At 29.5% G+C, this 72,089-nt stretch overlaps 3 protein-coding genes across 5 annotated transcripts in view; 2 read left to right on the top strand and 1 right to left on the bottom strand.

The window, feature by feature from the left end:
- The window catches only part of LOC123293293 (facilitated trehalose transporter Tret1-like), a 14,715-nt gene extending 464 nt beyond the window's left edge, over nucleotides 1-14,251 (top strand). The window contains exons 1-11 of one of the 3 annotated variants that reach the window (XM_044874065.1): nucleotides 1,263-1,457; nucleotides 6,262-6,397; nucleotides 6,903-7,035; nucleotides 7,267-7,452; nucleotides 8,084-8,203; nucleotides 10,022-10,188; nucleotides 10,252-10,429; nucleotides 11,171-11,279; nucleotides 13,089-13,321; nucleotides 13,931-14,052; nucleotides 14,126-14,251. In XM_044874065.1, the coding sequence (XP_044730000.1) occupies nucleotides 6,269-6,397; nucleotides 6,903-7,035; nucleotides 7,267-7,452; nucleotides 8,084-8,203; nucleotides 10,022-10,188; nucleotides 10,252-10,429; nucleotides 11,171-11,279; nucleotides 13,089-13,321; nucleotides 13,931-14,052; nucleotides 14,126-14,239 (1,491 nt within the window). In that variant the 5' untranslated portion in view covers nucleotides 1,263-1,457; nucleotides 6,262-6,268 and the 3' untranslated portion in view covers nucleotides 14,240-14,251. Of the gene's footprint in view, nucleotides 1-1,262; nucleotides 1,458-6,261; nucleotides 6,398-6,902; nucleotides 7,036-7,266; nucleotides 7,453-8,083; nucleotides 8,204-10,021; nucleotides 10,189-10,251; nucleotides 10,430-11,170; nucleotides 11,280-13,088; nucleotides 13,322-13,930; nucleotides 14,053-14,125 lie in introns of those variants that run through there. The other 2 variants (XM_044874064.1, XM_044874066.1) reach the window with 2 other exon arrangements.
- Nucleotides 14,252-16,638: 2,387 nt separating this feature from the next.
- Nucleotides 16,639-25,232, bottom strand: LOC123293360 (putative ATP-dependent RNA helicase DHX57). The gene is made up of 13 exons (XM_044874151.1): nucleotides 25,015-25,232; nucleotides 24,852-24,932; nucleotides 24,659-24,776; nucleotides 24,414-24,589; nucleotides 22,620-23,335; nucleotides 21,270-21,855; nucleotides 20,784-21,136; nucleotides 20,447-20,720; nucleotides 20,002-20,363; nucleotides 19,434-19,756; nucleotides 19,165-19,371; nucleotides 17,704-18,114; nucleotides 16,639-17,039 (listed from the first exon to the last, which is right to left on the bottom strand). The coding sequence occupies exons 2-13, from the start codon at nucleotides 24,917-24,919 to the stop codon at nucleotides 16,893-16,895; spliced, it is 3,741 nt and encodes a 1,246-aa protein (XP_044730086.1). The 5' UTR covers nucleotides 24,920-24,932; nucleotides 25,015-25,232; the 3' UTR covers nucleotides 16,639-16,892.
- A 16,453-nt stretch (nucleotides 25,233-41,685) lies between these two features.
- LOC123294294 (open rectifier potassium channel protein 1) lies at nucleotides 41,686-71,358 on the top strand. Its single transcript, XM_044875426.1, has 6 exons — nucleotides 41,686-41,859; nucleotides 64,582-64,752; nucleotides 66,504-66,625; nucleotides 68,327-68,549; nucleotides 69,041-69,306; nucleotides 69,933-71,358. The coding sequence occupies exons 1-6, from the start codon at nucleotides 41,715-41,717 to the stop codon at nucleotides 71,268-71,270; spliced, it is 2,265 nt and encodes a 754-aa protein (XP_044731361.1). The 5' UTR covers nucleotides 41,686-41,714; the 3' UTR covers nucleotides 71,271-71,358.
- The last annotated feature ends 731 nt before the right edge of the window (nucleotides 71,359-72,089 follow it).

Below are 72,089 nucleotides of genomic sequence, written 5' to 3'. Positions count from 1 at the left end.
TTTTATATTTGGAATTATTATTTCGTTTGCATCCTTAGTAAACACGCTCCGCGCATGAATTTTATTTCCAAAAATGACCAAAAGGTCGGAATTTAATAATTCAATTTCAATTTTTTTTTTTTTACGGAACTGAGCGCAAACTGTATGTATGAGGGTGTAGAAATAGTAAAATTGGTCAGTAAGTTGGTTGGCGTGATATTGAGTTATTAGTCCATTTCTCGCGCACATACTCAATGCAAATTTTAGGCTTGTATTTCAAATTAAAAAGAATAATCAAAATCGGTTCACCCAGTCGAAAGTTCTAAGGTAACAAAACAAAAATTCGAATTGAAAATCTCCTCCTTTTTTGAAGTCGGTTAAACAGGACGGAATATGCGAAAGGAAAGACAGCCACTTCTACGTCATTAAAAGAAAACTGAATTAATTACATACAATATAAATATAAGATATTTACAATTTGATAAAAAGTATAATTTATTTATAACTTTTTTACTGTGTTCACTTAGAGAGTCATCCCCAAGCTCTCCAAAATAACAAAAAAAAAAAGCACCACAGAAACAATTTTTTTAAACTAGGGCATTGGATTATTAGCAAGTGCTCGCCAATAAAAAAATTTTATCTATATAATCGGACGCCGTGTCTGCTTAAGTTGGTTCCATATAGAAAATCATAGCGCTTTTGGTAATTTTAAAAGTTGTATATATATCAAAATTTCAAACTCATTTGTAATTGATTGTATTTATGCTATTTTTTATTCGCCGTAAGTTTTTGTTATCGACCATGAAATTTAATTTAGTTGATTTAGAACGCTATTGAGTGTTCGAGGCCAATAAAAACATTAAAAATTCGGATATAGGTACTACCTTTTTGGAATTACAGTGACGATAGTAAAAACAAATGAAGAATCGAACATTCTCATTTAAAAGAATAACTGACAAAGTGGTCTCCAAAGCATTGTGTTTTTTGTGTGTCGTCAAACTGTCGAAACCTCCAACTTGTCTCTAGAGTTTGCGCAAAGGGCACTTTTGAATATTGAAAATGGCCGTTGGATAAATTTGTGACAGTTTGACACCACACAAAAGAACACAACTTAAGTGAACACAGTACACTTATTTTCTTTTATAAGTTTAATAAGTAGATAAAGATATTGAATTATAAATGCTAATACCTTTTTCAAATAACTTTTTTTAGTAAACACTAAATTCATTTCAAGATATATTATTATTGTTTAGTCTTATACACAATCACAACGCTCTTGTGTTAGTAACATGCAACTTCAAGCTTACAACAATATTTCTTTGTTGAAAATTTAACATTTTTTTGTTGTTCAATATTATTTGTGTTTGATTTTTTATTATTGCATTTATTTAAATAAATAAACAACAGTGATTGTGTGTTTTTATAAATTACATCATTTTAGTCACATTCAAGTTTATAATAGAGGTATTTCAATTTAAGTATGAATATTTTTTTCTTTTTTTTTGCAATAAATTTTTAATAAAAAGTTGTATATGTTATTAAAAAATTCCCCTTTACTACTGAATATTTAGATAGTGGTAGTCTGTATATATGCTCAAATAACATGGTACAGAATAGGCAGGGGTGGCCTTAGCCATTTAGGCGCCCTACATTTAACACACTTTTAGATTTACTAATTTGATTATATTTTAAAAAATTCTTTCGCATTTTTACCATATTTGGTAGAAAACTACAAACATGTATTTATTATCATTGTTTGAGATATTGTAAACTGCAAGTACGTTTTTATCAATTTTAGTTTAGAAAAACTGCTCTCGTCGCTTGCAAAAGTTACTGGTATTGTCAATTGAATACGCAGTGGTATCCAAATATTGAGATACAACTCTTGAAGATTGTGCTTTTTGATAAAGTTTAATGTTTCGATAGGTGTTGCTTGACTCTCCAAGAGAGTGTTTTACCTTGTTTTGATTGTTTTTAATCTAAAATAGCCATACACTTAATCTCACACCCCTAACCCCTATAGTAAGGGAATAATAGAGGTAACAACCCTGAACGTAAAAAATTGTACAATCGAAACTGTACAAGACTATCGACCAACTAAGTTTTTTCACCAACCTTCAAATTAAGTGACATCTAATAAAAAAATATATCTTATTTGTTAATTAGTTAGCTAAAAAGATCAAATTGGTGGAACATAGCTTAAGACGGTTCTTCACTCATTTTTCAAGGGCGTGAAATCATTATTTGATTGGCGTGAAACTTTATAATTTTTTAAGACTCCTCTTAAATTTTCATTGGTGGAAAAAAATATTTATAAAGAAAAGAGATTTTCCAGAAAATAATGGTTAAAGTTGCATTTGAATTTCAAGCACTACGATTATAATCTTTACCCTATCCATTTGAAATTTGGATATGTTATAGGTAATCATATTCTATCTACCCTGGTTACTTTTATTTTTCAAAAATTCTGTTAATTTTCACAATTCGATGATTATTAAGATATACTACACAGAAAATGGAAAGTATGATTTCCATCTTCTTCTTAAAAAAAAATCAACATATAGAAAACAAAATAAAAACTTAAAATTTTCGATTAACTTCGAATGTCACATCTTCTTAGATTCCCCTTCGCCCTTGTAATTTCGACCCAAAAAGTGCAAAATTCGGATTCTTTTGACAATTGGATTCATAATTTCTGAGATATACTCAAAATTCCACACAAACGCTGATTTCTCAGAGCAATTCTAAGCCATTTCGTAGAAACTATTTGTCTCATGGTCTAATACATAAACTAAATCTTCGTTACTAATAATGTTGCCGCATAAAGAAGGTTTGAAACAAATGTTAGCCGCGCTAAAATTGTTTTGACATCGACCGAAATTTTGAATAACAATAACTCAAACAGTGGGCTAAAATTGAAAATGTTTTCTAGTGGCCTGATAACACGTTCATGGATATTCATTCAATGCCATCCAGTAAGGGTTGAATTTGCAGTTTAACCCTTTCTAACAATCCTTGCCCCTACATGTCAGTATGAAGGTCTCCTTGATTTTTATTAAATAGAAAATAGAGATAAATATTTAGTAAAATTATTCTCAAGAATAATTTTATTAAATTAACTTAAATGTGTGTACAATCTTTAAATAAGCTAAACATACATTTTATAATATTATTTACCTCAAATCTGTAGGGTCTTTTGTAAATTCCCTGCAATTTTTTTATATTTTTTTTTAAATTAAAGAATGCTTTTCATAAAAGACTCAAGTAAATCATTTAAAAAGCATTACCTTGTATTTAAAAAAGTGTTTATTTAATCGCGTGATATATACTAGATAAATAATCAACATACACCGTTTATTATTCTTTAATGATAAGAATAATATAATTTGGTTGAAAACAGACTGCACATTTTTCTCAGGAATAGACTAAAAGATTGTAACGAGAAAAAAAGAAAATGAATTGTATTTAATAATAATGTCTGCGTGGAATATTTGCTGGAAAAAAACACATAGCCAATATATAACACTAAATTCCATTCGAGAATGGAAAACTAAGAGCACTTACGTCCTTCAATACGAGCTATTATAAATTAACTCTTGAACGCTCTTTTCCGCTGAACTTAATTAATTTAACATGCTCAAAAATGTTCGGTTTCTCTTCCGTGCCCGGCTGTACGTATTTATTGTATGAAATTTTATAACATCTTTATTAACTATATAGTTTTTATTTTATCAAAAAATCTAAAAATATTTTGTGTTAATTTTATATCTTTGTTTATAATATGTCATCGAATTTATCACTCACATTGATAAGAATTCTATAATACAAGTCAAAAAATCTCTAATCTCTACAAAGTCTCTTTTATCTGAAATTTTTGAAGTAAGACCCTAGAAATATAAACATTGAGAAAAAAAGAATATAGATCTAAACGTTAGACATTTTCCTCCAAAATTACCTTCCCTTAGAATCTTCTTATATATTGAATACTCATTTTAAGTATACCTAGAACTTATTAAAGTCATTTATAAACAGACAAAATTGTTAAAAACCTAACGGTATTGTAGATTTGAATTGCTAAAGTTTGTATTGTTAACACACAAATTCTGACCTGTTTTAAAAACGGAATTTTTTATTAGGAACAAAGGTTTGTTTTTCGATAAAATATGTTTAAAGTGATCTTTTTAAACTTTGCTGTTTACCATTTTTTATCAAAATGATCAACAAGGTCGAATCTTTTGAGCTTTCGTAGGTTTTGTTACTTTTTATTTGAGAAAGAATTTTTTGTTTTGTAACTCGTTCAATTTCAATTAATTTATTTAATATTTATTAATCGTAACTTTAAATTTAATTGCTGTTTTAATTGGTACATTTATAATACTGTCTTTAATTAAGTCCATTATTTATTATGATAACATGACAATTAATAACTTTAATAAAAAAAAAAACTATAAATAAATATTTTTAACTTACTCAAAATTCTGGCCTTATCCTCACCTCGCGCATTGTGAATATATAGGTTGTATTATTCTGATCACTACGCTAACCACCAGCATTACAGAAATGGCGCACAAAATTCATCTTTAGCAAGAAATTGTGAACTCTTTTTTATATTTGAAGTATCTAGGATAATATTGTCAATAAATACAACTTAAAATGGACATTGAACCATTTTAGAAAAAGTCTTGTTAGGCATGAATAAGCGGCCTTGGTGGAAAAAATATTTGAAGAATATAAATCTTAATAAGTCTTAAAAACTCTGAAAAAGTCTTAGAAACTCTGAAAAGTTTTAGGAAATCTGAATAACTTTGAATTTCTCAACGTTTTTGGACTGTCTAATTTGGACTTAATTGGTCTGAATAACTCTGAATTAGACAGTCCAAAAACGTATAGAAACTCTGTTTTTAGAAAGTCTTAGAAACTCTGTTTTTAAGGCTTATTAAGTCTTATTCTTTCTTTAAATATTTTTATTTTTTACACTGCAGAAGTAACGAACTGAATGGATGTATACATATTCCCTGCCCTAATTAGTAAACAAAATTTCGTTTTTTAATGAATTACACTAAATTAAAATGAATGCTTTTTTATTTTAAATGCAAAATAAAAATAAATTTCAAGATTCATTGAGACAGTCTCTAAGACGATTTTATTTATTTATAAACATTAAATAAGTATCCATAAAATTCACAAAAAATTTTTTGCCAAGAGATAAAATAAAATACAATTAATATAATTGATAACACCAAGTCCAAATATTAATTTATTTCATAAAATTTCAAAAGGTCACTTTACATTAAGTATTCTTTGTCTTTTGTTAATTTTTATTTATTTTTGATGCATTTATTTTGTGGTCAATGAAATTGCAACACAATCGATTATATCAGATATATTTAGTGATTGAAAAATACACATTATTTAAATATGTGTTTTAATGCCAACAAATAGATCTGATATACTGCAGTTTTGTTGTAATTTAAAGATACAATTTTAATTTGTAGGTATACCATGTATATGAAATATATCAAGGTATACTAAGTTTAGTCCCAAGTTTGTAACGCTTAAAAATATTGATGCTACAAACAAAATTTTGGTATAGGTGTTCATAAAATCACCTAATTAATCCCTTTTCGGTTTTCTGTCTGTCTGTTAACACGATAGCTTAAAAACGAAAAAAGATATCAAGCTGATAGCCACACAAGTCAATTGGGTCTTGGGTCCATAATATCCATATTGTAAACCGTTTGAGATAGAACAGAAATTTAAATATAAAAGATGTTTCTTATAAAAAAATAAACAACTTTTGTTTGAAACATTTTTTCGTAAACATCACTGTTTACCCATGAGAGCGCAAATTATTTACCTTTGATAGATGTTTCAAAGGTGTGTTTATGACAATACCTAGTGTAAAGAAGGATTTTTTATTTCGGGAAAAAATTATGAGACAGTATAGCTATAATAAATTTATTATTATTATTAATTATTTATTCGTGCGGGTTAAGTATACTCTCATTCTGCTCTGTTTTACGTACTACAAGTTGCTAATTGCAAAAAAAAAATCATGCTGAAAAGAAATTTCAATTCCCGCTTTCGTAAAAAAGAAACAGTGAATGAAACTTGTACAGATTGTTTCTTACACACTATATAGCTTTAAAAGCACTCACTTTATACTTGCTTCTTAAAAAAATGTAGTAGTACTTGTTGAAACTGACAAGTAACTTCTAATTTTAATATATATTTTCGTAAATCGTTTTGAAAGTATCTAAAATTATATTATTTTTGTTTAAGGTTTAATATGAATGAAAAAGATAATGAAGCAAATTCAGTGCTTGTATCATCAACGGAAGAAAAACCTTATAATAGTACAACAGAACCTATTGAACGTCCATTATTACAAATTAACTGGAAACAAGCTTGGCCACAGGTAAAATTTCTTATTTATTTAAATTTCAATCCAACAATTATTAAGTCAATCCTAGCATCATCATTTTTCGAAATAATACCTCAAAAGTTATAGCTTTGCGCTCGGATTATTCATAAGAGAAGGTAGGCAAGTGCCTGCAGGCACTTGATTGCAAAAGGGCGGGAATGTTCGCTAATATTGAAACTTTCTACGGACGAAAAGTTGGAGTATTGTGATATTACCCACGCACATTGCACAGTTATCTGTTTCCAGTAAAAGTACCACAAACTTTGAGAAAAAATAATGATCAAAGATTACTTTACAATTTCTCTTTCTTTTTTATGTGTATTCAGAATTAAGTTAATGTTAAGAAAGTGCCTTTTCGAATTCAATACCCGAATAAGATGTGTGCCTTTGAAAGTAACATTTTTCGTTTGAAAGATTTTCTTCGATTAAACTTATTTTTCGAGTTTCACGTATATGTAAAATTAAAAAACAAACAGCCTGTATGTATTTTTTATTTCAGATTGCAGCTTCAAGTATAGCATTAAGCACTGTAATTCAATCGGGCGTACAAATGGCTTATAGCGCTATATTATTACCACAATTAAATGAAGATGATAATATTAAAATTGATATAAACGCGGCATCTTGGTTAGGTAGGACAATTTTGTTATGTTATCTGGTGAGGTCTTGATACTCAATACACGCAAGCAAAATTTATATACTTTTTAAAAGACACGCATAAAAAAATCAGTGGTCCAAAGAAAAATAGCAATGTATATAAAATAAAATTATGAGTTATAGAGACAATATAAGTTTAGAGACATGGGCAGACCCAGAATAGTTTATTTTAACTTTTATAAACTCAAAAAAATAATTTTTTTCAGCCAGTTGCTTATCACTAGCACTTCCTTTAGCATCTTTTGCAACAGGTCCGCTTGTAGATAAATTTGGTAGAAAAAATATTTGTATATTTTCCTGCATTCCATTTTTAATTAGTTATTTATCGTTTTATTATGCGCAATCATTACTGTTGATTTTTATTGGACGAATATTATCAGGATTTGCTGGAGGTACGTATATGTAGTATGTAAAAGTACTTTCTAATTGGATCCCACACAATCCTGGTAGAAAAAGCTTTTCGCTCATTTTATCACTCATTTGTAGAAAAAGCTTTTCGCTCAAACTATAGATTTTCCTAGTTTCTGGAAGTGCTGAATTTACGTCTAGGTCGGTGAAGTCGGGCTATGCCACACAAGCGAAATAATGCCATATTGATTTACAAAGCCAAAAAAAATGCGCCTTACCATCCCATTGACCCAGAGCGCCATCACCGGACCAAATCCGCCACTGATTTGGCAAATTTGAGTTTTTGAGATGTGTTTGTTGGAGGTCAAGGTTTAAAAACATAGACAATGAATCAGCCCTTCGGGAACGTGTAACTAACGTAATATTTGACAGAGAGAAAAATTAACTAAAAATCACCTCAATTTTAGGTATTGACAGAAAACTTTTCCTCAAGCGAGTCAAATACAATTAAATATAATTTAATGCTTGAACTTGGACTTCTCATATCTCAAAACATCTCTTCAAGAATAATTCAAATCCAGAAAGTATGATCGAAAATTTTTTCCATAAGGATTGTGGGGAACTTAATTTGATGCTATTACATAATTTTTACTCATTTACTAAATAAATTTGAAGGTTTCACGACTGCAGCATTGATATACGCAAGTGAAGTTAGCACTACTGAATTAAGACCAATCATTTTGTGCTTCAATAGTATAGCTGTTGCACTCGGAATATTGATCACTTGTGTTCTAAGTAAGTATAGAATCCTCGTTTTGGTTTAGGTTTCTAAAATTTTCTTTAACTCAAGTAAGTTTGCTCTTCATTGTATTTCTGGAAATTAGTAAGCTATTTCAGTCGAAAAATGTTAATTTTAGTTCATAATAATATAATATAAATTTTAAAATTCAATACAAAGTTTTCAGTTTTTTAATCTATTTTTAACACAATAAAATAGTAGCCGCCACGTTATTACGTCATAAGTCTATGTAAACTAAAAAGTATGGAATGTAGGGAAAAGGAACACAATCTCTATGTTAAAAAAGTGACCCTAAAATTACACTAAATTAAGATGGCATTGGTGTAGCTTAGCTACCATTCAATGCGTACCAATGAGTTGTATAATACTCTCTCTTTCTCTGGTAAAATTACAGCCCGTTCTTTCTTTTCCTTTGTCCTTGGTATACATATCCTTTGCTCCACTAGCGCCATTATAGCCCCTCTATTTAATGCCTTTTTGTGGACACTTTTTGATTCAAATAGTCATATAAGATTGTGTTCCTTATCTCTACATTTCACACTAAAAAGTTTAAATTATAAAACATTATCATACAAAGGGTGTGTTCCGTAATACTAACCAGTGCTCATGACGTCAGAAATCGACGCCATATTGTACTGGTAAACCGAGCATGACAGTGTACATGTGTTCAGTGTACAGTGTACAGTGTACGGGCATGACAGTGTAACGGGTGTTTGTGGATATTTCGGAACGATTCACCAGTATGGCGTCGGTTTAAGACGTCATAGGCACTGACCAATATACTGGTGAATATTACGGAACACGCCCAAAATATCAGCGCATTTGCTGACACAGTTAATTGACGTTATGACCACAGAGAAATATGGTGTCTACTCAGGCGCGGTTCTAGAATTTTTTTCCGGAGGGGGTCACAAGATAAAAAAATCAAAAATAATCAAATATTAATTTATTTTTTGAAATGCGGACTGTTTTGGGAGGAGGTCATGACCCCTGTGACCCCCCCCCTTGAATCCGCGGTAGCCGATTGCGGTATTTTCATAACTGCCCTGGTGGAAAAAATATTTGAAAAAAGAATAAGTCTTAATAAGTCTTAGGAAACTCTGAAAAAGTCTTAGAAACTTAAAAAAAGTATTAAGAACTCTGAATAACTCTGAATTAGACTAGTCCGAAAACGATGAGAAATTCAAAGTTCCTAGGACTTTTTCAGAATTTCTTATTCTTTCTTCAAATATTTTTTCCACCAGGGTGCAGTATTTTTATATATCCCACTTTTAGATTGTAGTACGCTACATGGAACCAGGTAATAATGAAAGTAGTGTGTTTCGAAAGTAGTTACCATATAACTCATCACTACGGTGGGGAACAATTTTGCTTCTAGCGATCAAACTTCTTCGCCAAAAAGTGGTAGAGTCCTGGTGGCAAAAATATTTGAAGAAAGAATAGGTACTTAGAAACTTTAAAAAAGTCTTAGGAACTCTGAATTTCTCAACGTTTTGGACTGTCTTGTTCAGACTTAATAAGTCTGGCTAACTCTGAATTAGACAGTCCAAAAACGTTGAAAAATTGCGAGTTCCTAAGACTTTTTACAGTTTTTAAGACTTATTCTTTATTCAAATATTTTTTCCACAATTTTTGCACTAAAAGTTGGAGAGGGTACAACTATTATTATTATTTTTATACCAATAATCCAATTTCGCAAATAACTTCCAGAGACTTGAAACTAAAAATACAATACAGAAGTCTTGCGATGACCTCGTTGATAAACGATTTTGACATAAAACTTTTTTCCATAAATAATATTGCTTTATATTTAGGTTTATGGTTTAATTGGCGAAGTATTGCAGCAATTTGTGGTATCATAACAATAATTACAATATTATTATTATTTATGATACCAGAATCACCCCAATGGTGTGCAGTATTCAAAAAAGATCAAAGAGCAATATTAAAAGTATCCGAATGGTTTTATCCCGATCCAATTGTGAGTATATGACATTTTTAATAATTTTGTAGCTAAATATTGCGTAACAATTGTTTAATCTAGTTGTATAATAGAGAAACAAAAGCTCTACTGCGCAAGTTAAACGATATACAAGAATCGTCTTCGCAAGCGATTAGTTTTCGAACAAAGTTTAAGAATTTAATTGAAGATTATAAGGATCCGATTGTGTACAAACCATTTATTATATTGGCTACAATTTTTTTGTTACAACAATTAACAGGTATGCAATTTTTTGTAAACTTAGTTTATAGATGATTCACCCAAAATTGCACTATTTTTTCTGGTGGCTTTGCCAGATGCTGGGTCTTTTATAAAACCTAATGCTCTCTTTTTATGAAACGGAATATGTCGAGATACAATCTTCCATCAAAAACATACTATCTGTTCCCTAAAGAAGCATCAAAGATTGATTATTTTCAATCATTCAATTCATTACGTTGATATCGTTGATTAAATTGGTGTACAAAGTTTTATATTTTTTGAAATTAAATTCAAAGTCATGAATAATAAAAAACATAAAAAAAATGTATTAAAAAATTTAAATGCTTTTAAACTACCTTTTAGGAGTCAAAATAAGATAGAATATTGTTTAAAATTGCGCAGGATCAAGATGCGTAAAAAGATTTATTGGAGAGTAAAATTTCCTGAAGTAAAAAAGGTTATAAGTTTTGAATAAATTGATTTAAAGAGCTAAAAGAAGAGCTTTCTGTTGATTTGTTATTTATCACTAAATATGAAAAATTACAAATTTTATGGTAATTTTGTGAGAATAACACAAAGGGGGCCCTAAGAAAATGCGAGTAGTGTTCAGGCCAGGCTTCCATTACACAACTCGTTGAATATAGCTCGTCGTGAAACAATTCTTAATTTTCTTCCCTCAATTTCCTTTCATATCATACTGATGAGCAATCATGAATACACCGTTAAATTCATCATAAGAATATACGAAATCTATTTTCAGGATGTTATGTAATTATCTTCTATGCTGTTGACATATTTAACTCTATTGGCGGTCATCTAGGAGTATATGCAGATGCCTATGTCAGTCTGGTATTACTTGGATCAATTAGGTAAGTCACATTTAGGAATACTTGAATACTGAATGGATTAGTACACCCTCTGGTTGAGATATCACGATCAAGAAAGCCCGTTGTCATGAACATGCCCAGCTTTTGCACAAGGTAGGGGGGGGGCGGTGTGGTTAAAAATTTTTGGTCTAGAGGCAGGCAAATCTGAAATTTTTGACCTAAAATATTTTAATTGTCATAAACATGTACTTAGCCAACTAAAACATGATAGGTAACGGTTTCAACTGGCCTGACCTGCCATCTCCTCGATATTTTAGTTTGGAATAGACTATGTATAAAACTTAATAAAATTTAAGGGATTTCCAAGGTCAATTAATCTAAATTTGAGATTTAAAAAATGTAAAAATCGATATGAAAGTCAGAAAATTTAGGTTTGTAAGCAAAAAATTTCGAATTTATTATTTTCTTTTGGATTCCGATTTTTTTCTATAAATTTCAGTAATACAAAGTATTTATACAATTAATCGCTTGGTCTGTAATTACATATATATTGTTGATATAAAATATTAAAACAATCTTACTCACAAAGCGCATTCATTATCATTGAACATAACAATTACATAAGGCAACTATTTCTGAAAACTGCACTGGGGGAATTGCAATTTTTGAAGGTTTTCATGTGCTTCATTTCTTTTTCCAATTTACGCTTATTGAACTCTTTAATGTCCGAGGTGGTGGGTTTAGTGGTGGTAGTGGGTTCAGCAGTGGTAATGGGTTTGGTGGTGGTAGTGGGTTTGGTGGTGGTAGTGGGTTCAGCGGAGGTAGAGGGTTTGGTGGTAGTAGTGGGTTCAGCGGTGGTAGTGGGTTTGGTGGTAGGGGTGGGATTGGTGTTAGTGCTTGAACTAGAAGTGCACCCATGGCCCAGTATACTGCAGAGTTTTGAAGAGAGCTGAATATTAATTAATAATCCTTTATTTTGTTCACTCTCTCTTGAAATTTCTAAGTCATCAGACAAACTACGTTTTTGACGTACACCATTTGCTAAATAATATGAAATTTGTTAGAAATATTCATAGTTGAGTAAATATGCATAGTTACCTCGTTTATTTTGTACAAGTGATTGTTTCACTTGTCCATGCTGTAGTCCTGCCAATATTTGCGTCGAAACACACAATAGAATTTCAATAACCATAAATTTCATTATGAATTACGCAATCAGTTTATGTTTTAAATTAAATGGAAATTTGCTAGTTCCTGTTTGATGTTGTGCCCTCAAACTTTTAAATGTTTATCTCCAAAAGTTGTCTACAATTTAATATATATTGGCACGATATCAAACTTTGAATGTTAAATTATTTAAATATTTTCATAATTAAAATTTGTTTCGTTATTTATGGTTTATTATGTTTAATGATACGGTATCACAATTTGAATATTAAATTATTTAAATATTTACTAATTAAAAAAAAAATCAATTAAAAAAAAAACAGGGGGCCCTAAGAAAATGTGAGTAGTACCCCATACCAGTTTTCCATTACACAAATGCGCTGAAAACGGGTGAGAAGAACTGAAACGAACGCAACAAATTTAAATTTTAAATTTTATGAGTATATTTGATAATATTTTTTATTGTTTCATATACAATTAAATAAAGCGCTGATCTGTCGCAACACTAAGACGCTAATAAGTTTAATTATGAATAAGGTATTGTATATTAGAGGGGCAGACCGCCACAATGAAATCTCGCAGAAGACTTAAAACTTGCTCCCTCGCAAATAGGAATAGATAGTTGCACACATCATATAAAATAATTGATATAAAACATTAATAGTGCCAAATTTTCTTTTCTAGATTTATAATAGCAGTAATAGTTGCTATAGTTTCAAAGCGTATTGGTCGACGCCAATTACTGATTGTATCAAGTACTGGAATGGGGCTAAGTACATTATGCATAGTTATATCAATGATACTACACCCCGATACACAAAAAGAACAAAATGGAAACCCATTTATATTAATTTGTGTCCTGGCGTATGTTAGTTTTAGTGCATTTGGCTTATTAGTCATCCCATGGAGTTTAATTGGTAAACAATTTTTAACTGTTTTTTTCTAAACCTTGTTTCGCGGAGGCGTTACTTAGCAAGCTACAAGTCATCCCGCCAATGTAGTCATCATGAAAATACATATTTTCAATATGAAACTAAATTTTTTATTTATTTCTAATTTTTTAATAGCTTTTGTAATCTTAACACATTGTACCATCTAACATATGAGGGTGAGACTGTACATTTCAATAGATAACGCATATTACGTATATTTATTTGAACAAATAGAAAGAAACGAAATAATTACGCAGAAGCCGGAACTCGAACCCAGGTACTTTAGATATCCGGTACACAAACATACAAATAGAATAAAGACAAGTTACGTACAATTTGTGTAACTCACATAGAACAGGAGATAGTTCGTCCTAGAACGGTTATCTAGAGTACCCTGATTCGAGCCCCTGCTTCTGTGTAATTTTTTCGTTTCCTTCCATTTGTTCAATTATGTTATATTATCTGATGACAAATTACAAATGCTAATACAATGTGAGATGATGTGGGCTTGATTTCCTCTCCGATAACACCTCTTACTAAGATTTTGCAAATTTTTTGAAGCATCTCTCAAAAATGAACTTTTAAATTTTTTAGGTGAATTATTACCTGTGAAAGTGCGAGGAAAATTGGGTGGATTAATGATTTCAATTGCTTATATATGTATGTTCATTGCATTAAAGCTATGGCCAATATATTTTGATCAATTTGGAGCATTGGTAAGAAAACAAATTTTTAATATATTTCTAATTTCGTTTTTGACTTGACCATTAATTATTTAATTTTTTATAGATAATGTTTACATTTTTAACGGTAATATGTTTTACAATGTCAACGTACGTCTACATAAAATTACCTGAAACATTAGGAAAAAGTTTCGAAGAAATTGAAGGTTGTTTTAAATAATTTTGAATGTAATCAGTGTAAGATAATTGTATTTTTAATATGTATATAAATATTCATTTGAAATGAATAGAAATATCTTCAGAATTTTTACTTTTTAACAGATTCCTTGGTGGTTAAGGGGAGTAAAACAAATAAAGTCAGTTCTCAAAATCATGAAATGAACCAACAAAATAAAATTTAAAAATCTTAAAAATGGTCTATTTATCGTGCTTTTAAATTAGATTTTGACACTTTCCTGTGATAATTAGTACCAACAACAATCTTGTGACACAGTACATCATTTTAAGGTAATATCCATGAACTTAACCATTGGGCGTAGTTACCGCAGTATCAGCCGTATCAATGATAGGCTAGGGGCTTCTGTAGCCCCCGAGCTACATAGGCCCCTTACATATGCAAGCAAAAATTAGTAAATGTTATCCACAATGTCACTTAAAAAGCCATTAATTAATTACGTAAGCATAGAAAAACTGAAATCGTCTTCAGCTATACATGTTTTAATAAATCAACTTACCGAAAAAAGGCAAGAAAAGTGTATATTTAATTTGAATTGTTTGGCTAGGTCAATTTCTAGGAGGAAGTGATAACTTATAATCAATCAATAAATATTTATTATAATTTAATGCAAGCAATTTTGTGTCTTTTGTGAGAAATCTTCACCCTTCATTTGGGCCCCCCAAATAATTTTGATACGGGGCCCCTTCAAGGCGAGCTACGCCACTGTTGGCAAGGTATACTAAGTTTAGGCCCAAGTTTGTAACGCTTAAAAATATTGATGCTACCAACAAAATTTTGGTATAGGTGTTCATAAAATCACCTAATTAGTCCATTTCCGGTTGTCCGTCCGTCCGTCTGTGGGCACGATAACTCAAAAACAAAAAAGATATGAAGCTGAAATTTACACGTACTTACACGTACACGTTTCTTACAGCGTACTCAGAACGTAAAAAGTGAGGTCGAGTTCGTAAATGAGCAACACAGGTCAATTGGGTCTTGACCTATGGGTCCGAAGGACCCATCTTGTAAACCGTTAGAGATAGAACAAAAGTTTAAATATAAAAAATGTTCCTTATCAAAAAATAAACAACTTTTGTTTGAAACATTTTATGCATGGAATTTGAACAATTAACTCAGTCAATTGTTTGTTTTCACTTGTTATAAATATAACGGTACTTTGATATGAATACATACTTACTGAACAAAATCTATCAAAAGTCCAATAGGCATGTTGCCATGTTGACTAAATCACTTCAGGTGACGAATTCTCACTGAACGGGCAGATAAGTGAAGTTGGTTTTTGAAAATCTTTACAAGTATGCAAACTATGAACGTTTAAAATTCCTAATTAAACCTTATTCCTAATTAGAAGCGATATATATTAGTGACGTCATTGTCCGATATCACCATAGAGATACATATAAAACTTTGTTTTGCTAAAAGGGGATAGGCAACAATCTTTGAATAACTTCTTCCTTCTTCGCTTAAGGCTTCTTCGTTTTTTAAACAATTTTAATTTCACTTTCAAATTTTGCCATGGTATCAAGTTTAGTTTTACATTTTGATGCGTAATATAGCAAATTTGACATCAAGCAACTACCGTATTGCTGAGGGGCTAACTTCCCTAACTTGTCCCTCTTGATACGTCCATGGTAATTCTTATAATACAAATACTACTATATATTTTTTTTAAACCATGAAATGTCAAAATTTTCTTTCCTGTATTTTAATCCACTGCTAGGCAATGGTTACTCTTTAGAGTAGGTCAGCTCTGCAGGTAAAAGCAGATACTCAAAAGTGATATCATCTATTCCAATTCATAACATACATACAGTACATCATCCATCCCACTTCGAGATATACCTCTTTTGCTAAAAGTCACTCAGAGCACAATCAAGTCAAAGTCTGCCCAGCAGTGTTTTAGTCCAAATATTCATTAAAATGTTGTAAAAATCATTTAAATGTAAGGTTATTTGTTATATTTTATCATTTATACTAATTTTGGGTCATTTTCTGTTTAATAATGCATTTTATCTAATAAAATCAACGGGCAATGTATGTAATATTAGCAACAAGTGTTTATACCGACGTTCATCACAAATTGTCCACCGAACAATATATGAAAGAAACTTGCGGTATGAATTATAAAACGTTAACAAGTGATTCAAGATAACGAACAAATTTTCATACTTTTTTTTTACTTTTTTTTTCCTATTTTATAAAAATTTAGACAAGTGGAAGCTTCTTAATTATTTAACGAAGCGGACAAATAACGGCTGGTTTTATATAAAAACATACAAATATCAGTAGTTTTAGTTTTCAATTTTTATTGAAATTCAATTATTTTTAAGAAAATATAATCTTTATACAACATTTCAACAATAAATTAAATTTAAGGCATATAAGGTTAGAATTTAATTCTGTAAAATCATATTTACAACAGCATTTGAAGAAGACTTTCATAGAAATATACCGATTTTTTTTATAATGTACATTTTTTTTGGATAATATACTACACAATAAATAACCAAATAATTACAGAGGAACTGATAATCGTATATATATAAATCGGGATGAATTTCATAAAAGTCGAACCTCCTTCACTGAACCACTTTTTCTATATCAATCAGAACATTTTTGTTAAATAAGATTATATTCAACTATTCACAGAAATGATATTGATAATCGTGGAAATAATCCTTTTCCCTTGATTTAAATTTAATAAATTTAATGAAGGATCCTTGATTTTTTCTTCCAATAATTTATTTAATTCAATTCGAATTGCCTTTAACATTTCAGCAACCTTAAAATGAGAAATATTTTTCAGTATACGATATATATAACCAGAATAATATTTTCAGTTTTACAGTAGCGCTTATAATAAACGTCAAAAACATGCCAGTAGAATGTAATGGACGAACATAATGGATAATGTAATGTTTTTAATAATTATGATAACGCTCGCAACTTACAACTTTTACTGTCGGAAATATCCGTTTAAATCAAAGACGGATTCTTGCATTTTTCTGTCAATGTCATAGCATCATAATATTTTAAATGTATTTGTACATTTCGAATTTTTATTAAGAGAAAACCTGATTTTTGGAGGCCCGAAAAAATCAAATGTTCAGGGTTGAATTTGGAGGACTCTTGAGATTGGTGGAAATTGTTTATCATAATTGTCTTGCAAAACTCTAATACACGCAATACAAGATACGATCTCGAGACATGCTTCAAAGTGATTGAAATCTCAAAGACCGGGATATCGATTGACAAATATCTCGTCTCCTTAGATGTGTAGTGAGCAGTCCAAATAAGAAGTTTCTTTTCGAGAATCCTTGCTTTTTTTCTAGCCCAAAAAATGTTTTGGTTATTGGTTATATATTTTAAAGGTTATTTCTGGGATAATTGACCGACTGGGGGACAATGTGTTAAAGAAGCAAAATATTCGAATATGGTTTACATACCTCATGCGTTTCTGTTCTAAAGATAATCCATCCATCATCCAACGAAATAATTGACATACCAGAATGTACTTCAATATGTAAATCACAACCAGCAAACAAGGCTAGGCAGAGTGGAGGTACCATACAAGTTTCACGTACAAACAATCTAGATGTTTTAACTTTCTCTTGATACAATAAATATGGTGATGAAAATGCACCAATTTTAGAATTAACTGATGATGGATGTATGGCAACATTACCATCCTCTAATGTTATAAATTTTAAATCTTCATGATCGGGAACTGTTGGTAAAGCACCTCCAATACATTTTTGATACGATTTTCCCGGTGTTAATACTTTTATTATGTTTGGATATAAAGCTGCACATAAAACGCCGGCTAGTAGTTTTGAATTTTCCCCATTTTCATTCATCTAAAAAATAACAAAACAAATAATACTTTCTCGTTTTTTTAACGAAATAAATATTTTCTAAGAGATTGTTTGAAATCGATCGGAGAAATCGCTCTTCGTATGAGATTTTGGATGATATGATATCCAAAATTAACATGTACGGTAAACAATTATTTGTTTTGGAACTTGATTTAAAAGGTAATTTTGCTCCCAAAAATACAAAAAAAGGATTCATTTAAGATTAGCCGAATATTTTCGATCGTATCGCTTAAAATTCTATATGAATACTTATATTTTATAAAGATTTTTTTTGTATTATTTCGAGACCTACTAATTTAGACGTAAAATGAACTGGATTTTTCTATTTTGTAAGTCTACCCTTAAAATACCAAAAATAAAAATATAAAAATTTTCCAAAAATAAATAAATAAAAATGTATTGTTATCTTTTAAGAGTAGAGTTGTGATACTTCTTAGATTTCCCTAATATACAATAATCTCCTTTCAATGATATTGTCTGATAATAGGGTATTATCGTTAGTCAAAAATAAATCATGAAATTTGAAAAAAGTTAAAATTTATGTAGAAATGTACCTAAATATTCCGATTTCGAGTCACAAAAGCACTTTTTTCTTTTAAAATATTAAAATTAAAAAACGTAATTTTTAAAATGTAATCACGTGACCTAAAACGCTAGTAAGTCCTGCTGTGATGTCATAGCGGTATGAGTCATAGACCATCAGTTAGTTCAGTGTAGACAGCTGAGTATAATATATACATAGATAATAAGTATTTATATGTTTTATAATCAGATGTCTATGATATATATCTGTCACACTTATTTGTGTTATTTCGTATAGTGATACCCATATTACATCATCAAATTGGATGCCCGCATTTTTGACAGTTTAAAAAAGGTTTAAAATTTAATTTAAGTTTTTGGCAAGAAAGCGTGTGTATTTTTCCGAAATAAATTTTTGGTGGCTTTTTATTAGCAAAATCAACATTTTGAAGTATTTTTTCAAAAATAGTGGAATACCCTATTTTCAGTTTGTGTAAATCGAGCTCGTACCTGTGTTCCAGTCATCTCCATAACTCGATCTTGTCCTGTACGCCTTTGAATTTTCTGAGCAATTGGGACAAACCCAATGTTTACTAATAAATCTAAAAGTTGATGTTTTATGTCACTCAATGTAATCAATGTTCGTTGCGATAAATAATTTTCTTGTGCAAAATTGTACGAAGCTTGGCTTCCTCGATCTGCCACTAATTTCCATTTCTGTCAAATCAAAAAATAATTTGAACAGATACACTTTTACGAAGACTTCGATTCGATTTTACCTTATATGCTTTTAAAACAGTTAATTGATCGCTATTTGCTGACATAAATTCTTTTTTTTTGGCATCACCTTCCCTTTTTTGTAAGAACGGAGCAACAAATGGTGATTTATAACTGAGACACGCAGCAATCGTTAACGATGAATCTACACAACAAAATATGGCACCATATAACATAATTTTTCCTATTCGAACGTCTACAGGTAACGTGGCTAAATGATGACCTAATGGTGTTAATTCTTCATCTTCATCTAATGCACCCACATCTTGTAATCGATAAATTGATGACTCTATATTTTCTGTTGCTGGAGGCTCTATTGTTTCATCTGCGATCATAAAAAGTTAAAATTCTTGAAAAGTTGAATAATTGACTTTGAGTTGGTATTGTTTGAAATAAGCAAAATTATAAACTGAATATGGCTGATTTTAATAATTTGTGAACTTTTCATGAGCTACATTCACTTTGAATTGGTCGTAATTTTTTCAATGCTTTCAAAAATCCATGTAATTCAAACTGATAGTAGGTTAGATTCGAACTAATTTAAAAAATGTTCGGAACATAAAACTTTACCTAAAACACTTTGTATTGAACTATTCATAAAATTTGGTAGTACTTTAATCCGTAATATAATTTGTTCTAATGGTATTCGATGTAATTCCGGTACAGGTTGGGCAATGAATTGTTTAAATGTAAAACTAGTGTACAAATGGACACAAACTCCTGGCATTACACGACCAGCTCGACCTCTACGTTGCATAGCATTAGCTCTTGATATCCATACTGTATCTAAACTTTCCATATTTTTATTACTATCGAAACGTTTCTCTTTCATTTTACCACAATCAATAACAAATACACAATCATCGATTGTTATCGAAGTTTCAGCAATATTTGTTGATAATATTATTTTTCTAGCCCCATTTTTTGGTTTCCTTTAAAATTTAAAATATATTTATTTAATTAAAATCACTTAAAAAAATCGAGGAAGGAGAAATAAAATTAATATTTTACTTACTTAAATATAGCACTTTGATCTTCATTCGATAAAGAAGAATGTAAAGGTAAAATTAAAAAATCTCTTTGTCGTGTCGAAAAATTCGTATTATTTGATAGAAATTCTAAAAGAGCAGTAATTTCAGCATATCCAGGTAGAAATATTAATATAGTCCCTTCTTTTGGATGGTTATGATTTCCAAAAATAATCCACATTAATGTGGATTCAATTAATTCTAAATTAATTTTATTCATATCCATTAAATACAAATTTTTACAAGTCAACATCGAATATTCTGAAATAAATAATTAAATAGAGATAAATCATAGAATCAGTGGCTCCTAACAGAAAAACTTACCACGATATCGAGCTAAAATTTGCGATAATGCCAACTTATAATCTTTAATTCCTGACGAGGGTTCTTGATTATCTTTTAGAACTTCACACGTGGCAAGTTGTTCTTCTAAATCGGATGTTTTAACATCAGTACGAGCAAACGGACTATTCTCTTCTAGTACATAACCAGTCTCTTCTAAAACATCTTCTAAAAAGTACTGTTGAACAGGAAACGTTCTACCGGGTATTTCAATAATTGGTATTCCACCAAAATAATCAGAAAATAATTTTGCATTTAAAGTGGCACTCATTAATATAATTTTTAAATCGGGTCGCTTAGGGAGAATTCTTCGTAATATCAACAGAAGAAAATCACTAAAAATAATTTTTTTTTTAAAGAAATTGAACAAATTATAAATTAGTAAAGGATGTTATTTCCCAAAAAGTGCGACCATCGTTTAAAATTTTATGTGTAAAAAAAGGAGATATATAAACAGGTTAAATTTACCTTTCGTCACTTCGTTCATGAACTTCATCAACAATAACATGGGTAATAGAATTCAGATATGGATCACTTTGTAATCGCATCAATAAAATACCAGTTGTACAAAATATTAACCGCGTTGAATCCGATACTTTAGTTTCTAATCGTATTTGATACCCTATTGTACCACCAATTCGTTCAACACGTTCGGAAGCCACTCGTTCCGCTACTCCAATAGCAGATAATCGTCGTGGTTGTGTACAAATCACTTCCACATGTTTACCATCATCATTTGATAGCCAATTATCTAAGATATATTGTGGTATTTGTGTACTTTTACCGCATCCAGTTTCGCCACTGATTAGAATGACTTGATGTTTTTTTATAATATTCAAGATGTCGTCCCGTTTGTTCCATGCTGGTAATGATTTTCGTGAGTCTAAGAATGTTTGATATTTGGTATTGTTTTGCTTGTTCTTGAATTCTTTGAATAAAAGAGCATCTTGATGTTCGTAATTTCTATTTAATTGTTTTTTAATCTTAATATTTTGTTCGTAATGAGTTGGTAGGAGTGAATTTTCGTCATGACCATCATTCAATAGATTACCACCTACAAAAAAAAACAAACAAGAGTAATAAATGGCTAAACCGAAACCATATTTAAATTTTTTTATCCAAATGTTCATTTAGCTGTTGAGTTTCTTAAGAAGCTGTTTAAGGCTTTTCAAATAATCTGATCGCAAATTCAATAAAATTAGGATTGATCCGGCTACAAAATTTTATTGGTCGGCCTATTTCATTTAATGGTTTTGAATATGGAATTATTCGATAACTTCAATTTTTGCAATTTAAAGTGTTTAAAATGCTTTCTATGCCATTCTGGAAGCCAAGAAATTATAACACTTCAACATGTGACAAATTATAGATAGATAGAGGGGAGATCACTCAGCAATAACTTGAAATGCAAAGACAAAAACAAGAGTCTAAGAGTCTCAATGATTAAATCTTCCCTCCTATTTTGATCAATCATGAACGCGTTGAGGAAGAGCAGGCGATCAATATAAAGTATTATGTTAATGTAATAAAGAGCTTGTGCCCGAATTTTAAACCTGAAACGAAAACAATATCACCCATAAACTCCCAGAGAGCCGATAGAATTGCTCCCCGTAAACCGAACACATAAACATATTTTTATTTTTAATATTCACTTTTTCGAGTTTCTCTACGTCTTTCGTCACTTTGAATTACTATAAATTTAGTCATATGTAATTTTCTTCTCGAAACTAAAATATCCCCTTCGTAGTACACGTTTTGAACTCATAAACCAAAATTATTTAATTATCTGAACTCTGTATTTCAAAATTAATAACTTACCAAATAATGGTTCGTATTCATCGATAAAACGTACTTTCGTCGTATTCAAGTAATCAGTAATATCACTAGGATGCTGTAACAATTCACAAATGGAATATATACTAACAATTCCATCATTAGCTAAATTTTTCGCTTCGCCTATTAAACGTTCACATATATACAACAATGTAATCTTTGGTATTGTTGGAAAATTCGTTGTTAATAATATCATTGCTGGCGGTTCATATGGATACATTGAATTCGAATCAAAATGAATTTCTAGATGAAACTTATAATCTTCAGTTTCATTTTGTTGTGGTTTTACAGTTTCAATTTCATGTGAAAAGCGACATTTATTACCATATTTACATTGCCCAGTACGTAAAAAATTTCGACATTTATCAATTTTTTTCGATGTATTTTGTATTTTAACTAAATTTTCGGTATGTTTTTTATTTGAGTATTGTTCGATTAAATAATTTAATTGAAATGTAAGTATCCATAATTTATTCGGTATTTTTTCACTAAATGAAGTATCGTATATTGATTGAAGTACATCTTTTTCATCGATACGTTGCTGTAATAATTCGTCTACAGTTAAACCGTGATCATGTTCTTGATCCGAAGTATCTGAATTAATACGATGATATTTAGTGTATAATATTTTTAGCGCCGAATCAATATCATCATTAAAATATTCTAATGCTTCTACACAATGGCTTTCATGAAATCCATAACTAAATAATTAATACAAATAGTTACTACAAGAAAAACATTTAAAATGATTTGCACAAGGGTTTAAATTGATTTTTTTATTTGCTTCCAATGATTATGAAATTTGGAATAACTACTCTCTCTTGATAAATTTTCTACATATTTTTAAGCAGTTTACGAGCCAGAATAGAGTTTACGAGAAAAACGATTTAATAAAAATAATAATAATATTAATATTTTATAATTATATTTTCACTGGTCAACCATATATTCTAGGAAGCAGCTAAAAAAACTATTCTTTGAAACAAATAACTTGCCAGTGCTATTTTCACCAACTAAACAAGATATTAAGAAAATATACTAATTGAGGGTCCATAATAATAACCTTTCAAAATTCGCTGATGATTCCCGATTTTCCAGTTTAATTTTTAATACTTTTCCGAATTGTTTCAGGAATTCAAAGCTATTAAATTCACACTAAAGTTGCAATCATTAAAAGGTAAAATTTTTGGGCAAATAATTTTTACGAATTTATTATCACTAGATTTTCTAAAATGATCGATAAGCTTCAAAAATTGCAAAAAAAAAAGTTTTGATCAAGAAATTATGAATTTAACTATTAAATGATCCGGTTTTTTGAATTTTTTGGGTAAAATTTACCTTAAGTACTGAGTTTTATCGAAATTAGAGATATTATTTGAACGCTTTGAAAAAATCGCAAAACTCATGCATAATTTTTTGTTTCAGAATTTTAGAAAACTCAATATCGATAAAGCTGAAATTTTGAAGAGATTTTCGATGATATCTCGAGAACTAGTTATCTAGTGGTCAAATGAACTTGATTTTTGTATTATAATTTCCAAATACGGAGTGACGGTTATTAAAATAGTAACGAGTTGTTGTTCCACGAAGGATAATATTAAAAAATCGCTGAGAATTCGGTTTCTATTTTAAAAAATGTCATTTAACTGTCAAGGTTTTAAGCAAAGTTTTTCAACTACTGTAAAATTTTCGAGCATACGTATGACGAAAGTAAATTTATCGTGGACTCTTATATAAACAACAAATTTTTTCAAATGACAAATAATAATAAAAACAAACCTCTTTAATTTATTAACGGAATACATTCTAAACTCTTGCTTAGGTGTCAGCACAAATGCATTTTGTGAATAATCGAATGCACTTTTAATAACTAAATTACCAGCATCTTCCCAAAACTTATCTTTAAATCGTGATTTTTTATTCTTATATTTACTAATATCAGTCAATTCAAAATTCTACAAAAAGATTTTGGTAAATTAATAATTCAAAATTACATTCAAACTTGATTCATATGCAATACATACAGGACCATGAATATATCTTAATGTATCCATAATTTGTTTTTGAGAATCTTCGATAAGATGTAATGTTTGCATTTCTTCTTTGACTGTACGATGATGTTTGGGTTTCAATCGTCCATTTCTGAAAGTTTAAATCAATCCACGTAATTTTTTTTCATAAATAAAATTATCCAATTTTATTCATACTCATTCATACCTTTTAATTTCTCTGGATTTTGGCTGCACAGTCTCATCCATTAAATCTATTACTTGATTATTATCCATTTTTCGCTGATTTCTAAAATTATAAATTAATACCATAAAAAATTTGGCCACAAAATGTTATAGACATTTTAAAAAAAATTTCTTTGATTGTGTACCTGAGGTCCTGTAGGGCTGAACACAATGTAAGGGCAGTATATTATTCGATAACCTTATTGAAATATATTTTTAATATCAATGAATCTTGTAATAAGACTAATTTTGAATTCTAAATTAATATTAATTTGGAAAATATTTCCGAAAATCTGTCAAAAATTTTAATTAGAAATAAATCAGCTAAAAGCGAGTTATAAGGTTATTGCACCACTTGCAATAATCTGACAGTAACTAGTACGTTGTCACTTGTCAATTATAAAATAAGGTTATATAGCAAGAGAAAGAACGTATCCCTATTTAAATACAAGTCTGTGATTCCACATTTTGACATTATTACCGTCTGGACTGATTTAAGCATGCAAAAACGAAAGGTCCATAAAATTGACTAGCCTAACTTAAAAATACCATTTTAGGTGCGTAAACGATAAATTAGATGCACAAACGATTTTCCAAACAATTGAATGGTTTGCCAGAATTTAATAACCCATTTTTAAGTGCTAATTGAGTGCTTTCGAAAACCTTGAAAAATAAAAATACAAAATTTTAAAGCAAAAATATATTTACAAAAAAAAACCAAAGACTCGTGCTAACTCGACCCCATTAAAGGCATGACCCTAATTTTGGGTCATTCTTTTCAGCTGTTATGTCAATTATTTGCTAGCTATCACTAATGTCCTAAATTCCGAGACCAGGACTCCACATTCTTGAAACATACCCATTAAAGCTAAGTTAATTTTGATAAAAAATTTTAAAAGTATGGCCCAAATTTTGTAGGAATATATACTAGGTTTATCAAAATTGGATAAAATTTGGATGTGATAGAGCGAAATTAAACTTTTTGGATTCTGATGACGCCATTAAGTTAAAAAATTCGATTTTTTTGATAACAAAGGCAAATTTGATCCTATCTTATTGGAATTTTTTTTTTGAAACCCATTAATTTTGACTCATTCTTTTCAGCTATTTTGTTAATTTTTCGTTAGCTATCATTTATGTGCTTATTTCCGGGACCAGGACTCCACATTCTTGAAACCAATTAGAGCTAGGTTAATTTTGATCACAGATTTGAAAAGTATGACCCAAAATGGTACTTTTTTTTATATATTTTAATGTACAGCGAATATATTAACAATAACTACAATATTTTAATTCGATTTTGTTTGTATTACTCTGTATTATTTATAGACTAGAAAGAATTTCAGAAAATATAACTTTTAGAAGCAAATCATATTACTTTTGAGCAAAAGGTCTTTTGCCCCTATTTCGATCCTTCTGAATCCGAATATCCCAGTTGCCCAACCAAAATCTCGACCGGAAGTGAGATATAGATAAAGAAAAAACATAACAACTTTTTGTGTAACAAATATATGTTATATCTATGGAAACAAAATAAAATGTAGCATAAAAACGAAACCTATGTAATAATAATTAGGTAATTGATTCTGATCTTCTTATTATTCTGTAACTAATAAGAAAATGTCTACTTTCAGAACTTGATAAACAAAAACTTGATACAAAATTAAACAATATATAATTTAAAACGGAAGAAACATAGTTCCTACCGGGTGTCCCACAAAATCTCTCTTTCCGTTAAGACATGTTATTTTGCGATTCGCTTGCAGACTATTGCGGATGTTCATGATCCTTTCAAACTACCTTCAAACCATTATGAGAACTACACAGATCTAATTGGCGAAAAATACAGTTTTCTTTATTTCGGATTTTTAAGCTTTGTGAGTGAACGGTATGGCCTACAGCAACGTTTTTTGCTTATATTAAAGCTTATAATATTTGCTTTCACATCTTTCCTCATGATTTCACACATAAAATTAGTATTTGCCTCGATATCTAAGTCGAAAAGAGAGAGCTGTATCTCAGTAAGTATTAAACCTAAAGAGCTGATTTTGATCTCAAATTATAGTAATTTTTTTCTTTTTGAAAAACTTATAGAAAATATTTTCTGAAAAAATGCATAGTTTTGGACTTATATTGAGAAAACTAAAAAAAGGGGCAAAAAATTGGCCGCCATCTTGAATATCTCACTTCTGGTCGAGATTTCGGTTGGACAACCGGAATATTCGGATTCAGCAGGGTCAAAATAGGGGGAAAAGACCTTTTGCCCAAAAGTAATATGATTTGCTTCGAAAACTTTTTCTGAAGCCTTTTTATACCATGTATATATGAAATATACATAGTATATTAAGTTTAGTCCCAAGTTTGTAACGCTTAAAAATAATGATGCTAGGAAAAAAATTTTGTCATAGGTGTTCATAAAATCACCTAATTAGACCATTTCCGGTTGTCCGTCCGTCCGTCCGTCCGTCTGTGGACACGATAACTCAAAAACGAAAAAAGATATCGAGCTAAAATTTTTACAGCGTACTCAGGACGTAAAAAGTGAGGTCAAGTTCGTAAATGAGCATCATAGGTCAATTGGGTCTTGGGTCCGTAGGACCCATCTGGTAAACCGTTAGAAATAGAACAAAAGTTTAAATGTAAAAAATGTTCCTTATCAAAAATTAAACAACTTTTGTTTGAAACATTTTTTCGTAAACATCACTGTTTACCCGTGAGGGCGCCAATTAGGCGGAAATTTTATAATATGTACTATACTTGATTATCAGTTATGTATGTGTCACATGTTTGTATGTGTAATGTGATAAAGAAATCAACACTGACTATGCATGGTATTTCAACAATTAATTCAGCCAATTGTTTGTTTTCACTTGTTTAAATATTATAGCTAGTTTTTTTTTTAAATATTAATACTATTACTTTATTATCTACAAAATTTTGATTTTGGTGATTAGTCAGTTCCAAATGCAAAATACCCCAATATCATTTAGGATAGTAATGACTTTTTTAAAAATATGTTTTGCTCGAAAACGTAGGGGGAAATCAATACTTTAATACTCTATCATTTGAATAAATTAAAAAAGTTCATCAATTAAATGTACAGATTCTTTTAGGTAAAATGACGATTATGGCTACTCTCCCTAATTTTGCCTATACTCGTATGTTAAAATATTTTGCGCTCCTTGGGCTTTACAATTTCGAAAATTCAATCAATTTTCTAATCTTTATTTTTAAAAAATAATTTTGCTTTCAAACGGGTTATTGGTTTTCACCTTTGCTAAATTTGTTATTACTTTTGCCTATAAAATAATTTTTTTACAAAATGAATGATACAGTCGTTTATTGACGCGGTCAGTTTTTAATAAATAATGTCTACCATATAATTGATTGAAATTCATCAAATAACAATAAATAATTGTATTTTTTGTACAAAACCACACCTAATAGGAAACCCAACAACAAATAATTGAGAAGTAAACCAAATTAAAATCAACACAAAAGGTTCATTGTCGTTGGAGTATTATAAATTTTACCTTCCTGTGTAATCAATTTTCTACAATTTTCAATGTTAAGTATTTTGTTATTTAAAATATTTTTTTGTTGTTACTACAATCAATATTATTATTAACAATATCATTGAATTAAGTTGGACCATCAAACTATTTTCAAGTGCAATCAAATTAATAGTAATTAGTAAAAATTAAAAAGACTCGTAAGCAGCAGAGGTTCAATACTAGAGTCATATTTCCCCCTCATTTCATGCTTCTTTCTATTTGATACTTTTTATTAAAATAAGATTTTAATATTTTGTCAAAAACATGAAATGTCTTCAAACAAATTTTGTATGTATGTATAAAAAGGGGAATTGAGGGGCTGAGCAGATACTACCTTCAAAAAGCATATCCTTGAAATTTACCCAATCTGTATATCAATTCAACACTCTAGCTCAATTTGTAAGGGCTACAGAGGCGTGCAAAATCATAAAATTCGCGGCAAAAACATGATTTTTAGATATAAAAAAGACATTAACCCAATCTACGTATCAAATTTTTAATTCCTTAGCTCATTTTGGAGACCTTGTAGTAAAATCCAAAGACATAAAAATGTCGAAAAAAACGATTTTCCCGTAGGTTATAGATATGACACCTACATAAGTTTATTTTTTCGGAGAAAATATGATTGAAAATAATTTAATTGATTAAAAATTTTTGTGTTTAGTTTATTGTAGGAAATATTTATCATAGTTTATAAAAGTATGACTTTGTTACTAAGGTCGACTAAACAAAATCATTTTAGTTCATACCGTGGAACAAAAGAATTAAAAAAAAATCCGAATGGTAGTAAATGACACACAAAACCTTTTATACCTGCCCAATGCGAATTCAGATAGGGATAATCGGGGTAATATAATCTTAAGAATATTTAAAAAAAACTAGGAAAAATTTTATAGCTTCTATTTTGGATTAAAAAAAAACCAGAATCACTTGTAGCAAACAGAATGGATTTTTTAAGGGAAAATGTACAAGGAATCGTTTAATCGTTTAAAATAATCGTTTTCCCCCAACAACACCATATATTATGAAGGAGCGCATCAGAGAAGGTTTTCGAAACAAAAGCTCATTTGACCAAATAAAATTTATCATCGCAAAGTGCATACAATACAATCCATTCATGATGCGATGTTATTCATGTATATTAGTACAGTTAAAGATGTTACAAATCAAGGAAAATGGAAGAAACCGCTCTCATTTTGATAAAACCTCATGAAATGTGTTTCTTAGGTGTCAAATATCACTAGTGAGGGATGAGTTAACAATAATTTGTTAATCAATGCAAAAAAAGTTGACTTAAAAAATTAATAAATAGGCAAGTTGTAAGTTATATATATTTTTCGATTAATTGACAAACATTCACATATGTAATACAATTTGCCTATTTATTAATTTTTAACTTTTGTATTGGCCGTTTTATTTAATTAACAATTTGTTGTTTATTAACAAATAGAAAAATTTGCGCTAGTAACTCATGCTTTACTAATGATATTTGACACCCAAGAAACACATTCCATGAGCTTTTAGCAAAATGCGAGAGATTTCTTTCATTTTCCTTTGTTATGATCTGACTATGTGTATTGTTGTTGTTCGTGTCTGCCCGCAACGTTAATCTATATTTTCTACAGACTTAACAATGTATACCATTTGAATATTTAAAAATAATTGACTTCCGCAACAATTGTATATTTGTCGCAAATTCTTATTTCACTTAAATTGTGAACAAGTGATACAGAATGATCATAAATGAATGGTATTAGTTTGGAACACCTTCGTTAACTGAAATTGAAAAATAGGACCGATTCTAAATATTTTGCCTAACGCCAAAGATGGCTAGAGATATCGAAAAAAATTATTAGAAAAAGTTGCTTAGATTATTTTTATATACTCATGTACCGATTGTACCGATTTAGGTTACTCATAATTAGTACAAATTAATTGAAATATTTGAATACATAACACTATTAATTATCAATTTGTCCAGTTTTTATATTCCATGGCACACTAGTTATACAATTAAAAAATAAACTTTTATAACTAGTGTGCTATGGAATGTAAAAACTGGACAAATTGATAATTTAATAGTGTTATCAATTCATATATTTCAATAACTTGTAATAATAAAGAGTGGGGACAAAATAATGAAAAAAAAATGCGAACTTTGTCATAAAAGTCTGTGTATGGGTATAAAAAAAATACTCTAAACACTTTTTCTATTAGTTTTTTTTTTCGATATCTTTAACCATCTCTGACGCTAGACAAAATATAAAGAATCGACCCTATTTGTAAAATTGTAGGAGGCTGAGTTTAAAGTTCAGATTTCGGTTAAGTATCTTATGTATTAATGGGTCCCATCCCTTTGTATGACTGAGCAAAATTTCAAATCGATATTCTTATAAATAACGAAAATATGATGGTGTCTTCATCTTAAATGCGACACACTGTAGGTGCGCGTGAATAGTTCAAGATTTACAGTGAAATAAATCCGATTTTCGTTATTTTTGAGTCATAATTACGTTAATCAATGATTTTCGCTATAATTTAGCTTAAGTTTGTTTTTTTTTTTACATTTTCCCAAGTGAAAAAAATAACATTCTTAACAAAATCATAAAAATTTGATACCAAATTTTCATCCTCCAAGTCTCCCGAATACTAGGTTTTAAGCCAACTTAATCCTTGCGAAAACGATGCCACCAGCAAAGATTTGTTTCAACTATTGGTTTTGTTAAGATATTGATTTCACACCGTCACATATAAAAATAATGTCACATATGTCACAATCACCGTCACGTATAAAAAAAAATTGCTTGAAATAGCTCAAAAAAATCCAATTTTCGTAATTTTTAGGGCAAAATTCCCTTAATAAATGATTTTCATTATAATTAAAAAATAAAAATATTAAAAAAATTTTTTTTACAATATTCGAAGAGGTTTTCTTTAAAAAAAATCATAAGAATTCGATAAAAATATTATTCTCCCAAATTTTATTAAAATTCCGTTTGTTAATTTGAAGCTAGCGTGCTTTTGGATAAAATTTATTCAAAATTATGTTTTTGAGATATTATGACTCAAATTTGACTTCTTTCATTGCTTGTGTAAATAATAAATCTTTGGAAACATTGGAATATGTAAAAGATTTGACTTTCATTTAGCGCTTCCATTTTAAAAACAATATAAAAAATTTTTTGTATCTGACGTAAAAGATTTTGTTTTTTCATCAGAAAGTTTTTAGATTTTGTAAATTTCACATGTTTGCGATATGGCTGAATTATTTGATATGCCTGCGATATGTAGATATAGCTTTTTGTCGATTAAATTGCAAACAAAATTTTGTAACATATAATTGAAACGAATATGATGAGATTGTTTAAAAATCAAGGACTTCAGCAAATTATAAATAAGATATGTAAATAAAAAAATAATATATCCACTTATGGAATGTTTACCATAATTTGGTTTATGAGCAAAAAATGTCTTGAAATTAATGATATTGATAAATATTATTATGATAACGTATAAGTAATAGAATGTACCGTGAGCCTATAATGAAGCGAAATTTCTACAAAAGGGTATTCTACTATGTCTGAACCAGTACTTCAAAATGTAGATTTTCCTAATAAAAAGCCACAATAAATTATATTCTGGCGAAATTAACACGCTTTCTTGCCATAAAATTAAATTAAATTTGAAACCTTTTTTATTCTGTCTAAAACGCTCTTATCCATTTTGGTGACGTAATATTGGTATAATCAACAATCATTACTTCAAAACATTTCGAAGCAGTAATTCATTCTCCCCATAGCGTACCAACTCTTACCATAATCCACTTCAATTTTGATTCTTGGTCTCTTTTTCTGCGTTTCTAATATTTATGTCATTACAAAAATGTGCTGTTTGTTTCAAAAATTCATCACAATCATTGTTTTTTTTAATACACATTAGGTAATAAATATAATGAGAGCATATTACTTTTTTTGCAAATGAAATCATTTTCATGTTTATATTAGTAATTTTTCTTTCTTTTTGATTCTGTGAAAAAATGTTCTACAAATGAACCCTTTACAGTTTTTATCAGACAGTTCACATAAAATATAAATTTTTCTTTTACATTGCATCAACGATTAGTATGAAAACAAAAATCACTGGTAAAATCATCTTAATCAACACATTCAAGACCCGCCACATGATGAGGGATCATTTTATCTATTATAATTTTACACAAAAAATAGGGATAATTTGACGTAAATAAAGGGGATCATTTAACCCGGTAACGACAGATGTGAATATTGTCATAAAAACTTATAATTTTTTTGTACGCCTATCAAAATTTGTTATAATATTATTAAAAGCCAACAGAAGCCAAAAGCAAGACAACCAGCCGGCAAAAACTAACACAAAAGAGAAATTTTACGTTGAAATTTGTCTTACCATAGATCATAAGCAGCAAAATTAATATATTTGCTACGAAACCAATACATCGCCATAAGGATTTCTTACACGATCAATTTGATCACGTGGAAGCCATCTATCTATAAATAAATATACTAGATAGCTTTAATGGTTCGCTTAAAACAACGAGGGATCATTTACCCTGAGGGATCATTATATAGCACTTTCTATAGCACTCTATATAGCACTAGGAATTTGTTTTTAAAGAAGCACAAAAATAGATTTCCATAAATCGACACTCAACACGAGTAGAACTTCATTTTTCGCCCAAAATTACCTATACAAATGCATTTAATGGCAGTTAAGAAGTATCATAGAAATTTTGTTTCATTATGAGCTCAAGGTCTATAAATATATTGAAATTTTTGTGAAAATTAAAGAATTTATTAAATAACTTTTCCAGTTATTTCCTGTAGGTACTTTATTAGGATTTTGCATAATATTCAAGAAATTGCAAATTGTTTAATTAATATTGTTTAATTCATCATTATAACACTTATGGTGGATTAACTCAAAACGTTTTAAATGTGCAGTATGCAAAATATGAGAAATTGAGATTGGTTGAATAATTTGTATACCTAAAACTCTTAGAAACCTAAAAAATTCATGTTGCCAGATTAAATATTGCCACATTCATCCTCACCACTTTTTTGGTAGCTACAAACATCTTTCGATTTTTTATATTCGAATCAAAAGTTCCGAGGGGTTTAACCAAAATGGAGCTGTTGCAAAATTCTTAACAGTATTAAAGATTAAAAAAAATACTAATGAAATTTACAAACATTACTACACATTGGAGTTGTCAATATTCGACAGTTCCGCAGAAGTATCATATGATAAGCACTACTTAAGTTGATTATTCAAAATATTAGACAATTGTGGATGCTTCCTAGACAATTTTAACATATTCGTTATTTTATTAACCCCCGAACCAAAAAAGGGGTGCTATAAGTTTGACTAAACGGATGAACCGATTTTGATTTTTCTTGTTTTGTTTCAAAGGTAATTTAAGGGGCTATATCAATTTTTGAGTTTTTCTTGGAAAGATAATGTATTTTACATAAATATAAAAGACGTATACATAGAGGACATTGTATACGGCGGTGAGAGCCATATATCTGATTTGGATTACCCACAATGAAAAATGAGAAATAAATGGAACGTCTTTAATTCCTAATGCCGCGCCTGGATGATAAAAAAAAGTGGCCCCGCAATTGAGCCTGTAAGCCATCGAATTGTGACTCATGTGTAAGTACAGCTTCTTTGCCGAGACTTTTATCATGGCGAATGGATCCAAAGTTTTGGACTCAAGGCGTCTTTAATACTCTCTATGAATAGAGAGAAGTTTCATCATATTTCATGCTTGTAGTTATGACCTTAAGTTTTCAGATTGTTGAAGATGCTTGTTCAATCGAAAATGCTTGGTCGAAAGGCTCATTATTCTTCTCAATTGTATCCTGTTTAGATTTAATCAAGTAAAAATCAATGATCTGGTTGCAGCTATGCACAACTTTCTGTTTCACATCTCGATAAACATAATTCGTGTTTCCGTTTTCTAAACAGCTTGCTAAGCAGTCTGGTTAAGAAGGAGGGTCACTTGCCTACTTGTAAACATTGCGTTACGTTGTAAAATTTAACAAGAAGATATAAAGAAAAAAAATTAAAATAAGTTGATAAATTATATCAAACGATTACAAATTTTTATTCGATTAGATAAAATAGTAAATATGTAAAAAGGTCTAATTTTTTTTATTATACCAAGAAGCTTATTATTACGCATTGGGTTTTTTTGTCCTGTGATTTACTCAACTGATTGTCAATTATGAAGACAGGAGGTACCTTTTGCCTAATTTGAACAAATTTTTTCACTAAAAACTTTAATACATAATATTGTGAAATATACAGACAATTGGTACATGAAATATCGATTTTTTGTACCTTGTGGCCTTTTCTCAAATCTGGAATGTTCTGAAATCAAACCAAATATTTATTTTTAGGACAAAACTTCGGTATTCATTTTCCCCAAAACTATAAAAATTAGGCAGTTAAAATTTGTAGGTAACTTCAACTTGTAATCTTATGTGTCTAGAAAATACTTTCGAAAATTTTAGAAATTTTAGAAAACCATAACAAATGGCGGCCAAAAAGCCACCATAATTGTGTTGGTTTCCTAAACAATTAGCTCAGTCAATTGTTTGTTTTAACTTGTTTAATAATACTCTTATTAGTGAACTTACGACCTTATTGCATACAACTTTTCAATGAATATACTGCCGCAAGAATTTTTAATTTTGAAGACGATTATTGAGAATTTTGAAAAGTTTTTTTGATTGTTCTGTTCGAAATATTCAGTCTTTGAAATTCTAGCACAAATATTTTAAAAAATTTAAGCAAATTTTTATACAAATTTTCTGAACTAATTCGCTGGTATATACTAATCTAAATTATTAAGTACATTCTATCAATATTTGGAAGAATGTAAAAACCGCAAAGTATTGAATTTTGTACAAGGAACACGAATTGCGTCAATAATTATATTACAATTAATTTTAGATTGTTCATAATTCAATTTTAATGACAAAATTTCTGGAAAATAAAACTTAATATTTTCTTTTAAATTAGTTTGGTTTGAAGTAAAAATATAATATAAGGAAATTTGGTAATAACCCTATCAAAATTTGTAACAATAAATGCTACATACAGAACGCAAATATCCATTATACGTTTGTTGGCGTGAATCTCCTGCAATGCATTGTGCAAGAAAAGTGCGAGGAAAATGCAAAATTAGGGATTTACGATTGATAACCTAAAAATAGGGTACATTGCTTACAAATGGGGTTTTAAGTAATGGTAAAACATTTATACAAATTTAAATGATTAAAAATCGTTCAAGAAAAGAACGAAATAAGAATTTGGTGGAAACAACGGAGAAATTTTCGATTAGAATGAAACCACCATTAAAAGTATTATTAGTCTTAATTATAAAAAAAATAATTAAATATTAAATAAAAAGAACAAAGGTTTAGTTTTAAAATTTAATGTAAAAGGATTTCATCAATCTTCATCAATTTTTATCAATTTTAAACTATTTCCTCTTAGCCATCATATCCCCGAAAATATGGACTTGTGCATTGTATCGAAGTGCAACGAAGGTGAATGGCATATGTTATAGCTCCGTGCCACGATCTGGGGTTCACGATTTCGGGGTTCAATTTCCACAATTTGAAAGGGATTTCTAAGATACAAAACGTTTTTTTCCATATTTAAAAACTTTACAGCCCCTCCAAATTGAGATAGAGGATCGAGAATCGGTATGCAAGTCTAGCTCATGCTATGAAAGTTCTTTGGGTGTATTCGCTTCTCAACCTCTCCCTTTTTGTGTCAAAATATCACAGATTTTCGCGATATTTTCTATATGTAGGTTAAGTAAGATAGTAAGGCAGTATGGGGTAATGGTAGCCATCCCCTCATTCACAAAATATACTTTTATAATTCTCGTAATTGTGTTAATTACGTTCGGGTGTCTTCGTGTATGTTTGATAAAGATGGCCTACTGCGGGCAATCATTCAGTTGCAAATCTATCTAATTTAAGGTATAGCTATTGCAATTTTAATAGAATACGAGATGTAATATTGAATTTTTATTTTTTCGATTCATGGTTAATCGGGTAATGAGAGATGTATGGCTGGAATTATGAATTGGCTGGAATGGAAGCCTGGAAAAACATAAAGGAGCGGGGGACACAATAAAAGGAATTTTTTTTAAATTTACGCCAAAAGCTATCTACTTAGGTTTTTTGTGATTTTCTTGTAACTATAGATAAGATGGGTATTCAAATTCATAATTAATACTAATTTAAATAATATAGAAATTATGAGTTTTATTATTAATTTTCCTTAGTAGGCTCTCATACTAAGCCCAAATCCCCCCCACACTCCCCTAAATGTCAAGAGAGTGCTTTTTGGGAATGTCAACTTACCAACTCCACTCTCCTCATTTTATGTTGAAAAACCATAATTTTGTCGGTTTTTAAGCTTCTCAAAAATTGCATGTGTTAAAAAACGCGAAAATTCCATTTCAATAGAAAACATTAAATAATAAGAAGCATCTAAAGAACGGGAAATATGACCTAAGTGATGGAACTCTGTTGCTCATGATTTTGTTTTTAAAATAAATTTTAAAAGACTTAAAATTTATAAAATAATAATAAAGAAAAATAATAACAAAATAAGAAATTAATTCTACAAGTATTTACCATTCATCTAAATCAATTTAAATTACAATACATTAAAATAAACTGACCATGTAATTGTAGGTAATTGTATGACCATTTAATTACCTAAATGAAATGGTCACATAATAACTAATATACATGAAAACTATAAACATTAAAAATTATTATCACACAAATCACTTAAAATCATAATAATAACAATTTATTGTTTTCAACTAATTTATGTAAGTATTTGCAGTATTATAATGTAACTGAAAAATGTCATTTGCATTTTTTAAATCTGTCAATAAGCTATATACAGATTTAAGGATATTGAATCTTTTAAAACCATTTGTCACAGTATTGATAAAGGAGCTGGCAGCAATGTCACGAAAAAGTTTTTTTCAAGTCGGCTGGCTATCGACAATTTCTTTTCTTTTTAAAATTAAGTATGGATCAAGTACGGGAGAGTAGGGTAAACACAGTCACCGGGTAATAACGGACATCAGTTTCTAACCACCAAGTTCTCGTCCCGCACACACTCTTGTTTGATTGTATTCGCCAAGGTACACTAAGTTTAGTCCCAAGTTTGTAACGCTTAAAAATATTGATGATACGAACATTTTGGTTTGCTATTCATCAAATCACCTAATTAGCCCATTTTCGGCTGGCTGTCCGTCTGTCTGCCCGTCCGTTATCACAATAACTCAAAAACGATGTGTTGAGTTAATTGTCGACACTTGTCGTGGGGTAATACGAGACGTCCGTATTTACCCACATATCAATTAAAATGAATAAAATGAAACTTTTATTATGTTGCAGATGCCTCGAAAGTCTAAAAGAAGATCCGAGAAAGAAGAAAGCTGATTATAAACGAGTGAAATAAGAATGAGAAGTTGGTACGTAGCACCTCCAACAGAAGGACCGATACAATGAGCCAAAAATGGGCACATGAAGATTGTTCTGATGCGTGGTACGCCATCTAAAGGATACATTTTTAATATATGTAATAGTAAGTAACTGTTTTACCCCAATTAATGTTTTACCGCAATTACCCCAATTTTTATCCATACTTACCTGGAACACACTAGGTAAATACGGTCCGAAAGGATTTATTTTTTTTGTCTTTTTTAATACTTGTTTATTGCTAACTGTAAAATAATTTTGATTTTGTAAAATAATAACGTAAGTTTAATAATAATTTAAAAAAAACTTATTAGTATTAATATACTGGCTTTTACCGGAGGGTTTCCGTAGGTGACCACAATATCCCCACTCTCCCCTGAATTTGGTAATTGAAAGAGGTTGTGTTGACTACTTTTACTAATGCGCATTCTCTAAAAAAAGCTGCAAAATTGCTGTTTTAACTTCATGTTTTAGAAACATTTTTTCAGGACCTTTTAGCAATATAAATTATAATTGTCAAACAGTATTGCCGTTATTAACACTGCGCCAGATATTTTTCTAATGATTAAAAAAAAAAACTTTTGCAAATCATTTTAGTGTGGCTGTAATTTTAATATTTACACTGTAAAAAAAAGTTCTTCATACCAAATATAAATCGTTTGATTCAAGTACTTCATGCGTTTAAATACACGTTTTAATACGCTCTATACCATTAGTTCGAACGCCCTCTGGGTTTGAAACTATTCCTGTTTCTTACGCCAAAAAAACCCAAATGTTTGAGAGAACTAAATAATTATTAATATCCATTTAAAAAAGAAAATAATGTAAATGGAATTACGTGTAATTTGCATGGAACCAAAGTTAATTGAAAGATGTTACCTTGTTTTAAATGAAAGTTTAAAATTATTTAACTAGAACAATGAAATTATTAGTGTAAATTAATAATACTAGATTTTTTCTAGATTTTTACAGTATAGTTTTATAATCCATACTAATATTATAAATGCGAAAGTAACTCTGTCTGTCTGTCTGTCTGTTACTCTTTCACGCCTAAACGGCTGAACGGATTTTGATGAAATTTGGTATGGTGATAGATGATAACCTAGAAATAGTCATAGGCTATAAATAATCACGCCATCGTTCTTAGGGGGTAGGCAGTAGGCAGATAACTAAATTGAGTTAGTGATTTTTAGTCGTTTTTGTTGGGACTTTTGCTCTTTCACGTCTAAACGGCTGAACAGTTTTTTAATGAAATTTAGTAAGGTAATAGATGGTTATCTAAAAACGGATATAAGATCAAAATGATCACGTCATCGTACTTAGGGGGTAGGAAGTAGGCAGAAAACTGAATTGAGTTAGTGATTTTTTTATGGTTTTTGCTGGGAGTTTTGCTCTATCATGCCTAAACGGCTGAACGGATTTTGATGAAATTTAGTTAGGTGATAGATAGTAACCTAGAAAAGGATATGGAATATGGGGTGAAAGTGGGAATGTTGCCCAGCAAAGCGGGTAGTTCACAGCTAGTTAAAGAATATATGAAATTTCAATTTTCCCAGCAGAAAGCGCAAATCCAGCGTTAGTTCACGAACCATTTTCAGATGCAAAAATTCGTCCCTATCTAAGCACAATAAGGGACAAAATTTCCAAAATTTAGCCGTTCTTAAATAAACTGTTATCTGAAAAAAGTAAATTTAAGAGCGAAAGGGAAAATGCTAGCTAAAGACAACCGAAACTTGGGTGATTTACAGGATAGTGCTGTACTGGAGAAATAACAAACTCTTGTGCTGCAGAAAATCCACTCGTTTTTCCTCTTAGCGATTCCCATTTTGGTCATATTAAGGTCATTTAAGGTCATCTATCTTAAGTACCTAATTAATTTACTAAAAACGTATGATCTTGTAAAAGATTTTCTATGAAAGAGTTGCTCAGGTGAGGCGAAATTTTTGGCGATATCTCATCTTTCTCCTATCTCGCCAAGGTTTAATTTTTTCATTTATTTGACATATTAAACAATTTTACAAATTTTCTTGACATTGCGAGCCAAGTTATCAAAATAATACAAAATAGTTACAATATAATTACAAAAAAAAATAAATTAAAAGTAATTCTCTAAATGAATCCATCCATCAAAAAAAAATATAATTCTTAAATAATTATAATATTTATTATAATAGTAAATTATAATATCTGCCGATCTTCCCGATTTTATTTCCCCACTTTTAAAAAAACCTTCAAAACCATTTTTAATGTGAAATTTTCTCTCTCCCAGGACCACGTATCTACTAACCCAATAAAACTAAATTTTTTTAAATATAACCATTTCAATATAACGAATCCCTCAATTTAACCAATTCTTCGTAATCCACTTGAATTGTCCATAAGAGTCAATGTAAGATATACCTTTACATTGCGAACATTTTTTGCTAACAGTTTCTGTATAACGAATTTTTAACTATCAAGAAACAGTTTAAATATTTTCAACTATCAAACAAGTGTAAATACTATACCTCTAATTAACGAATTTTGTCAACTCAAAATCTTTATATAACGTTCCCACCAATATATGGTATATGGTTGATCTTTACAGCTCGCCGAGTTTTAAAGATCAACAAATGTATTTTGAACTAAATGGAGAAGAAAAATTGATTGTCTCCTAGGTAGGTACAAGATTTTATATCTAATGTTGATAAACAAATTTCAAAAAAAACACACAATTAAATTATTGATAAATTAAAACAAATAGATAAACTAGGTAATATATCGATTAACAATAATTGTTCTAATCAATCAATAAGTTCTTCAAAAAAAACTCCCCCCACTGTTCTTTTTTTAACCAACAATAACAACAAAAAAAACGAATCAAACATTTATAAAACATGGATCACTTGACTAAACTCTAATCACATTTATTTATTTATATCAAAAGCCTTATATAAACGTTAATAAAAGTTAATTTTACAACAGTTTGTAATAATAACACATTACTTGATGTGATTACACAAATCAGTCCAACGTAGTAACTTTAGTAATTCATTTTACGTTTAGTTAAACTAAACTAAATCAGTGCTGAGTGTGGAACTAAACATTATATTTTTTTAAATAATCTAGTTTAAATTAACTTATTTTGTCATGTTAAGAAAACTTTGGATAAAAAATGAAGAATCAAATATTAACGCTCAATCATAACAAAATCAATTTAAATCGTGCAACAATTATTATAATAACATACGTGAAAATATTAATGTTATTGTTATTACAAAAAGATTTACCTGAACATTTATAATAAATTTTTATTATAAATAATAATTCATCTCAAAAATAAAAAAAACGATCTCTTTAAAGAAAACATTGTAAATTAAGTCTTTCCGTTCCTCCAATTATTAATTTTCTTCAATTGAGAGATTCTTCTCCGTCTGACATGAATTGTGATGAAATTCAATTAATGCGAATAATTTTAAATCCACATAAACTCAAATATACACAGATATACGAATAAATTTTTGACTTAAAAAAGTGATAAATCAATTGTGATTCTAGTGTTAATATATTCAAATTTCAGTATTTTTTTTTTTAAATATAGTTTAATTTTTAATTTCATCTAAAAAAAATCGCGTCACAAAAATAAAAACGTTATATTTAAGCGCTAAATCAATCCATTACATCTCAGTATTAAAATTTTAATTGTGATTTATAAGTGATAATTTTTATTTTTTGTTTGTTCCGAAAATGATGTCCAAAAAACAATGGACCGTTTTATTGGGTTTATTTTTAATTTATTTATTAATGGGTGCTGGTTTCTTTTATGTTATTGAAAGTGCCGAAGAACATGCGAAAATTCTTGAAGAGAATGCTGAAAAAATTGAAATTTATGGTAATTTTTTTAAAAATAATTATTTACAAAAATATTTATTTATATTATCACCAATAGAATCCTTAAAACTTGTTATATTTTTTAAATTATTTTAAAAACTCATAAAATTTAAAATAAATTTGTACTCTAGGTCACATAATTTACTGAGTAAGAGGGACAAGAAGAAAGTGTCCCTCAAAATTGGAACTGAAATGTTATGGTACATTTTAAATCAATAAATTTTTATTATTTTTTAAATGTTCGAATGTCTTGATATCAAAAAGCCAAGTTATTAAGTATTGAAAATTAGGAAAGTAATAAATTTCATCTTGAATTATTTCCGACATTTCAACTCAATCATCCCTTAAAACTATTATTTTTTTGTCTTTGAAGTTTTTTCTATTTAGTATATAGATGGTTTAAAAGATTCGTTTTTTGAAAAACAATTCCCTCATCGAATTTTAGTCGTTCATCAATTCAAAATCATTTGCCTTCTAATAAAATTTCTAAACGTTACAAATTTTAAACAAAATTTTTAAATACCTAACTATACAGTTGTTAATAATAGATTTGCAGAATAAATAAAAAATTTGAAAAAATTAAAACCCGACTGGGTTAAATAAAATCTAGGAAGAAACAAGTCCAGTAGTTTACACAGCGTCTTTAACAGTTAGGGCCCATTATTGGGAAGATTTGAGCCGGTCTACATTTTAATGGGCCCCGCTTATTAAAGTTGCTATTTAAACTACTGGACTTGTTTCTTGCTTTGCAAATTTTATTTAACACTGCCAGGTTTTTTATTTTTTTGAATATTTTTTATTTATTTTAGACTTTTTAGTATCTGAGCACTAAAAAACCCTCTTACTAGACTATAATAAAACTTTTAAACATTATTATTCATTAAATTTAACATATTGTAACCCCCTTTTAATTTCTTTTATTTGGATACCCTACTCGATAGATTTAGTTAATTTTTGTTTATTAATGTATTACTGTTTCGCTCCAAAAATCAGCCATTTTTGTCTTTTTTTTCGAAGTACCAATCTAAGGACAGTTAGGTTTTTAAGACGAATATAACGATATCTTTACTATCAAAATCCATCGAGTCTTTTGGAAGATACGAGGTAATAAATAAATTTACAAACAAATATTGTAAATTTCTTGGTTATTTATCCGTTCGATTTTTAGCATAAAATTAAAGGTCATGTACGGAGCTGCCACAGTTTCACTTTTATCCGCGAAAAATTACTGGCAACTCAAGCAAAAATTTGAGACTTTGAGTTAGTTACCAAGTATCATTTAAATAATAAGAGATAAAAGAAAAATTTTCTGATAAAATATGTAACTTTTTAAAAATTTCTGTTTAATACTATTCAAAAATAAAATTGTTATTTTCTTGTTTTAAAAATTTAATTTTTAAATATACTGTGGGTTAAACACCACCATCCATTGTGCTATTTCATAAACAAGGTTACCAGGTAGCTACTTTGGGCCACCCAATATAACAGTTAGTTATAATAAAACAATTTTATAATGCGTTTAGTAATTTATTCTAGTAATTGGCAAATAGTATTTTTGAATAGATAAAAAAAATAATCGTTTTATATAAATTTCCATAAATTTAAATTATTTTCATTCATTATCACTGACAAATACCATTCAAGTTCAAATGGATTTATCATAATTCATAAGCTACAAATATTGTAAGGGTAATAGTTAGTTTTAATTATTTTGTGTGCAATCAAGTACTCTGACCCCACAATACATTTTCAATACGGTATAAGCAAAAAAAGCAAATTCTTAGAAATTAAGAAAAATATATTTCAAGTAGCGAGTTTAACTTCTCGTCTGAGTGAATATATAAAATAAAAGGGATTTCTTTGTTAAATTTTCATCAAGAAGATAATTTTCATTTAACCTGCGAGGATTAACCTTAATAATGGCAGCTCTCTCAAAATCACCATTGCTCGTGGTTGTTAAACTATCTATCTAAGGCCTACAAAAAATGTTTAACTTGTTGCAAATAAGCCCAATAACAAACGGTAGCTTTATACCTAATCCGTCGTTTAAATTACTTAAATTAAGTCATTTACATACAATTTAGTATAGGGAAGAATGTAGTACCTATGGTCAAATCTTTGAATTTTTGTATTTTTTGAAATTTGAATTTTTTGGATTCTTGAATCTTTTGTAGTATCTCGGTAGATATACTACAATATACTAAATATGTTTATATGGTAAGGTTAGGTTAGGTTATATTGGCTGCCTACGAAGGACACACTTAGGCTATAGAGTCCATTAAATATGCTTATATACTATAAATGCTTTCTATTTTAAGAGTAATTATACAGAAAAGAGAGGGTATTGTATGAGAATGCAGGTAGGCTGAAAACTGATTGTCTATATTTTTTTGTTTTCGAATAAACTTAAAATAAATTTTTTTTGCGAAAAAATTTAATTCTCTGGCTGCCTATTTAAAAGCAGAAAATGTTATTTTAAAAATATTATACTCAACGTAGATCATTGGTTGTTGGTGAGTAAGCTTTTTCACTCACCCCGAATCAATATAATTACTATTTGAAGCTATTGCTGAACACTCAAAACAGAGAGAAAACTGTGTAGAATTCCAATTTCCATTTTTTTGGGATAAAAATTAGCCTATGTCATTTTCTGACTCCTAAACTACCACTACCTATGCAAAAGTCATGTTGATCCTCTGCTCTATGAAAAATTAAAACATTTCTATACCACGGGAACCATACATTTTACCGAGATAAAAAGTAGCGTTTGTGCTATTCTAGACTATAATCTATCTCTGTGTCAAATTTCATCCAGATCCTTTTATCCGTTTTTGCGTGATTGAGCGTTTTGTCGTGATAAACATTCATCCATCCAATCTCCATTGTGATATTTTAATAGAAAAGTAAATTTTGATTCTAGGTACTACATCCTCCCTTACTTATTAGTAAATTATAATATTTCATATTGTCTTTGTTTATTCAAAATAATGAAATTAAAATGAGCAAATGTATAATAAATACATTCTATATGTCTAATTCTGATATTTTTGTGTAAATTTCCGAGATACTTTGTAAAGTAAAACCATAATAGTAATAATAATAATAACAATAATAATAACAAATGTATAAACATGTATAAACAATTAATTAGTACTTATGGATACATATATTTGAAATAATTTAATTATTATTAATACACTAAAAGTAAATGAAATTCTGTTTTTTTATATATGTATATATAAAAAAACGTCTCAAAAAAGCGCCGATTTTTCTCCACAACTATCCATTGATTCGACTCTCGATTTTATAGTGCTGCGCAAAATTATTCTTGGTCTTAGAGCCTTGACCTTGATCTTGCAAATTTTTCAAGACCAAGACTAATTTAGTTTCACTTTGACAAGGCCTATACCAAGATATCTATATATGAATTAAGATCAAGACCAAGACCCAACTCTGCAAGACCGATACTAATTTGTGCAAGACCAAGACTTATTTCAAACTTATTGTTGAAAATAACTGAGAATTTTTCAATGTGATTTTTTATTATATCTGAATCATCAAAGTAAATACAGTCAAACCTGGTTAAGAGAGAGTTGAAGGAACCGTGAAGTTATATTTAGTTATGAACATAGGTAGCAAAGCATAATTTATTATTATCATACATAGCAAAAGACTGTCAGTTATAGAGGTCGGGTAGAGAAAAAGTCACTTATACAGGTTTTTTTTCTCACTTACCTATAAAGGTTTTTGCGACGTCCAAGTCCGGGACCTGAGAAATATTCTCAGTTGGAGTTTTCTCGATTACCCAGTTCTCTTCTATTCAAGTTTGACTCTATATTCAAATTATCTAGGGAATGAGAATAGGTATAGGTTTCTTTTTATAACATAAACCTGTAATCAAATTTAAAGAGAATTTCAGTATTTATTAAAACATTTCAAGAATATACTTTTAAATATTTTTCATTGAGTTTTAAAATACTTAATATATCTATACAATAAAACTCAATCGCAACTTAAAAATTCAAAATGTGGTTGATGCAAGATCGAAAACAAGTCTTGATTGACCAAGATTGAGATTATTTTTGCAAGACTAAGACCAAAACTCAACTCTGCAAGACCAAGACTCGATTATGCAAAACCAAGAAATATTTTTGCAAAACTAAGACCAAGGCTAAAACTAATAATGCAAAACCGATACCAAGATCAATACCAAGACGTCTTGGTCTCCCATTAATAAAATTAAAAAACTTTTGAAGCAATATCTGAGCGTGAATGAAAAAGAATGATGAAATGGTTTTGTATCAAAATGGTGGAAGCGATGTGAAATCATACAGTTTATACTGAAGACAAAGGTATTAATTTTAGACTGTCAACCCATAATGAAGCGTTACAATTCTGTAATGGAGGGTAGGTGGCGTTATACTACGTGTTTACTAGCAAACTAGCAAACTAGTGTGTCCCCTGTGCTTATTGAAAATTGAATAAATTTTACAATTTAAATTTCTGGCGTATTCCATTTAATTTTTAAGGTCTATATAGGTACTGTGTAACTTCTTCAGATTTTACGATAACGCTACTGATTCATTCTAAGTGAATCAGAAACTTTGCAAATCGTTTCATGTTCGGACAAAATGTTTATTATGATGAGAAACATTATATTGATGCAATTTACAAAAGACGCAAAACAAAACTCATAGATTTTCTAGATATTTTAAATTTTTTTATTGTACCTATTTATCTAGAAATTTTACAACGATTAGAACCGACTAATCTATAAAATGGACTCCTGCTTCTTAATCAATAATAAACACGATAAATATTGAAAATTCATAGTATTGTTGAAACATCAAAGTGTGGCCTACCGACCGCCAATTGATCTAAATTTTGAGATAAAATAAAAATATATATAAAAATAATATTTAATCGGTGTACTTAAAATTGTGAAAATTCCATTCATTAAATAGAATTATTGACGTTATCAATCAACTTAAGTAGGTGAATTTATTGTTTTTCAAAGATTTTATAATTCTAAGTATTAAAACAATTTAATACTAATTATGCGATTTATTAATTAATAGCGCCTGTTGAAAAGATATCTTAATAAATTATATCGAAAAAATATTTTTTTTAAATTAAAACGAAGTTTTGTTACAAGTTTGTTCGCAAATTGGTATAAATATCTAGAAATACGGAATACAAGGTAGAGTTTTCTTTACTTAGGATTGTCTCCTCTCCAAATTTGATTGGGATACTCCAGAAATTGTGCAGTTTATTTCGACTTACGACATAAACATAAACCTTCGAGATTTTCAATGCTGGTAAACTGGGTATAAAAACATCAAAAATATGGTATAATTATTATGATATAATTTAATTAATTTAGCTATCTACTGAATATGTCTTATTTATGTCTCGACTTCCATGAATTTTGAAGTGGCAAGTCCAGCAACATCGTGTATTATATCACAATGCTTCTCCACCCGTTAAAGGCATATCTACATGCCTAAAAGCTGCAGGTTACATGTCTACACGATACGGTGCATACAAACATATGTACACTTCTTTCAATCCTCTTGTTGATTAGCACAGAACTTATTTCACGATGATCATTGAATAATATTTTAAAATTTTCTTGAGTTGTTTGCAGAAATTGTTTATGTTGGTGCTGGTGCAGAGAAAACCCTTATTATTAAATTTTTTAAAACTATTTTCTGCGCTTTATAATAAAATTAGCAGATCCGACAGACATTGTCCTGTGGGAACATCACTAAAAATTCATTAATACACCTACACATATTTATACACACATCCCGCGAAACCCATCCCGATAAACCTAAATTTTAGTCCAATCTATTCGACAGGCCACGGCCTGCCTTCAGCCGTTGGCCTGGCTTTAGCCTTAGGCAGTGGAGCTCGCTGCGCTCGCAAATAGCTCTAATAAATACCTATTCAAAATACCTGAATAATAATAAATAATACCTCTCAATACTATTAAAAATACATAGCGTTGTAATATAGTGTAGTATATGATTTATATGCGCTCCCACCATTTGATTAAATTTAATATTTTTGGTGCAGAGCCCTCAAAAATAGTTTTAGTTGACCGAATGGTAAATCTAAACCATCATCGGATCCACTTGAACACATGCACAAAATTTTATCCAAATCGGTCCGTCCGTTTAGGAGATGTACAGTCACTAACATCTGCACACTCGAAATATATATTTAATACATTAATATCTTTATTATAATAAATTCACGCACAAGTATTCTATTCATGTATTTAAACCTGGGAAAGATGTTCTTTAAATCTACTCTATCGACGAAAAATTGAATGGGACCAATTTTGTCAGAATTTTTATCAAACAAAGCGCTTTCATGGTTCCTATCTTCTCAGCTTAAATTTGTATGATCTAAGAAGGCAGGATCTTTCTGACTTTATTTTAAACATATAACACTTATTAACATCACTTCAACGTTCATTTCCGAGCAGATAATATAAAAATTAAAATCTTAAAATCATATTCAATTGAAAATTCTTCGAAACTATTTCTATTTTTATTTGTGGCCTTGTACACTTTTAAATCAAGTAAATTTTTTTTACATCATTTATTAAGTAATAATACTTTATTTGACACATTTGATGCGATTATATAGCTTAATAGTCCATACTTCTCAAGAAATAGCTTCAATTAGATTATCCAAACTGAAATCTGCATACTAAATTTCAACTAAATTGGTTCATCCGTTATTCGACGTATAATTATTATGTAATCAAAGATCTAAAAACAAACAAGTCTATAATAATATTTGATTAAGGAAGTACCTAAGGATTATTTGACATTGTCTTTAATTCACTATTTAATAATAAAACGTACCTAATGTTGACTCAAGTTTAAAAATTTTGTAATATCCAGTGAGTTAGATAAGTAATTGTTACGTATGTCATTTAAAACTGTCGATTTATTAAAGATGTTACTAATGGATGTAAGTAAATTGAGCACTTTTTTAAGGTAATAAAATTCAACATGAACTTTACAAGGTTAAAGATAATTATTATTATGAGAGCCAGTATATAAAACTGAAGGTATCTAGGGATCTGTAATCACGTAAGATAAACCCACATCAGTAACATACAGGCCGCGAGTCTATAAAATGAATCGAAATTTCAATTACTATTTTTGCTATTTGGTGGACTAATAAAAGTAAGTTTGGTTTCGTTTTTTCAATGATTTTTTTTTGTCTGCAGTACTGTCAAATAAATGGTAGACAATTTACAACTATCGAAATGTCATATCCGAAAAACAAACAACTTTATTGTGTGTCTCTTTATCCAAGTCTGCATTGCTCATACAGGAGGAAGCGAGACGGGTATACGACTCTTCTTTCTATTTCAATTTCTCTAATAGTAATGAAATAGGTAGAAAAAAAATTTTGTCTCTCTGACTTACTCGTATTTTTGGTTAGGTTATCACTGTCTTATTCGTCTGTTAGTTACATAAGTCTGAGTGACTTCTCTAAGCCACGTTTGACCATGCCTGATTTAGAGTCTAAAATATAATAAAAATCTTATTACAGGTACACTCTTTTACCAGAACACGGCAGATGAATGCAAATAGAGGAATAGAAAGAGGAAATTTACCTACTTCCAGTTAAAACTGTCGATTTGAGATGTTACTATACACATAATAATAACAACAATAATAATTTTTACTAACTAAAATTAGGTTTTATTTTAAATCCTACTTAAATATTTTTATTGCATGGATTTATTTAATAAAATTGAATAAAATAATTTGTACTTTTTATTTCTTAAATTAACTAATATAAATATATGTGTTATTATAGTACCAAAATGTTTTTGATTGTTTGCATTTTCATTAGAATGACTGTTTAAAAATGAAATCTTTATACAATCCGTTGGTCACTAATATCCACATTTTAACAAAAGTGATAGATTGGACTACAATATATATTCTCAATAGTTATATGTGATATAACTATCGAGAATATAAATCTCACAAAATCTTGTAACTAAAACTTTCAACTAAGTTTGTTTATCTGAAATATAAAAGTCATTTCTGGCCAAAAAAAAAAATAGATTGGGGCTGTTAAATCGTTTAATTTCGAAGTAAACTTGAATGGAAATTATCGAAATAAACTTGAATGTAAAGGAATACTAACAATTGATGTAAATTTCTATTATAACATGAGTAAAGGAATATCAAGGACATTTTAAAATGTCCAGTATGGAAAATAAATATATAACGCTTCCATGCGTTTCCACCACTTTTTCATTTAGAAGATACCTGCGAACAAAACTTCACGATTATATTTAATTGGTGGGATATTTTTTCAGATTTCCCTTTTCAATCATAGGTTACAATGTCTTAAAAATAGTTTATTTACACTGAAGATATTTTTTTGAAGAAGAAAACTTTTAAACTTTAACTTTTTATACCAAGCATATATGTAAAATGCAAGGCATAATAAGTTTAATCCCAGGTTTGTAACGCTTAAAAAAATTGATGCTCCGAACAAAATTTTGGTATAGGTGTTCATAAAATCACCTAATTAGTCCATTTCCGTATGTCCGTCCGTCTGTCCGTCTGTGGACACGATAACTCAAAAACGAAAAAAGATATCAATCTGAAATTTTTACAGTGTACTCAGAACGTAAAAAGTGTGGTCGAGTTCGTCTCATTTACGTAAACTGTTAGAGATAGAACAAAAGTTTAAATGTAAAAAATGTTCCTTATGAAAAAATAAACAACTTTTGTTTGAAACATTTTTTTGTAAACATCACTGTTTACCCGCGAGGGCGCAAATTAGGCGTAAATTGAATAGTATGTATTATATGGGAATATCAGTTATGTATGTGTGACATGTATGTATGTGTACATGTGATAGAGTAATCAACGCTGTCTATGCATGGTATTTCAACAATTAACTCAGTCAATTGTTTGTTTTCACTTGTTTTTAATTTTAAATTCAATTCAGTTCAATTTTTATTCATTATTTTTTTAACAATACATATATTGTACAGAATATGCCATAAAATAAAAACGAATTCAACGGATTATATAATTCTGGTGAAATTAGAGAGATGGGGAGCGGTGGAGAGGATGTGAATGAGAGGAAGTGGGATTAATATTAAAAATTTAACAGACTAAAACTCGTCTTACCTGTCAGTCTTCTTTTCTACACTATTCTGCATCAATAATATTAATCAAAGTATGAAAAACAGATAATTTAAAAGTTTCCATTATTTTAGTTACGTATTATTTTAATGCAAATTTTTCACGTGACTTTTTTCAAAGCTTTCAAAGCGTTTATCTAAATTAATAATTATAATTAACTAAAATGTAAATGAAAAAAATTTTTAAAGTTATAATGATAATCGTTTACTATTAAATTTAATAAAATATCATTAATTGTTTTTTTTTTAAACTGATTGGTAATTTTAGTTTTATTTAACTAAATAATTCTTTTCAAAAAAAAAAATGTATACAAATTATAATTGGATCAATATATTATTTTTTAATCATATGATCTGTCAAGCACTGAAAAAAATACAAATGAATATAATTTTTTCATGCTGTGTAGTTCGAGGGACAGCACCAATTTTTGATTAGGTTAGGTTATATTGGCTGTCCACGATGGACACATTTAGGCTATAGTGCCCATTGTGATACCATATATGTGTTTTACCACATTTTCCGATGATAATTTCATTTATCAGCTCCTCAATTATTTCCAGAGGCTGAGTGTACCTCCTTCTTCATGCATAAACCATGCAATACACCATCCCATCAAAAGGAAGGCGTACCGCGAACGGAATTGGTTACGCCTCAACCAACTGAGCTACTAGGGCGAATTTTTGATAAATGATTAATACATACTTGAAACTTTATGAGTGGCTTCCTTTTGGCGAGTCGACCAAACACTCTACGACTTTCTTCGAAAGTGCTGAATTTTCAATAGGGCATATTTCGAATGCAATGCCGAACTTTCTTGATGAATGCATACTTATTATTTTAACGCATTTGCAAGATAAATCGAAAAATATTACGTACGACAAAAATACTAAACCGCGCCGGTGAGCTTGTCTGCCACTTCGAACATGCTGTATTTTAGTATTTTTGTTTTTCAATACATATATAGTTCACTTTTGCTGAATTGTTTAATAATTTTAATGTTATCAAGTGGTCATAGTGTCCGAAAAATTCCCAGGTACCTTTTTATTTAGATCGATAGCTTAAATATGCCGTTATCATGCTCATTTGAAAACGCAGCACTTTTAAAAGAAGTCGTGGAGAGAAAGTTCGGAGAGAAAGTTCAGTAGACTCTGACTAGGTCAAATTTTGTAATTCATTGTAAACTAACTTCTCGATTAGCTAGAAACTTTAAATTTTGAACATAAATAAGAACTGGATGAAAATGAAAAAAACCAATATTAAAAAGTAGAAAATAAAAGTTTTAATAAGACCTTTTTTTTAATAAAAACAAGCTTTATTGATTTTAAACTAACTTCTCGATTAGCTAGCTATAAACTTCATATTTTTAAAATAACTTTTTTTTTTACAAAAACAAGCTTTATTGCACTAAAAAGTGGATCATAATTAACACTGTAATATAAAATTCAAAGCGTGCGGTGCTTTTTACATTCATTCTTTAAATTAGCTGATTTGACAGATAATGAGCACTCTACGCTTTTTACAATGAAAATTGTTATCCATTTTTTAGTGCAATAAAGCTTGTTTTTTTAGTTTTTTTAAATTATAAATTATTTCCTAATTTTTTGTTTAGCTAAGTAACAGATTCTGTACTAAAGTAGAATAAAAATGAAATCCAAAGATTGACTAAGTTATTTGTTGAAATACTCTGTATAAAAAGTGTTGAATGTCAGTGCTTGAATTATTTTTTATAAAATTATAAGAATTTAAAAAATCAACACAATTATGGCGGCCGCCATTTATTTGGTTTTCGAAAATTTTTGACAGTAAAGTTTTTCGACATGTTCCACAAGACCACTAGTTGAAGCTACTTGCAAATTTTTAACTTCTTACCTTTTATCCCAACACCGAGCCAAAAAGAACAAACTTTGTATTAATGATATAAACGCACTATAGTTAGAGAGACGCCTTGGCTACATTTCTAATGAACTCATCTTCTAAAGTTATATAAAAACATATAAACAATTCATGCTGTGGATACTAATTAAATATTCAATACGATAATTTAAATATTATAATTAACTGATTATTAATGAATAGCTTTGATTTATAAGTCTAAAAAATGAATAATTTTATTGTTCTTTTGAATTGACCAAAGTCAGTATTAATTTAAGTGACACCACGAAAATCAGTTTTGTTTTTATACAATTACAGTCAAACCTGGGTAAGTGAGAACTGAATAAGTGAAAAAACTCTATAAGTGAGAGTAATAGCCAGGACCCAAGCTCCCAAAACCTCTATTAGCGAGAAACAGAAACCTCTGTAAGAGAAAGTCGTTTTTCACTAATCGACCTCCGTAAGTGAGACTGCTACTTAATTATCTCTATACCTCTATAAGCAACAGTCGAGCTTTATTTATTTATATTATTTAGTGGGAACTATTTACTACATTCGATTCGTACTTGCTGTGACTTGTTATTGCTGCGTACCTCTATAAGAGAGAAACGCTACCCATTCATATACCTGCATTAGCGAGAAACTCGGGTTAGTGAGAAACCTCTATATGCGAGAATGAGATTGTGCTCCTTTGAACTCTCGCTTATTCAGGTTTGTCTGTAATTGTTTACTAATAAATAAAAATAAAAATTTTATTTATATGAATTAATTTTCACCGATTTGCATTACAGTTTGTTGGTTGGTATTTTAGAATCCGTGCCACTTCGTATTTATAAATCTAAAAACTCCATGGTATAATCAACCCCGTAGCAAACCTATAGGTTGCACATAACATTTACTTAATTATTATTTTTATTTATTTTTTTAAATAATTGCACTTTGCGAATTTTTGGGTTAATTAAATCGTGAAATAACCGTATGTAGAACCGAAAAGGATGATTCGCACACTGCTGTTCCTAATAGAAAAGTTTCGATTGCTGCAAAAAGTTTGAACACGTTTTCCATTTACTTGGCTGCAAGCTTCTATAGGCTCCAATTTCTTCAAAAAAATTTCCGTTTGATTGTTATACTTCTCAAATTTATCATTTTTTCGATCGTTTTATAAACGGCTCCGATAAGTATTCCCCTACGGAAAACATCATTGCTACGACACTGGATATATTATTTTTTTCTAATTTCTCACCATCAATTTCGTCACTTCACTACCGAAACAGACCAATAGAAGTCAAATGGAAACACTTGAAGAGAAGGTCATCGTAGTACCCATATGTCTTTAAAAGTAGGAAGATTTCCTTGAGAAGTCCAAGAGCCCCCTTTAAGTTTTAACTCAATTTCTATAAAATTATTCTGAAAAAAATATTTATAATATGATATATTAATTGCTCAAATATTTTATATTTGATATTTTGACGAGTGCATTTTGATGTGCAAAATTGTCATGTATGTACAAAATTCTATAGATGTGCCTACTTGGGGTAAACCGAATGGCTGCTTGGGAGTACGAAAATTTCGCACGGATTATCTAGTTATAATAATAAGTTTATTAATCGCTGAATAAATCTCACTTTATTTTTATTTTCAAGGATCAATAAAAATATATTTCCCTTAAATAATCATTAAACAAAATATTTGTAAATAAAAAAACGTAAAAAATGACATTATCAAACACAACCAGTAAATTCTGCTATAATCACGAGTTTATAAAACTGTAGATATTTGATATAAAAATTATTTAATTTTCAAAATTTTCAAAGATAATTTAAACAGGTGTATATCTACGTACAATGTGCAATTACTGTAAAATTCATTTAGTGGTATTCAGTATTAACTTTTGTTATCAAAGTAGAAGAAAATGTTTTTCTAAATTTTTTGTTTTTTGGTAATGATAGATATAGGTATACTGTACATTTCCGAAATTTTATCATCGATTACAATTTATTAGAGTCAAAGTAAAACTTTTTTTAAATATCCAAAGCAACCATACACGATCAAATCTATAGATTTATAGTTTAATCTGATCTGATTTGTTGACATTTTACAAATACAATAATGAGAGTTTTGAAAATTAGACAACTAATTATTATACCATGTACACATTAATTAAATCAAGGTATACTAAATTTACTCCCAAATTTGTAACGCTTAAAAATATTGATGCTACGGACAAAATTTTGGTATAGGTGTTAATAAAATCAAATAAAAAGTCCATTTCCGGTTATCCGTCTTCACGTTTGTGATTATGATAACTCAAAAGCGAGAAAAAATAACAAGCTGAAATTTTATAGCTGCTTAGGACTTAAAGAGTGAGGTCGAGTTTGTAAATGAGCAAAATAGTCAATTGTCAACAAAAATAAAAATTCGTTTAGTTGAAAAAATTACACTTTGTGTCTAGGAACTCGTATGGCTGAACTGACTTAGGCGTTTGGCATGAATCCAAGAGGCTCAGGTTCGATTCCTATGGTGCGAGTGCACTTTTTTCAATTCTCTTTAATTAAGATTGGCTCAACAGATTATTTAAAAACGTTAATTAAAATCGAGAGACTTTGACGGTAAATTTTGTATACTAAGTTTATTAAACAAACACAAATAATAAACATTGAACATTTGTTTACAGACAGCCTGCGAACAAAATTTATCCAATAAAAAAAGAAACCCACCTTATATCACCACTTTTTCCTTATTATACATTTCCACTGTATAATTAAAATATAATCATAAACTTTTTTTGTATTTTATAATGCCTAGTAGATCTTGAACCCATTATGAAGCACATTTCATGATTCTTTTTGAAAATTTATAAAACTAAATTTGGTAAAAAATAAATTTATTAAACTAAGCTTAAACTTTAGCTCTAGTGTAATTTTTTTGCAACTCTGTTTTTCAACCCTTTCGACAGTTACAAACTTTCTGTAATTTTTTCCCACGTATACTTAGGTGTTCTGTAGTCGATTACTTTCATTTGGCATTTACAGCAGAAAAAAAAGTCGTCGAAAAACACGAAAATCGAAAAACTCTTTTGCCTTTATTTGAAAAATTAGTTTATGCGTTACATAATTATCTGATTTACATCAAGAAAATATTATTTAAAAAAAAATATCATTTACCTTATGTATTTTGCAATTTAAAAAACCAATTCAAATTTACTTCTAAAACAGTGTATAATGTTATGGCCCTGAATGATATCAAACCGTGACATACAATCATATGCAAGTTTGCAAGTATGTATTTGCAAGTTTACATGTTTTTGTATTTGTAAACTTACATAGCTTTTTATGTGGCGTGACGTAGTACCTTCAAAGTACATCTGATTAGTGTTTGCTGTCACGAGACCCTGTGTATAATTTTAAAGAAATTATTTAAAAAAATTAGAATATTCTTTATATTTTATAAAAATTAATTTTGAGTTTTGTTACCTACATGTCATGATTAATCATTTGAAACTATTATCCAATCGATTTATTCTTAGTGGACAAAAGCCTATTATAGAAATTTATTTCGCTTCATAATGGGCTCACGGTCTATTTATTGTATAAATCTGTAGGAATTAATAAATAATAATTTATTATCTTTATAGAGCACCACATATATTTCCCGAACACGTTTAATGTAATCTAAGATATTTTAATCCGATTTGTGTCGTCTACATCTGTCTATAATTCTACATTCTTATCGTTAATAATACCTTAATTTTTTTTTTCTTTTTTGCAATTAATTATTTGTTTACATTTAACATTTTGTAAAAAATAATGATTGTATATTGTTACTATTTATATGGACAACGCCAACACACGAGCTTTTGCAATGCCTTAATTCCGTCTTCGGTTTACAATTTTTAAATATAATACATCATAAAACTATAGTGCCTGGCATAAACTTTACCTATAATTCATCTTATTCATTAAATACATCGAAATATATATAACCTTGATACATCCTTATTTAAATGGAAAATTTTCTATTGTTGTATTTTCTAAGTTGGACTCGTAAGCCCTGCCTAAAATATACACATTTTAGATTACACTGAATCAGTTGTAATCGACATCATGTGGCATGTGTTTTTTTTCTAAAGAGCAACGTACGTGGATCAAATTATCCCAGTTCGTTGGTCTCCGGGAAAAGATTTTGAAATAGTTTGAATGAAGTTTTGGATTGTGAGATGCCCAGTTTCTCTGTAGGGTTCTTCAGCTGGATATATAAGGGATGCTTTCCAAATCGTCTGAAGCTAAAAAATTGAGGCAGGGTATGTTAGTACGAGTCTAATCATGCACAATCAATCAATATTTATTCTATGGTGAACGTAGGGTACTTTCGTTAGTGACGAATAAATTATGAAATTTTATAAAAATTAAAATTCATAAAGAAATATACTTAAATATTCTGATTTTGAGTCATAAAAGCACATTATTGTTTTGTTATATTAAAATTAAAAGTCGTAATTTTTAATCTATATATCACGTAACTTAAGACCACTTAAGACACTAGCCACCATGATATGACATCATATAGGCAAAAATAATATACATTAATTACTAATTTGTTTATGGCTTTCATTGTTATAAAAAAGGTTTAAAATTAAATTTGATTTCATGACAAGAAAACGTGTGTGCTTTGCCGAAATATTTTTTGTTGCTTTATATTTGGAAAATCAATATTTTGAGGTACTTTTTCAAACATAATAGAATATACCCTATTCCGAGTAGTTCCGGATAAATAATTTTTTTTCTGAAATTTTGTTCTGTTTTTAAAACCATACTGTATACATTGTATACTCATAGTTTTTAAAATATTCACTTAAGAAATCTCTACACTGTAACCTAAAGCTAAAAGTTACATGTTTTTTGTGTATTTTCTATTGATAGTGTGATCAATGAATGGTGTTAAAATTAGCTTTGCGCTAATTATTCCCGGTGACTGACGGTTTCGAATATTTATGAAGCTAATTTATTCTTAATAAATATTATGATTTAAAAAAATAACTTTTGTAAGCGTAGATACATAAACAGGGGATGGTATTCATCTTACCTTCCTAATAATTGAAATAGTTTTTCCTTAGTACCTACTTTTACTCCTTCTATTTATATATTATATACATCGAATATTTTTTTGAAATGCAACATTAAACAGCCAAAAACTATGTTTATATTTCATAAATTTGTATGATCCGGTATTTTTTATAATACTATAGAGGCATGGATTCACTACCTAATGTACCTTGAGTTACCCTTCCGATGCTGATTTGTCTGATGACCTATTTCGCATGACAAATGGGTTATTTTTCATGTAATAGAAAAGATGCTTCATCAGTAAATAAAATATTTCTGATGAAAGTATCTTCTCGGTTCGTCTTTCTCATAACAGCTTCACAAAACTCCACCCTGCGTTAAGGATCCTCAACCATAAATCTCTTGGATTTTTCCATATTTAAAACATTTGAAATTGTTCCGCTTATAAATATTTACTTTGCCCATTTCTTCACTAGTTTCTTTGCCCACTTCTTCACTACTAGATATACTACCCCCCCTGTTCGAATGCTTGCGATTGCTTATCTTTAAATGCCTCAATAAATAAATTGACACATTCTTTTACCGAATGTCTCTCAAAGTACCATTTAATAATTTGCTACCATTTAATAATTTGCTTTCTCTAGCATTGTATAATAACCAATTGTTGAAATATGGTAATATCATTAAAACACACAACCAAATATTTCCAATGCATTCAACATACGTAGTGATTAATATTATCATAATATAACCCTTTAACATTATCAATTATAATGTTATATCACAACATTCCCAGTCTTAAATAACATCAAACAAAACACCATACACCACAAGCCTACAGCCAGATGTATGTATGCATGTATAGTTTTATATTAGGTTAGGTTAGGTTAGAATGGCTGTCTTGGGGGTGGGACCATACTACACACTGAGACCATATGGTCCGTTGTGATACCGAAAAAGTGTTTGTCCTTCCCCGGCCACTACTCCATGAATCATTTAGGGCTGTTTATTAACAGCAGGAGTACTTTGACGTCATTGAACTTCAGGTCGGAGAGATCGTTTTAAGTTTTCCTCATATTTAACTAACGAAACCTTAATCGTTAACTGGTCGAAATACTCTATTAATCTTGAATTTTTCCATTAAGAAATTCATGGTTACTGATTGGTCCAGTGATTTGGGACACCCTGTATATTAAAGTCAATATTGCTTTATATAATTTATACCTTAGTAATAATATTAAATGATATACTTTTACATTTATCTATAAATACTTTGTTGATTGTAATGCTGCTATTGAAATACTTAAAAAAAGAACCTTGGAACGAATGATAATCGTCATTTTCCTATTATCATTCATATACTAATTCATCATACTTATTTAAACTAAAAATTTTACAAGAAAATATACCTACAGTATAAGATCGTGAGCCTATAATAAAGCGAAATTACTATGATTTTTTTTTTGTCTGGCATTTAGAGAATTGAAAAAGATATGTTTTTGGTAGTAAAAAAAATAAAATTTAACCATGGTTCGCAAACTTTTTTAACTTAAAATTTATTTACCGATTTGTGCAGTACTAAACTATTTCGTGTGTAGCTCTCTTTAAAAAAATTATGAACACTTAAATTAACTGTAATTGTGTTAAGAACTTTAACACTCAGTGTCAGTCGTCAAAATATAAAGTTATAAAAAGTGCAATAGCACTATCCTTTACAAGTTTGCTACTTACACTGAATCTCAAATTAAAAAAACCCGACTGCGTTAAATAAAAACTGAAAAGGAAAGATCAAGTCTAGCAGTATAGACTTCCCATTAAAATCTAGACTGGATAAAATCTTCCCAATAATGGGTCACGACTGATAAAGTCGCTAAGTAAACTGCTGGACTTGTTTTTTTCCTTTGAGTTTTTATTTAATGCAGTTGGTTTTTTTTTTTTTTTTTCAAATTAATTTATGTATTTTACACTTTTTAATTTGGATTCTCAAAAATGAATGATACGCCACTTACCGTAGTTCGTCGACTTTCATTTTCATCCTATGTATGTACCTATGTTTTGTCTTTGTGGCACTCTATAAACCAAACTCGTGAGCCAATTTTAATGATTCTCGCCTCAATTGATTTGTTTATTTAATAGCTATTCAATGATAGACCATTTAACATAGTTTGCCGACTTTCATTTTTTCTGTTTCACAAATGGCTTCTAGTGGTCACTATATTGAATTTTCATTACTCCATATCTACAGTAGCACTCGCAAGGTTAAGGCAAATCAATTGACGTAAGATTCTTTAAAATCAGCCCACGCGTTTTGTTTGTAGTGTGCCACTTACGAACACACATACATATACTTACATATATATTACCACTCTTTTGCAGTCGAGGAACAGACAGTGGTGACTCGAGTGTTAACTTTTTGGAAATCAGGATTTTCCATTTTTAAATTTCGACTATATTTTTTTAACTGCCATTTATAAAAGAGGTCAATGGCAGACCTACAAACATTCTACTCTTTGTTTCTACTTATTATGCTGTTAAAGACTTTTTTCAACATAAACGGCAATTAAAAATCCTGGTCGAAATTCGGAAATCGCAAAACTCGATTTCCATTATTTAAATTCTCGAATCATTATTATAATTTCATTTTTGTTAACTACCAAACTTTTTTTTATCAATTCTCTAAATGGCCGACAAAAAGTCTACCATAGGCTGTCGGTCTATAAAGATAGATGGTACCCAAAGCTACTTACTTCGAATTATATTATTATTGAATAAATAAAAATTAATATTATAATTAAATAATAATTTATTTATATTTCTAAACTTATTTTTAGACTAATTTTTATTCATCGATCAACATAATTATTTAGCAAGTTTTATTTTGTACCTACGTCTTTTCGTATACATATGTAAATTATGTCTCCAGTTTGGGCCGTTGTACTTTCTCAGGTGAAAAGTTAATTGAACACTTGTAGGTCACAATACATATTATTTATAAATTTTGTTGATTACAATGCTAATAAAACGTCGTGACTTCGTTATGACAAGCCTGAAACGTTATTTGAGAAAACGTTATTTGTAAATTTTGTTGATTACCATGCTAATAAAACGTCGTGACTTCGTTATGACAAGCCTGAAACGTTATTTGAGAAAATTCGTGAAAATGCAGTGGCATAAATACCTCTCCCCCCGTTTCAAAGTTTCGTGCGAGACGCCGAGACCACACTTAGGTCTACCGCTACCTATCTGCTCGAGTTTCAAACAAGCTTCTCTATATTTATATGAGTGTTAGGGAAAACTTCTCTATGTTTATATCTATACCTTTTGATTGGCGATAGGTGGTGAATAATCTTGGTGTTGCAAGACTTGCAAGGGCTTAACCATGACCACCTTTTAGTCCTGTGAGACTCGACTTGCGAATGCAGTTTCATCTTTTAATTGTTTCAAGTGAATAAAAGAACCTCGTAAAAATTGGGCCTTTGGGGTAGCATTAAAATTAAGCTTGAAATTTACTGTTAGTATTAAGGAACTGGTTATTTTTTATTTTTTTTACGACAATTGATTTTATGAATTTGTATAACACAGCGCCAGAGGGGGGGGGGGGGTATTGATCTCATTACCTCTTGCATAGAAAGTGTGTTTTTATCCTTTAAGCTACACATTTGTGTTTCAAAATTATAATTAATATTAAAGGATTAAATGGTAAAACCACTAAAGTTAGCAACACTGTTTGTATAGCACAGGTTTTTCCCTTGCATCTCCCGTGTTAATATTTTGTATTAAAAAATCCTTGATATAATCTACAGGTTCCAATATTGAACTAATTTTTTTTTTTAATAGATATTTACAATATTTACACACGATTGAAGTCAAGGTATTAATTAAATATAATATCTTGAGTAGTCACGATTACTTAAACAAAATTTTGTCACAAATCATCGTCAATAAATTTATATCATTTGAAATGACATTGTGGATTTAAAAAAGTCACAGGCAATAATATTTTATGATACAAATAAATGCCTAGATTTAATTTATAATTTTTGAAAGAATTTTTATGATTTTTTTCAGCAAAATTCATTTGAGTACCCAATATTTTTATAATAAACTGACAACTATAATAAAATAATTCTATTTGACATTTTTTATTGTTATTTCCGTCAACATTTTCATTATATAAGCACTTAACAAACTTCGCAAACTTATCCAGGACCGATGGCAAAAAAAAATTAACTATAAGTTTACCCGATTAGCATGGTCATGATGTTAAAGATTAACGATTTCCTAAAAAAGTCTTTGATGGTGGAAGCGCAGATAATATTCCATAATATTAATTATTCAAATTAAGATGAGCATTTATCTCTTTAATGTCCGATTAAAATCATTACGGGACTATACAATCTGTGATCGTTACATCTAGGCATATCAATATCACTAGTATGACAGAATACATACGTTAAGCAATGTATCTAATTGAGAGGTATTATATACATACATATTAAGGCATACTAAAGCCTGAACCACTGATGAATTTGATGAAAATCCCACTCTCCAAGCGTCTTACAACTACATGCTCAACACATGTATAGGTATAATACCTCTCACTAAGATGCATTGCTTAACGCATATTAAGTATACTAAGAAACCTTTTGATAATACACTTAACCGATAAAAATTTGGTCAAAGAATACAGATACATAATATCTTGGTGGAAGCGATGGGAAAAATACTGGTAATAAAAAAAGCATAAAATAAAGTTATAAATACAAGTCCAATTTACTTTGAGTAAAATTTTTATTGAATTAGTGTTTATAAGTATTTTGATAACTTTAAGAAAAATATCCTTTATTTAAAGGATATTTTCTTTAACTATTACTTAGATTTAGGTTTATAAATTTACAAAAAAATTTTTTTAATTTTCATAGAAAAATTTTCATTATTTTCAATGATATGAATTCGAATGAATTGTAATGCGTCATACAAATGGAATTTTTTAACGATGAGTTATATTTTACTTATTAAGGTTAAAGAATTATTTTTAATTTTATCATAAAATATTTGCAAATAAATGCATAACTAGGTAGGAATAGACTTTATCAACATTATTTAGTTGTACTCAATTAAAATTATAAATAAACAAGTGAAAACAAACAATTGGAGTTAATTGTTGAAATACTATGTATAGACAGAGTTGATTACTCTGTCACATTACACATGCATACATGTCACACATATACAACTGATATTCCCATATAATACATACTATACAATTTGCGCATAATTTGCGCTCTCGCGGGTAAACAGTGATGTTTACGAAAAAATGTTTCAACCAAAAGTTGTTTATATATACTTTATAGTTGTTTATAAGGAACATTTTTTACATTTAAACTTTTGTTCTATCTCTAACGGTTTACAATATGGGTCCTATGGACCCACTTAACCTATGTTGCTCATTTACGAACTCGACCCCACTTTTTACGTCCTAATCACGCTATAAAAATTTCAGCTTGATATCTCTTTTCGTTTTTGAGTAATCGTGATGCAGATTACTCGACTGACAAACAGACAGACAGACAAAAGGAAATGGGCTAATTAGGTGATTTTATGAAAACCTATACCAAATCTTCTTCATAGTATCAATATTTTTAAGCGTTACAAACTTGGGACTAAACTTAGTATACCTTGGTATATTTCATATATATTGTAAAATAAGAATTATTAATTAACTAAAAAATATACATTTATAAATTAATTTAATTATAATTTATTTATTATAAATAGTGCATTATAAAATAATAATATTTTCCACTTATATCAAATTATATCTGAAGTAACGAGTTACCTACAACTTTTCGACATGAAAAAAAAGATTTTTATGAAAACAAAGAATAAATTTCTGTAAAAGCATTTGAAACATATATCTCGAAGTTTCATTTTTAAAGATACCTATTTTTATGTTTCATAAATCAATTAAAAATTTCACTATAAGTTACTTTTAATAAAATCAACTTATTATGATTATGATAAAAAATGTTTGGATAAAAGAGTACGAAAATTAACGTCACGAGAAAGTTTCAAAAAGAAGACTGAATTTTGGATATATCTTCCAGAAAATAATTAGGGATGAAGTACGTCTGACATCCGATAGCGGTTGTGTTTACTGCGTGTAATGAAAATCCCTTCTCTGTAGGTGAAAGTTGATGATTTAAAAATCATTTTAAGACAATTAAAAAAAAATATTTTTGCATGTACTTTTAGCAAGGCAAATGTATAATTGAGAGACAGCAACACCGAGTTAGAGCCAACTCCAAAAAATTTTCAAATAATTTCAGTGGGCTAATTTTAATATGATTTAGTTTTATAATGAAACAATGTTATTTAAATTTTCCAGACAAAAATTCCATCTGAAAAATCATTTAAAATTTACTTTTTTAAAAGGCAAAACCCTTTTTAAAAGGTGGCACTATATTAATTTATTTACTCCCTACTAACCAATATCATTTACGAAGAGCTATTCACTAATACCCCACACGTTCCCGTAATATCACAAGTAACATTGCATAATTTAATAATTATTATTCTTTTTTTCAGACTTGTTAAACAGACATTATAAGCCATCGGGAGAAATGACTCATCAAGACATTTTGAATAAGATTTCGGTTTTTTGTGAACGTCCAGTAGATAACAGTACCGAATTAAAACAGCCGTTATGGGATTTTTACCATTCATTCTTTTTTGCTTTCACAGTAGTAAGCACAATTGGTAAGTTTAGCTTTAAAATCATAATGCATTTTACCAATAAAGTATCGTTAGATAAGGTTCTGGATTTGAGATCTTTAGCATAACTTTAAGTTTTTTTAGCTGATCAATTGTTTGTGAGGGATTTTTTTTTTTACTCGTCTTAAAAAGATTCTTTATTTGTTTTCTTTGGAGATCTTAAGTCGTATTTTTGCGATTTTTACTTATCAAAAGAACTGCTATTTCCAAGAATAGTTTTTAGATATAAAGCAAACATCATTCTGGCAAAGCTTTGTTTGAGTATTAAAAAGACTGGATATACATCGTGATTTAAACAATTTGATTATTTTTTGTTCCAATAAAAAAACAATGACCTTGGATTTGCAAAGCACGAAAAGCAGTAAATTTTATCTAAATTTCATGCTCAAAAAAATGAAAGATATTAATTTTGATTTTAAAGGTTCGTGATTCAGCCAATTTGAACCAAATCAAATTTTCAAATAGGAAACGTGCAATATTAATTTTTACATAATTTTTTTTCTTTACCGTTTCCTTAATATCGTTTACTGAATAGACCGCGGGTCTATAATGACGCAAAATTTACAGGAATATTTTTGTTTGCATTTTTGGAGATTGAGAAAGAAAAATTAGATAACAGAGAAAAATGTGGTTTAAACCAGGCCCAGTCTTTATGCGAGCGTGCAAGGGATGCGTAGAAACCGAGCGCAGAGTCCTGGGGAGAGCCTGCCGATCGTCTTATATCTACATACACACTACGCATAGCATACGTAATCAATCGGTTTCGAAAAGTACTTGACAAACATTCTTTATTCTTATAGTCGCAGAAACGAACACTGAAGTTCGATTTGAACAGTAAGACGGATTTTAATGAAGTTTTTTGCATTAGGACGTCAGGAAATTTTGTAACCTAAATTGATTTTAAAGAAATTAAAAATATGCAATTTGCATAAATAATATGCATTTTATAATTGCATTTTAAATTAACCGTAAATATACTAAATTCACAATTCGGTTAATAGTGATGGAAATGATTCCAAACTTGTTACTCGAGGGTTTTTGGGGTCTCCGAGTTACCTGGTATCCAGGGTAAACGGTATCCTGGTATATCGTCTCATGGATTTTTCGGAAAATTCGTTATATAATCGGTCTAAACTCGTTACTCGGGGGTTTTCTGGGTCACTGAATATGAATGACGCGAAAAAATTGGGCACCAGGTATCTGGTGCCCGGGATGCCTAGGGTACCCCGTAGGTTCTCAAATTTCGGTACCGCCCACTTCGAGAGTCTATTATATTTCAGTTCCCCCAAAAACCAGTACATGATAAAAAACAAGTACGTATGTAACATGTATTCTCATTAAGCGTGCGTACGAATAAAAAGGAAAAATAGTGGGTTCTTAATTTTTTTTAATTTACAACGCAGTGATAGCGGTTTTTTGAGTTTTTCTACGATTTTTTTACTGTTGTATATATTACACGATATGTGAAGTCATTATGGGTTTAATTTCTAAAATAATAGAATTGACGAATGTTGTTCGAGTACTCATACTAACTTTGCTTTACATATACGAAGGTCATTTGAATACTTGCACCAAATTTATTCTTTTTATAAGTTATATGATAATTAATTAATGGCTAATTGATTCAATTATTCAAATATGAGTGTAATAAATAAATAAATTCATGAACAATGTCAAACCAGGATGTAACTCAAAATTTCAATTATGAAATAATTTCATATTTATTTATTTTACAGGATATGGTAATTTAGCACCCACAACAATGGTTAGCCGTATACTAATGATATTCTATGCGCTAATAGGCATTCCAATCAATGGTATATTACTTGCAACATTAGGTGATTTTTTTGCGAAAACGGTATGTTTTAATATTATTTTTAAAAAAATTTACAATCTTATTTACGGAGATGTAAACTTTGGTACTACATGAAAGTATAGTGGAATGCAATCGTACTTTGAGTAAGCGAGAATCGTAAATGTAAAACAAGAAAAGTCTTTGAGCAGTATGTCAACCGCTTCCCCCTCCCACAAACTCTATGACTTAGAATTATTAAAACTGCTAAAACTTCTTAGAAAATAACTTATTATTCGTGTAATTTTGCTTTTTTTAATCTGTTTTGTAAAAGCCTTTTATCAACGCTTTTATGAGAACAACACTTTATTTATCATTCTCATTTGAGTGTCTGCTTCCATATTGCCTTTGAGCACTTCTATGGTTTCTGGATCATTGAAATTGGTTCTATCACAGTGGGGAACAATTTCTGGCTCCCTACACTTTCACTTGGTCATGCATAATGCAATCCCAAAAATTATTCTAGGACATGGCACGTAAAAACAACCATGAACCCTAACTTTCGGCCGCGTGGTAAATAAGCTGCTTAGTCGATGTGGAGCATTTCATCTCATAAGAATATGTATGGCAGAGTGGCCATTTTCGAGATAGAGTAGGAGGGAGAAATAAAATGAGTAAAAATTGAAACAAGTGTCTATTCCTTCCCAAATAAGCTTCCTTATGACTGCTCAAATGTTACGTAATGCTAGCAGACATATCCCCTCTTCCCTTCTTGGCTATAAATATCAATCAAACCATGTTACCCTTTTCCGTTCGTTTGGAAGGAGGGAGGGGGGATGTCTAGCAGAAGTATGTATCTGGTAAAGAGTATAGACATTTTTCTCAATATTCCCTAATTTTATTTCTCCCTTCCCCTCTATCTCGTAAATGGCCGCTTCACATCGACTCAGAAGCTTATTTACCACGCAGCAGAATGTTAGGGTTCATGGATTTTTTTTTACGTAAGATATCCTAGAATAAAACTTATTACACCATCGTTGAAATTTTTTATACACGTTCTTTATATCCTTACCGCCAACTTTTTACATAAAACATTCTTGATAGCGATACTTTCTTTTTCACGGGGCTAGGACAATTTTTAAGCATCAAATTGAAAAACATCCGTTCTTTTTTTTATTGTAACAAAAACATAATCGGACATTCAGTTTCATTGAAGATCTAGCAAAATGATTGTTGGAATAACACAAAACGAAAATTTATTAGTTTGAACTTATAAAGTCTTTAAATTGATAGTAAATTTTAAAAATTTTACAAGCCTGTGACGTAAAAGAACGCCCCGATACCAAAAATTTGTTATTTAAAACGCTGGCTGCAAGGAAATAAAAAACAAATGTACAAAACCTCAAAAGTGGTGGAACCACTTAGTTTTTTGTACGTGAGCTAAGAGCCTATGTATCACCTTTCAGTTTTTTGTTAATCTGCAAGAAAACCATTCTGCAATAACTGCAACACTTTCACTAAAAGTCTTATGTTATGTACCTAATATATTTTATTTCGTTTATTGTTTTCAACTGCCACTTTACCAAATTTCCACAACAATGAAAAGTACTATGTCTTAGAAGAAAATAAAAGTCAATTACTCAGAAAAGTCTTACTCAGGTTCGATTGTATATCGCCCAAATATATGGGTGTCATGTAAAAGCTTAGAATTAGATACAATAAATTAATAGTTTGATAAAAACAATTTTTATTCTTTATTATTTTTAGTTTATCAAAACACATCAAAAATGGAAATCATATAAAGTGAATTATGAGTCATGGAAATTAGGTTTATGTGGACAAATTGCATTGTATTTAATACCTGGGTTTTTATTTTTTATATTTATCCCTGCATACGTTATTATGGTCTTCGAAAATTGGGATTATGATGTGGCTGTATATTATGCATTTGTTACCCTCACAACAATTGGCTTTGGAGATTTTGTAGCCGGTAAATATTACTTAAATAAATAAACATTTCGTATTTGTGCGTAATTTAGACCATTGTTGTATTAGGGCGACAGAAAGTCACTAAAATTCACGCTGCATCTCTGAGAATTGTATTTCTTAGGTCAAAATAAGTCGAAAATAAAGAATGGCAAAATTTCATTTGAGTCTTCTAGTTTATTAAAATTAACTACCCAAGCAAAAATTTAAAGTTTCATAATAAGCAAATTTGTAGAAAATAAATTTTACTGCGAAACTATGATTAATGACTATCATTTCTCAAAAAGCATAGACAATTTGTATTTTATGAATGTATTTAGTAATTTATATAAAATTGTAACACCCTTCGATACAGCTTTTTTAATTTTTTGATATATAATTCGGTGATAATTTGAAATACCTTATTTAATGCCAATGAAGTCATAAAGTAGAAAACAAAGAAAAAAAGGATAAACAATTATAATTAAATTTAAAATCATACTTTTTAAATTTCAGGAGTGAATGATCAAAATGTTCCTAATAACTTTGTGTTTGTAATGTACGAAGTGTTTCTAATTGTTTGGATTGTATTTGGTCTTGGATATCTAGTCATGGTTTTAGGTTTTATAACACGTGGACTAAGATCGAAACAAATGGCTAAATTAGAGCATAAATTGGCATGTAATATCAGAAATACACAATCAAAAATATGGAATGGTTTTACAAGCGACATGGGTATTCTAAGAAAAGTTCTAAATGAAATTCATATGTTACGCTATAAGGTATTATTCTTAATTTAAGATAAAGCTTAGTAAGTTGCGAAGTTTAAATTTTCAAAATTTTTCTGAAAATCCACTTTAAAAACAAACAAAAAGTTGCCCCTAAAGTTGATTCGTACAAAATAAGAATTATTTACTTTCTTGCATTAATGCTACTTATTAAAAAATAAATGTGAGCGAATATCGAACCTACAGCTTCTAGCATTTTGGCTTAGAAGTCAATATTTCTCTCTATTGGGATATTTGATAGTCGTGTATACAATTCGTGCTTCCAATCTTCCATCTGTTGGTTAAAATACTGATTCGAAATGCAAAAGATTGAGGGTTCGATATCCGTACGAGTGTACATTCTTTTTGTTTTCATGCATAGTCCGTCAATTGTGAGGCCATACCTTTTTGATATCCGTACATTTTATAAGCAAAATCAGTCTGAATCTTTATGTGGTACCTAATAAACAAAGCTAAAGTCTTGTTGAGCCTATGCACTTACAGACTTTGATACTTGAGACTTGATCACTCTCTTTATATTACCATTTGTAAGTTTCAATAAATCTCGAAGACACCGAAACATGCTTTACGATTTTTATCTCCTTAAAAAAAGTTTAATGATATATTTCGTTAACTTCTAGCCAGTGTATCGTGATGAATTTAACTATACACCAACGCTACGAGAGCGAAGTTCCAGTTGTCCAGATTTAACCTTATATCGAGAAGATTCTATCAGACAAAAACGCAGGCGAGCATATTCAGAAAGTGTGCACTCATTTGTTGAACAAGATATTGGACGTGTTCAATCTGATACAGACCTCGAAAGAATTGATCGTAAAGCTACATTCGCAGCTAATGGATTACTTCAACCATGTGATTTGTTAGCACAAGTAGTAAACGCACTAGGTACATACCATTCTGAAGCAGACGTAAATGAATCTAGTAACCAACTACAAGGTATCCATGGATTTGCTGACAGTCAAATATTAGCCAGTGAAAAATGGCGTGATTCTGGCTGGACAATCGGTGGTGAAAAAATAACGTCTCAAAAGCAATTACATCGAGAAAGATCATACAGTGAATATACCATTCCTGTGGATGATAAATTCCATAATGGAGTTGATTGGACTTGGTCAGGACCGTTTGCTACCAAAGAAATACAAGAAATACGTAAAAAAACTAAAAATAAAATATTAGATTCTACTAAATCAAAGATAATTAATACTCAAGGAATTATAGCAAGGATAAAGAAACCATTCATGCGGTCGAAGGATGATCATAGACAATCCGATGCTAGTGACATGACACCAGCTCAATATGCTCACATGACATCTGATGGAATCCACGCTAAACATAATCCATATTCAACTCATACTGGTATCGGCAGTTTATTCTCAATGGGCGGTGGTGGAAACGTTTTGGAAGAAACTTCTGTGGGAGATTTAATTCGAGCAATCACATCTTTAAATACACAAATGGAAAATAACATGACAGAAGGATCGACACCTCGTCGGAAATTAGGAACAGCTAGTTTAACCCCGCCAAAATTACCATCATTACTAACATTATTCCCTCCAAATGTTACACCAGCGTCAAACAATGGACGAAGAAATTCTCTAAAACCCTTGCCTAGTGGTAGTCGTCGAATGTCTTTGCGCCCTCCTAGCACTGGTTCGGCCAGATCAAGTCGTAGATTTTCTGTACGGCCTGTAGAATTACCACCAACACATACAACAAATGACAAATCAACTAATTTTTTGGCTCCCCCATCATTTTATCAAAATGAACGGCAGCAGCCAGTAAGGACTTCATTGCGCATTCCAGCCGTTGAAAGAGTTCGGAGTCATTCCTTGTATCCAACGTCACAAAATATGCCTCGACCCAGATTTCGTCCAGATTCGTTACGACATGAAGCCTTAAATAGAAATGCAAGAACAAGACATGACAGTTTGACAGATATTAGAATTGATAAACCATAAAACTTATTTTTCAAACGGTTGTTTATTTGATAACTTGAGTATTTTGGAATATTCCAAATGTTTATGGCATATACGTAGGAAATATTCTAAAAACAGTGAAATTATTATTTAAATGAAATTGAATAATAAGACTGTACAATCTAAGAAGGAATGCATTGCATTTTTATTCATGCATTTGAAGCAATGTTTTCGAACAATAAGCTCTCCTTCGAGAGGCATAAACCTCTTCTATGTGATGGAAAAATTTGTAAATGGTCCTTTATTCATATATTTTTAAATGTAACAAAAATTTAATGTAATAGATTGACTAGACAAATTTTTTATTAAGGTAGCTTTTATAGATAAAATAAAGTTAAGTAGCTTTTCTAAATATAGACTGTTAGTAGCTTTAAATGAAGACATAAAAAGTGACCTTAGCTGAATTCAAAGTCAATTTGGGCGGCATTTTTGTAATAGGGAACTGCCAAACTTAGTATTAGAGAAGCTCTAAAATTTTCGCCAATGGGTTTATTTTTGGTGGAGGTCCACCTAAGCAGAGATGGGCGAAGCTCGCGGTGGGGATTCCTGGGAAAAAATAAAAGCGGAATTTTTTTTTTTGTTTGGCGACTAGGCTGCCTAAATGGTAAATTCAGCTCTGATAAGATGTGTGTTGACTATAGACTTTAATATAAAAGAGACCAATATATAGCCAAAGCATTTATTCCCGCCATTAAAATTATGCCATTTAACCCTTGGTGGAAAAAATATTGTGTGGTGAAAGAAAAAATAAATCTTAAAAACTCCGAAAAAGTCTTAGGAACTCTTAATTCTGAATTTCTT

Source organism: Chrysoperla carnea, chromosome 2 (assembly GCF_905475395.1).
Source record: "Chrysoperla carnea chromosome 2, inChrCarn1.1, whole genome shotgun sequence".
Lineage (NCBI taxonomy): Eukaryota > Metazoa > Arthropoda > Insecta > Neuroptera > Chrysopidae > Chrysoperla > Chrysoperla carnea.
This window is presented reverse-complemented; position numbering and strand designations above follow the sequence as displayed.

Bases quoted from the DNA above. Each gene is read 5' to 3' on its own strand.
- LOC123293360 (XM_044874151.1), bottom strand. From the start codon at position 24,919: ATGGATAATAATCAAGTAATAGATTTAATGGATGAGACTGTGCAGCCA. The intron at 18,115-19,164 runs GTACGAGCTCGA...GTTATTTTTTAG, and splicing joins TGGAGATGACTGGAACACAG to ATGAATGAAAATGGGGAAAA. The intron at 17,040-17,703 runs GTATGTAAACCA...TCTCATTTTAAG, and splicing joins TTAGAACAGAAACGCATGAG to GTTGCTGAAATGTTAAAGGC.
- LOC123294294 (XM_044875426.1), top strand. From the start codon at position 41,715: ATGATGTCCAAAAAACAATGGACCGTTTTATTGGGTTTATTTTTAATT. The intron at 64,753-66,503 runs GTAAGTTTAGCT...TTTATTTTACAG, and splicing joins CACAGTAGTAAGCACAATTG to GATATGGTAATTTAGCACCC. The intron at 66,626-68,326 runs GTATGTTTTAAT...TATTATTTTTAG, and splicing joins GTGATTTTTTTGCGAAAACG to TTTATCAAAACACATCAAAA.